This window comes from Aphelocoma coerulescens, chromosome 2 (assembly GCF_041296385.1).
Source record: "Aphelocoma coerulescens isolate FSJ_1873_10779 chromosome 2, UR_Acoe_1.0, whole genome shotgun sequence".
NCBI classification, from domain to species: Eukaryota; Metazoa; Chordata; class Aves; order Passeriformes; family Corvidae; genus Aphelocoma; species Aphelocoma coerulescens.
Genome location: NC_091015.1, coordinates 1,978,598 through 2,048,733, shown reverse-complemented (window position 1 = coordinate 2,048,733; position 70,136 = coordinate 1,978,598). Strand labels below are relative to the sequence as shown.

At 49.8% G+C, this 70,136-nt stretch overlaps 1 protein-coding gene across 2 annotated transcripts; it reads left to right on the top strand.

Moving 5' to 3' along the window:
- The first annotated feature begins 37,902 nt into the window (after positions 1 to 37,902).
- WNT9A (Wnt family member 9A) lies at positions 37,903 to 59,578 on the top strand. 2 transcript variants are annotated; one of them, XR_011148913.1, is made up of 4 exons: positions 37,906 to 38,155; positions 42,469 to 42,731; positions 52,737 to 54,320; positions 54,428 to 59,578. XR_011148913.1 is itself a non-coding variant. In XM_069006218.1 (3 exons), exons 1-3 carry the CDS (start codon positions 37,942 to 37,944, stop codon positions 53,208 to 53,210), a joined length of 951 nt encoding a protein of 316 aa, XP_068862319.1. In that variant the 5' UTR covers positions 37,903 to 37,941; the 3' UTR covers positions 53,211 to 59,578. The 2 variants fall into 2 exon arrangements, 1 of the variants encoding a protein (XP_068862319.1); XM_069006218.1 differs by having other exon boundaries at positions 37,903 to 38,155; positions 52,737 to 59,578.
- The last annotated feature ends 10,558 nt before the right edge of the window (positions 59,579 to 70,136 follow it).

The following is a 70,136-nucleotide window of genomic DNA, read 5'->3' as shown; positions in this document are numbered from 1 at the left end:
ATCCACACAGTTTGCACAGTGCTGGGAAAACTGGAAATGCCCGAGGGCACGGTCAGTGGTGAGAATAAATTCACCGAGCTCCCAGTGTCACTCCAGGAGCTATTCCAGGACAAAAGGTTCCTCGCCATTAAACCATTCCTTGTGTGGCTCCTGAATTGGTTTGTCCACAGATTCTGGGGGTCAGAAACACCGATGACCCCACTCTGAGCACCCAAGCGTCTTGCTGCTCATCACACACCCAAATGTCACCTGCTGGGCACAGCTCTGTGGGGCTGAGCCTAAAGCCCCGGGGATGGTGGCGGCTTTTGAGAGCCCAGTGTCCTCCTGCCTCTGTCCCCACAGGGGCACGGCGTGGCTCAGCAGCCTGACACACGCACACGCTCAGGAGGGGAACCTTCCTGTTCTTGGGTGCTGGAATTACCTCCAGGATGACGATGGCAGTGACGTCGACAGACCTGGAAAAACGCTGCCAGCGAGCCCGGCCAGAAGGGTGACATTTAGGGCATTAACCGCTTCCCACCCGGGGTGCTCGCTGTGCTGTCCCTGCGCTGCTCACAGCAGTGTGGGTGTGCACACGAGTGTGCACTGCCTGTGCCTTCCCACATCCAGCCTCTGCACGGCTGTCCAGATGTGGCAAATCTACCCCTTGCACAGCTGCCCGCCCCTGGCACATCCATCCCTTTCACGACTGCCTGACCCTTGCACAGCAGCCCACACGTGGCACATCCACCCCTCGCACATGTGGCCCTTGCCCGGCCCCCACCGCAGGCACATCCACTCCTCGCACAACTGCCCTGATCCTCGCACGACCACCCATCCCTGGCACCCAGCCCTTGCACACCCCATTCTCGCCCAGCTGCCCACGCTCGGAACACCCGCGCCTTGCACACCTGCCCCTTGCACTACTGCCCATCCCTCGCCCAGCCGCCCACCCCTGGCACCCCCACCCCTGGGACACACATCCCTGGGACACACATCCCTCTCACAACTGCCCATCTCACTCAACCCTCGTCCCCCCACCCCTTTCGCCCCCAGCCGTGCCCCACCACCCCGGGATCCTCGTTTCCCCACTCCGCTCCCGGCCCTCCGCGCTCTCCCCGCCCCGCCGCTCCGTCCCTCCTCCCGGGGCGTGTCCCCCGGTCCCACCCCGCCCCTCCGCCGTGTCCCGCCCCCCCGGCGGCCCCTCCCCGGCCCGCCCCGCCGCCGGTCGGGCTCTCGCCGCCGGCCGCGCTATAAGAAGCGGGGCGGGCAGCGGGGCCGCAGCGGGCGCGGCGGGGGAACGAGATGAGCAGCGCCGGCGCCGCTGCAAGATGCTGGATGGACACGTCCTGCTGGGATGGCTCTCCTCCTGCGCGCTCCTAGGGCTGCTCGCCTGCGCCCCGCGGCCCTCCGCCGCCTACTTCGGGTAGGTGCCCCCCGCTCCTGCTCGTTAACTTTTGCCTGAGTTTATTTTTTTTTTTTGATGCTGAAGAGGTTTTGCGCCTTGCCCGTCCCGCCCGAGGTGGGGATGCTGCCGTGCGCCTGCGGGCACCCTCCGTGCCTCGGTGGGCGCGGGCATCCCCTCCCGCGGGCGCTGACAGCCGGCCCGGGACAGGGGCAGCGACAGCGCCGTGTCCGCGGCTGTCCCGCGTCCCAGCGCTCGGAGCCGGGCGCCCGGAATCCCCTTGGATTTGCCAGTCGGGACCGGGCTCTCCGGGAGCCGCGGGTCGCAGCCCCCCGGGAGCTGCCGGGCTGTGCCCCGGGGCCGCGGGCAGGAGCTGCCGCGGGCGGGCGAGCGCTCCGTTCCCCCGCTCCCCGCACGGAGCGGACCTGTAGCGCACCGGCCGCGGGCTGTAACCCTGTAACCCCGTAACCCCCGCCCTCGCCCAGCACGGGACAGCCCCAAAAAACTCCTTTTCCCCCGCAATTTAAGCGCGTGCTTCAACGCCAGGTGCTGGCAAGCGGGCGCTGCCATCCCGCCGGCGGCGCTGCTGGCTGTTTGGGCGGGGGGTGCGCGGGGCGCTGTGGGGCTGGCTCCGGGCGCTCCGCGGGTGCGGGCGCTGCGCGGCCGCCGCATCCCCGGCGCTCACCTGTGCGCGGGGCGGGGCGCGGCCGGCAGGGGGCGCTCCCGGCCCGGCGCGCGCCGCGCAGGTGGATCCTGATCCCGATCCTGATCCCGCTCCCTCCCATCCCTACCCCCGACCCCCGGGGTTTTATCCCCTTTATCCCACTGGCCCATCTCTGTGGGGCGAGCTGGAGGAGCCAAATCAACCCGCGCCCCGCTCCTCTTCAACGCCCCGCGCAGCCGCGTCGCGGGGCCTCAGCTCCGTGCGGGGCTTTCCCTCTGTGCTTTATGGGGTGTCGCTGCCTCTTATCCTTAATTTTAAACCATTTGTCCCAAAATGTTGTCGGTTTGAGAGGGGAGTGGGATGCGAGCACCTGTGTAAGAGGTTTTGGTGTAAGTTTACACAAGAGTGGTGATTCTCGTTGTTTTGGTTTTTTTTTTCCCCCCCCTTTTATTTGGGATGTTGTGTTGTGACCACTGGTAGGAGCCACTGGACCAGCCCTGGAGAATGTTTTAGCAGACTTGAGGTTTTCCCCCCTTCTTTCCAGTAAAACAAATCCTGGTGTTGAGGCTTGTCCATTGCTTGTGGTCTGGCAAACTTTTCCAAACAGTGCTACTTACATCTTCTGTTTCCAGCTCCAGAACCGTTTCACTTCCTGCTGCTGGGGCTGGTTTTCTAAGGAAACAGCCTGTCCTGTGTGTGCAGGTTTTTAGGAAAAGCCCTCTTCTCCCTCGGCAGTGCACAGAGGGCTGTTCCCAGCCCGTTGGCTCATGTGTCTGCCGAGGACCACCGGCACTGTGCAGCCGAATTGTGCCTTGGGGACTGACAGGCTTTGGAAGGAGCTTGGCTCTAACTCCCCTATTAATCCCTGCTGTGCTGGTATCTGCTCTGGAGCAGCAGGTAACTCATTCCAGTTCCTTCTGGGATTTCTCTCCTGGCTCGTGGAGGTTTTAACTTAAGAAGGGACATCCAGAGCCAAGGGCAGTGTCTGTCTGTCCTGACCGCTCTAGGTTATTCTGTCTCTGTACCGCTGCTGTTTCTGATTTGAGACTCCCTCCCTGGCAATAAGGAGGGGAGAGGAGATGCTGCCAGATGTGCACCCAGCCAGATGTGCGCTCCAAGTGCTGCAGGGCTGCCGTGGTGTGCAGTGGAGTTTGCTTATGCAAAGCATCCTTGTCTGTGGTTAAAGCCCCAGCGAAGGAGCAGCATCTGCTGCTGATCCCCTCTTTGTTCTTGCAAGAGGCTTTGAGCAGAGTTTGCATTTGCTGTGCTGCTGGGGACACCGGGAATAGTCAGGGCTGAGGTCCCAGGTCCTGATAATCCACAGCGAGATCCAACAAGTGTGTGTGGAAGAACCGAGCCCTTCTGTCCCTTGATGAGGCAAGAAATCCCACCTGGTAGAAGCTGGATGTTCCTGCAGAACTCGGTGGCTCTGCAAGTGCCCTGGGAAAGCTGGTATTGATCTTTTTTCTTACGCCAGGTGCGTGCAGGAGCTGCTCCAGGTGAGGCAGCACATCTGTTCATTCTGATAAACCCTTGCTAAAAACCTGGCTGCATCACCTGAGCTACAACACGCCCTCCAGGCAGGGGAAGGGATGCTCCTTTTGAGTCCAAGGCATCACCAAAACCACCTTTTGGTGGCCTGCTGGCCCCTCTGGGTGCTGACGTCCCTGTGGAGGAGGTGGTGGGGCACAGAGCGAGGCTGTGCTAAGCAGATGTCACGCTGGGGCTGCAGCTTGGCTGCTCCCTTCCGCAGTCTGGAGGGGGATAGGGACAGCTGTGGGTGATCCCTTCCCCCCGCCAGCCCCAATGTCTTATTTCAGGGAAAGAATTCCGTGTCTCCAAATGTGCGGGCTGGTGGGGAATTAGTGCCCGGGGACAGAAATGGGGCATGGTTACATGATAACGAGATTGTGTCAGCATGGAGTTATGTCTGTGCCTGTCCTGGGGGGCGGCGGGAAGGGATGCTGGGCTGGGAAGACCACGGCTGGAGGCTGCTGCTTCCCTGGAAGTCTGGCTCTGGTGTTCTTGGAGGGATGCACAAGCAGCCAAGTAGGATAAGTGCCCTCTGGAAGCAGAGTTTGGGGGCTGTGTGTAAGTTAAAGCCTGGGCACAGGTGGAGCTCTTGCTGCTGTTTTGCACCATCCCCAAGCTGCCTGAGTGGGAGATGTGCTGAAGGTGATGGTTCAGGGAGGGATGGGCAGGTTTTCACTTTTCCTGAGGGGAATTCTGGCAGCCTGGGTGTTGCTGATCTCTGTGGAGCAGGAGAGGAGCAGGTGCCAGCCTTACCTGGAGCTGCTCCACAGGACCCGAGGTGATGCTGGTTTGCAGCACTGAGCAGAGCTGAGACCCTGCAGACACCTGCTCAGGAGGGGTTTTTAGGGGTTTAGCTCAGCCCTAGCTCCTGGGAAATAGCTGGAGGAGCCTGGCTGCAGGGATGTGGTGATGCTACAGCTCCAAAGCCTTGTCTGATAAGAAACTTCTTGATAGAAAAGAGAAAGCATGTCTGCAAAACTGAGCACAGCCCTGCTGGCTTGTTGTACGTTTAGAGCTGCACATCAGGTGACTGGGGGTGAATTTTGGGCTAGGATGGCTGTGGGAGGCTGTCCCAGGCTGAGCCCGCACCAGAGGGGGAGGCATTGCCTCGGGATCGGTGTCAGCCTGCTGGGATGCACTGGCTGCTCCAGAAGTGAGGCTGCTTTTATGTCCAGCCACGGCCTCTGCAGCTGGGCTGTCTGAGCACTAATTTGCACCATATTCCAACTGGCTGCTGGGGGGAGTTTGGAGCAGCCCCAGACTGCCGGGATCCCTGAGAAAGCATTGCATTTCAGTTTTCCTCCCTGCTCTGCTTTCCCGGTGCCTGACACGCTCTGGGCGTGGGCACCGCCCCTCCCTCCTTTTCCTCTCTCAAATGTGGCTGGGGGTGGTGGAAATGCCAGAGCGGCATCTGGGAATTGTGTTGGGACTTGCACCCTTGGGCTTTGGAAGCGGCAGATGACGGGATTAGCCATGCTGGGGTGACGGGCAGGCTGAGGAACTTCAATCCTGCTGTGTCCTGTGCTGGTGGGAAGGGAAACCAGCCCGTAGGAGCTGCTGCTTTCCTGAGCAGCCTGATCGGTGGATCTGAAGTGACCCGGGCCATAAATCAACCCCCCCCCTCTAATTCTGGGGGTTCTGATTTAGACTCTGATTCAGTTTTGATGCACCTCTTAAAAAACAAAAAAAAAAATTAAAATTCTTGCTGGTAGAAGTGTTTTTCCTGCAGGTTGGGATTTGCTGTGCTTTCCCTACGGGAGCAGAAGGATGCCAGCAGCTCTGCCCCCCTCTGCAAACACTTGTCAAGACAGTAGTAATGTTACAAGTGGCTCATGCTTACATAGTGTTTATATTGACAGATTGCAATGTTCTGCATAAATGTAACTGATCTGTCCCCTGCACGCAGGCAACAGGAACCCTCAAATGCTCGCGGGGGGGAGAGGGAGGGAGGCAGGGGAAGCATAGCTTGCCCTAATTTACCAGCACACCGCTCCTGGGAGCTGCGCCGTGGCGTTTGGCGTGTGGGAAGCGCGATGTATTTTTATTCCCTTTGGCAGGTGCAGAATAGGTGCCCCGCTCTGCTGTAGGACAGAAACCTCGGCGTTCAGGCTGTAGTTTTGTTAAGAGAGCCTTAGAAAAGCGCGGCACGTTGGACTGGAAGGGGTGCTCAGGAGCTGTGAGCGCTCTGGGGTGGGTTCCTGAGCAGGGCGAGAAGTCACTGCGCGAGTTCCCGAGCTCCGTGTGGCGTCAGCTGGAATGTCACCTCCAATAAAAGCAATCCCACGGGCTCTGCCGCCTGTTTTTTCCAGCACGTGGGACTCACCCCGCCGTGGCAGGTCCTGGGAGTGTGTCCCTGTCACTGGAGGGTGGTGTGGGGCCACGCGCCGGCGGCCGCGGCCTGCGCGCTCCTCCACGGCGTGGCCAGGCCGCGGTGGCTTTGCGGACGCACCCGCCGTGCTCTGGCGTGTGTGAGATGGAGCAGCTGCTTCCCAGCTTCCCAGCACAACCCAAAAAAACAAAACCTGGCCTCGGCTGGCGGGGCAGGAATGCGGCACGCAGGCAAACACAGCTGGAGCGGCCGGAGGCAGTGCCCGGAGAAGGCGGCTTGGCCACCCTGCCCTCAGCGGTTCTGCCTCTTGTTCTGCCTCTTCCACGCGGCTCTGCTGGGGTTAAGGTGCTGGATTTGGGGTTTTCCTTGGAAAACTGGAAGGGTTTGCCTGGGTTGTGTTTTTTTTTTTTTCTCCTCTCCCTTGCTTTTTTGGAGCTGGGCGAATTGTCACTGCTGCGAGTCCTGCCTGGCTTCTCGCCCGAAGTTGGCCTCTCTGGGTCAACTCAAAGCAGTGTTTAACCTCCATTTCTTTGGAAAGAGAACCCCGTGCCCAGAAGCAGCATTTGCTTTGTAGGCGCTTGGAAGTGGCCCTGGATTTGATGATGAGGTGCCACAAGGGTGGTGACAAAGCCAGGAACATTTGGAAAAACAACTGTGCCAGACCTGCATCTTCATCCCTGGGGAGCAGGATTAGTCCCACATCAGGCTGGGAAGTACCTGGAAGCACCTCCTGCCTGCAGAGGATGGAGGAGCATTAACTCAGGCAGGAATTAGTATTTTTTTGGCTTAAGTAGCGGATTGACTATGTTGCTTGACATTTTGGAACCACTGCCTTGTGCCTCAGTTTCCCTCACCTGGGGCAGTTTCTCTCTGAACTCAGGTTAATGATGAGCATTGTTGCATCCTCCATGTCCAAATACTGCATTTTTCTTTCTCCCAGAACTGTAAATGACACCTTGGAGGGGGAAGATGGCTTGTTAGGAGAATATTGAGTGGATACCTGGCAAAGCAGGAGGCCAGTGACTTCCTTTAGCCTGACTGGCGATGCAGAACCAGAGACCAGGAATCCACAGGACTCTGGTCTCCTGCTGAAAGGCCTGGTCAATGATTAACTTGATTTCTGGAAGCTGCTGACAACAATAAAAGGGAGTCCAGCCCCACAACCCCAACACAAAAAGCCCCTGAGTGTTTAATAATTAAAGGCCTTGTGCTTTATCGGGGTAATGAGAATCGCCTTAGGGCTTATTCAGTGGCAGGTAATTGAATTAGGCTGTGGGATCGGGAAGGGGGAGGGAGTTAACTGGAAAGTCTGGAATACTGCACGGAGAAGCCTCCGTGATGCTGCTCAGTCTGAATCTTTCTGACCAGAGCAAGTTTTGTCAGTTTTTTGCTGCTTTCTTCGTGTTTCTGTCTGGTCAATTCACTGTGCTGGCAGACTTGGTGTAGTTGCCTCTTGGAGAATCATGGAATGGTTTGGGTTGGGAAAAACTTTTGAGTTCCACCCCCTGCCGTGGGCAGGGACACCTTCCACTATCCCAGGCTGTTCCAAGCCGTGTCCAACCTGGCCTTGGACACTTCCAGGGATCCAGGGGCATCCACAGCTTCTCTGGGAATTCTATCCCAGCCCCTCCTCACCCTCACAGGGGAGGATTTCCTCCTAATACCTCCTCTAAACCTGTTCTCTTTCACTTTAAAACACTCCCACTTATCCTATCGTTATCTGCCTGTGTAAAAAGTCCTTCCCATCTCTCTTGTAGATATTCCTGGTCCAGGGGTGCTCCATTCCCTTCCCTTCATTTAAGGACACGCTGACAGTGTCGTTATTCCTAATGAACGTTGATATTTAAACATTCTTTAAGTTTTTTTTTTAGTGGAAGATCTGGCTCAGAGGAAACTGCTGAACTTGAGATATCATGGAGGTGGCTGGGCAGCCAGAGGAGGTCCTGGACCAGTGGACATCACTGGGGTTTCCACAGAGTGAGGCATTTGTGGTCCAGAGCTGCACAGGGGTGGTGGGACATGGAAATCTTGGCTCAGGGGAGCCGAAGGTGGGATTTGCCTTCCTTGTCTCCTGTTGCATCCCTGTGCCCTGATGCCTTCTAAGAGGGAGTTAGGTTGGAAGGGGATTTCAAAGATGTTAAATTGGACTATCCTCACTGGGGGGGAGAGTTTTGAACCTCAGAACTCTGGGGTCACCAGAGGTGGGAGGACTTTTGCTGCCAGAAGCTCCATGTAGATGCTCCCTGCTCCAGTTACGTGGAATAACGTGGCCCCTTCAGGGCTTGGATCCTGTGGCCACCTGAGTTCTGTAGAAGAGAAAGGGGACAGCTCTTCCCCGATGTTTGAGGAGAGGACTTGATGCATTAGAAGTGTCTTGATTTGCTCTGTTTCTGCCCCTGTGGTTCCAGCTGCCTCCTGAGAGACCCCTCTGGGGTGGGATGGCTCTGAGTTCATGCTGAAACCTTTTGTTAGACACAAACTTCCCGAGTTCCCAACTTCTGCAGGGTGCTGGAGCAATCCAAGAAGCCTCCTGGACCTGGTTTTCCAGCCTCTAACCTGCTGAGCCTCTGGCTCCCCTCCACACTGACGCAGCCAAAAAAGCTCTCTCGTGGCCTGTGCTGTGTTCACACGACTGCTTCCTCGGGCTGAGCACAGGACCTGTTGTTTGCACTCTTAAATGCTCTGGGGGGGGCCACAGCTCCTCCTGCAGAACGTGGCTGCAGGTCCTGGGCCAACATGAGCCAGGTAGGATCTGTTTTCCTGACTCTTTCCGGAGCTCAGGAGCCAGCTCAGGTCAAGTTGGGAGGACCCAGAAATTATTAGGATTATTCTTATGGAAAGGGTTAACCCTTTAGGAAGTTTTTTTGATGTCAAGATGCAAATTTTTTTTTTCCTCCTCTCCTGTTTCTAGCTGTGCTTTTTAAGGTTCCTTCAGATGGTAGCTGTGCTAATGAGCCTTATCTCTCCAGATACTGTCATAAAACACACTTATGAAGTTTATCAGCTCAGCAAGTTTTACATTTTATTGTAACGTGTGTTTGCACTTCCTAAGTGGAACAGGGAGTATTTTGACTCCATGGATAAACACAGCAGTTACAGGGTTTGCTGGAGCTGATAGAAAAATCTATCCTGATTTTTGTTTGGGATTTTTTTTTGTTTTGTTTTTGTTTTTTGGGTTTTTTTTTTCCTTCTTTTTTCCCCCTCAGCTCTTGCTGGGAACTCTTGTTTCAGATGGATCACGCAGCTCCTGCATGTCCTCTGTAACCTCCCAGTCTGGTGTGATCATAAATAATTCTTCTCTAAGGTGTGGGGAATATTTTGTTTATTCAGTTACTGAAGGATTTTAGGGGAAGGGAAAATGACAGGTTAAAAAATATTGAGCTCTTTTTTTTTTTTTTTGGGAAGAACAGAGAAAAACATCTTTTCTCTCCATCTACCACAGAACATGCAAACTCAGCAGTGTCTTGACAGTAATGCTGAGTCTGTGCTGGCTTGGGATGCAGCATGGAATACTCAATTCCTGTTGATTCCCAAAGAGCTGGATGGGAGTTGGCAGGAATTTTATGAGCAGATTCATTTGGCCTAGGTGATTAAAATAGTGTTAATTGGGCAGCCACGTGGTCGTTTGGGGTGAAACTTGCTCCGATTTCTGCATTTGCCACACACTGGATGGAGGAGTTTCCCAATTGGAGCAAAACTTTCCTTTCTTGGAAAAACTTCTTGGAGTCTTCCAGAGAGTGAAGCAGCAAAATCAGCCATGGAGTGTAGCAGGAGGTGGCTTTTTGTGATGTGGGGAAACACATGATTTCCCCTAGACATGAATGAAGCACTGAAAGAAGCCCACAGGGATATCTGAGCTTAGCTTAAAACTCTTCCTGATGGTCCTGGCTGAGGCAATCCTGGGAGGAACAGGCAGAAGTTTAACCAGAACCTTGGTCTGCTGTTGAAATTCTTGGAATTTCTGTGGAGCAGCCTCCCAGCACAAGGAGGGTCGAGGCACTGTTGTTTTCAAGGCTCAAAACCTTTTGGAAGAGGTCAGTTGATGAGCAAAAGAGAGAATCGTCAAAAATGAGCTTATTTTGAAGTATGTGGGGCTGTGTTGAGTCTGAGCCCTGGGTGATGCATGGGAGGTGACACAGGTGACAAAGATGAATTGTTCTGGAGCACAGAGCCCACAGCTTGACACTGGGATTTCTGCTTCTGGATCTTCAGCACCCCTTTGCTCTGGCCATGGAGACGCCTTAGAGCTCCTTCCAGTACTTCAAGGGGCTCCAGGAGAGCTGGAGAGGGACTTTGACAAGGCCCTGGAGGGACAGGACAAGGGGGAATGGCTTCCACTGCCAAAGAGCAGGATAAAATGGGATACTGGGAAGAAATCCTTCCCTGTGAGGGTGGGGAGGCCCTGGCACAGGGTGCCCAGAGCAGCTGTGGCTGCCCCTGGATCCCTGGCAGTGTCCAAGGCCAGGCTGGATGGGGCTTGGAGCAGACTGGGATAGTGGAAGGTGTCCCTGCCCCTGGCAGGTTCTTCTCATGACTCGCTGGGGTTTTTGCAGCCTAAAAGGAACAGCTCAGAGGCATCGCTGTGCCCTGCTCCTCATGGATTTCCTGCAGCTAATTCCCAGTGTAGAACTCAATGGGAACCCATTGTCAACCCCTGCTGAGTTGGGGGCGTTGTTTTTTCACTGTTTCAATATCCTCACTGTCATCTCCTTTTGCAGGTTGATTATTTTTTTTTAAAGATCGATGATCTGATGTTCGGTGTGGCAACAAAACAGAGCCAGGCAGCCCTGGGGGTGCGACTGCCCTTTTTTTTTTTTTAGAGATTGCAGCTGAAGATTTTAGGTGAAGGTGGCTCTCTCCAGAGGACCCTGTAGGGCTTTCCAGCTCTGTTTTAGGACCACTGTCAGCAAACACCTCGCTCCCCGAAGTGTCTGAGGTGTGAAGTTTAATTTTCTGGGCGTTGCATGGTTCTCCTTGGCTGTAGCTGAAGCTGAGCTTGGGGTGGCTTCATTTTGCCCTGGTGACCACGCAATGCCACACTTGGGATCCGTGGGAGATCCCTGGCAGCTGCCTGCTCTCGGGGTGAGGTTTTTGGAGTGGATTTACGGTGCAGGGCCTTGGTGCTGGAGCTCCTCGCTGGCTGCAGGAAGGGTCGCTGCGTTGTTTGCAGGAGCTCTGCCAGATTCCCAGAGGGGGAACAATTTTGTTTCTCCCCAGATCTTGCTCTGGGCTCGGTGTCTGCTGATTCCTGTGGAAAACCAGGCAGTTGTGTCTGCCATGGGCACAGAACCTCTCCTATGGCAGTGTGGGGGTGAGAGCTCATCAGACAAAGCCTTGAAAATTACTCGGATAATCAAAGAAAATGCATTTCCACTCGGGTTTAACAGAAAGGCCCCACTGTATTTTGGTGTTTCTCAGCTTCTCTACATCCTGCTCAATGGTATGAGGTATCCCAGCCCATCCTGGTGGGACTGGGAGCCAGCTCAGTGATTGCACTTGGGATGAGTGTCCACCTTGGACTGGATCCACTGGTGTTGGCTGCAGGGCCTCTCCCAGGGCAATCCATGGCTTCAGGGACCTTTCCCAGCTCAGGAACATGGAGTTCAGCTGCTCTCCAGTGCTGCCCATCTCCTCTGACAGGAAACCCAATCCTGCAGCCCAAACCCCTCTGGGGACAGTTCACCAGACCTGATACTTGATTTAAAAGAACTGGCTTGTTTGGCTTAATCTTGACAAAATTCTTTTCTAGCCCTAATCCTCTCTCAGCGTAAGGTGAGATCCTGAAATACCTGGCAAACCTGGAGCTCAGCTCTCTCTCTCTGCACCTCTGGGCCTCTCTGCAATCCAAAGGTGAGGGGGGTAGGGGTATTTCCAGCCCCTGCCAAAGATAAATCTCCTGCTGGGAGCAAGCAGGGAGCTCTTTCCCAGTCTGTGGTTAACAAGTTGATCTGACAGGCCAGAGGTGAAGCAGCCACTTGAGCTGAATTACAGGCTCTGACCAAAGATCCAACACTTCCTCTGGCTCATTAGCACAGCTGTGTTGCATCCCTGGGGACTATTTCTATCTTCTGGCTTGTCCCATGTTGACTCTGGAAATCCGGAGGCTTAGCATGAGTTTGGAGAGAGGGCTGGAGCTGAAGAGCTGCCCTTGGGAGGGTGTGAGCTGCACTGAGGAAGGCTTTGAGCAGCCCCTGTGGTCAGTGTTACGAGCTGTAGTGTCCGTACTGGTTTGTGGAGCTGAGGAAAATGGGTTTCCAGGCAGAGTCCTGCCTCTCTGCAAGGTGTAGGATGGATGTTGGGGTGCTGCTTGGAGGGGAGTGGGGCCAGCCCTAATCCCACGCTTGCAGGATCAACAGCTCTCCTGGGCTTGCAGAGGGATCAGCAACCCTGAATCGATGTTGTGGAGATGCTGTAAAAGTAACTGCAGTGTCTGTGGGGATTTTGTGTGTCCCCGTGCACGGACTGGGTTCAGCAGGGCTGTCCCAGGCATGCAGGGTGGGAGGCACCAGGGTAGGAGAAGGGCATCCTCCCTCAGCACTGCACCCCTGGGCTGCTTGAGGCTCATGGAAAATCTGAGGCTGGCGCTGGGAGGGGGGAGCTGAGCTGACAGCTGGGCCTTGGCTGACTCACGGGGACAAAAACGCCTCAGTTTGGGACTGCACGGGCTCGGTGACCCCGTTGCACGATGGCTCTGGGTGTTCTTTGCCAGGGGCTGGATGTTCCCCCTCACAGACTGGGGCAGAGGAGTGGGGGGTGACGCCCTCTGCTCCCAGAGGCTCCAGAGAGCTGGAATGAGGCGAGCTGCTCCGAGGGATGCTCTGCTGCTGCTGGACACATCAGGGGCAGAGGCAGGGACGGGTCAGTGGCCTTGTCCAAACAGCTGCTCCTCCCTGCCTGTGTGGGGCTGCTCACTCTGCTCCCAGAGCTCTCTGGAGGCTCCTTTCAAGTTCTTGTGATTGAAGTGGCTCTAAAGCTGGTGTCTGACCCGTCTGGATGTGTTCAGTTTTACCCAGCTGTGGGTGAAGGGAGCAGAGATCGCTCAGGATCTGCGTGGCTTTGGGTGCTTCAGCTGTGACACAGGACTGCTCTCACAGTGAGCAGGCTCTGAGCCGAGTCAGGGATTTGGTGCACATCCTTTGGCTCTTCTTAGAGCCCCAAAAGGCTGTTGGACTATGGATTGTATCTGGAAATGCCCTCAGTTTGTGCCTGACAAAGCAGAGCCCGCTGGGTTGGAGTTTCTCCTCCTGTTGCAGCAGTAAAGGGGATCCAAAGACAAATTTATGGGAGTCCTCCTGCTGACTTGGTGAGCTCTGAAGTGTTTAAAAGCAGGAAACACCAAGCTTCAGCTCATGAGGTCTGGCTGCAAAACAAGATGAGTGGTGCAGGCTTCACTTTTGGGGTGCAGCATTGCACCTGCTCTCCTTTTCCAGAGCCTGGCTGGGAGATGCGTGGCTGGATTTGCAGGGCAGCTGCTGCCCTTGCTTCAAGCACCAGCCACACGTTGCTCTTGCTCCTGTCAGCTGCTCGAGCTCCTCTGTTTGTGTGTCTAAAACTTGAAGGCTGGGAGAAGGAAGAAACCTGACCAGTGCAATGGAAACCTTCAATTCCCCGCGGTCCCAGGAGGAGAAGAGCAGCTCCAGGCTGGAGCTAGGAATGAACTCCGTTTGTACACTGCCTTGCCTCTCCAGGAGGAGCGGCAGCCAGGAAAAATATCAACAGTTCCATTAAAAAGTCTGCTGGTTTGCTAAAGTAGTGGAATAAACATACCTGTAGGTAAAACAACCCGAACCGCACAGGAAACATTAACGGGAGCGAACACACGCAGCCTCGCTGCCTCTCCCTGTGGATCTCCCCGGTAAAAAACACTGCATCCATGGCGATGGGGACATCAAACAGCAGCTGGGGGGATTATTCTTAGCTGGGGAAGAACTGCCTTGCGTGAAACAGGGGCTCGGTGCTTTCCTAGAAAGGCTCAAACCTGGGCTGAGCCTGCCCTGCGTTGCTGCCTGGTCAGGGGCGGGGGGCTGGAGTGAAAATACAGGCAGGATGTGGTTTGGAGTGGTTGGTAGCCCTCTGACTTTTTTTTTTCGTTGCCCCTCCTTGGCTTTCTGATCCCTGTTTCTGTGGGAATGGTGTGAGGCTGACCTGCTTTTGCTCTAACCAGTGGAAAGTGGGAAACACCCTGGGAGCTCGCAGAAGAGCGGGGTGGGTGTGGTAGCGCTAAGTGGAGGATCCAACCTCCCCCAGCCATCAGTGTAGGGTGGAGCTGGCCCCTTCCCACCTGCACAGACCCCAGATGCATCCTCTGACCCCTTGGGGACAGGGGGAATGGAGGGAGACCTGTATTCCGTGTTTCAGTGAGGGGACGTGAGGCTGGAGCGTGGCTTGAGTGGGAGATGCTGCCAGCACTTCTTGGAGCGGTGAGCTGCCCAGAAAACCCAACTTCCCCTTGGCCATGCCCAGCAAATATGGTCCGGCCAGCAAATCCGTGTGGAAAATGCCTTTGGTTGCAACCAGATGGCACCTGTCAAGCACAAGGAGACATTTCTATTAGTGCTCTTATTGGAGTGTTTTGGATCCCTCCCAGGCCAGAGCTGTCCTCCCCGAGGCAGATTGATGGGATTATTGCATGCTAGAGACAGTCCCAGTGCTCCCAGGCCTCATCTGCACAGCCACTTAGCACAACTAATCTGAACTGACTTTTAAAGTGGATTAGTTCAATTACTCTTAACTAGCCCTGGTGGAAACACTCTCCTTGGGGATTAAAGATCGTTAATTCACTTTAACAGACTTGATTTCAATGCAAAGCAGGCTAAACTGAATTGAGGGCACTTCAGAGCCTTGTTTGGAGGAGGCACTCCAAAACTGATGTGGTTTAACCACCCCACTTTGCATTCCTGGGCTCGATTCATTCCAGTTGAGAGTTGCTGGAGTGTCCCCTTACCGGTGACTAATACAGGCAGCGTCTCAGATAGAGCTGCAAACGCTTTACCTTAGCTGATGTGTGAACCAGCTCCTCTGAACACCTCCTGCATCTGCTGAGCCATTGCTTAAAATCGGTGCTTTAGAGGTGTTTACTTTCCTTTAATTTATTTTTTTTAACTTTTATTTTCTTTTCCCGATGCTGCCCTTTTTTTTTTTTTTCCTCCCCTTTAACTCTTCAAACCAAGCTCTTTGCTTTTTCACTTAAAAATGCAGGGCAGGGAGCCACACGTCAGCTTTTCCCTGCTGTCCTGAAGTCTCTGGATGAACTGGGAATACTTGACCAACAGCACACTCCTCCTTCAGCTGAGGAGCTTCTCTCCAGTTGAGGGTGAGCTGTGGTTGTGAAAGAGTTTTTGGCCTCTGTTTTCCTGAAGTTTGAGTGAAAAACAGTCGTTCCATGTGGTGCCCTGGATAATTCTTGCTTCGGAAGGAGCTGGGTGGGACAGGGCTTTTCCTCTGCACTTGAAGTGTTGGATGATGTGGGTGTGGAGGAAGAGAGGGGAATCCTGCCAGTGCCAGGGAAGATCCCTGATGGGAAAAATGATCATGACATTATTTTTTTTCCTTCATGCTGATGCTAAACATTTTCACTCTGAAGGGGAGAAGAGGTAGCACTGACCCCCTCTGCAGATGGGGCTCTTCACTCTTGTCCTCATGCCTACACCCCGTGACCTGATCCAATACCAGCCTGACCCCTTGCCCTTCCCACGAGACCCCTGCTTTGGATCCACATTTAATCCCTGAGGAGCAACTTCCAGCAGATTGTGGAGGGAAAGGTTGCTTGGCACAGCTTTGCCACCTTTCCTGGGGATGTTGGCCGAGGAGAGGAAGGGTTAAACGCAGTGACCGAAGCGAGTGCCAGCATTGCTCTGGGTAAGGCTTCTCTGGCGTGCCAGAGCAAGGTTTATTTTACTAACAGCCCTGTGTAACTTCACCCTCCCCTCCTGCTTAGGATATTTCAGCTCCTCTCCTTAGTTCAGCATCACTTCAGACCTGGGGGAGCAGTTTGGGTGGCCACAGCAGCAGCTGGCAGCCGTGGAAGGATTTTTTTTTGGGGGGGGGGGGGGGGGGGGGCGGGGTTGGAACAAACCCTGAGTTTCTTTAGATTGGGTTTTTCACAGCTCTCCTGAAGAGTCCCCACAAGGCTGTGGAGAAGGGAACAGACACTGCACACAGGCAGGACATGGATGCTGCTGCTGCCCTGATGTGCTGGGGCTGTGAGACCTCTCTGTGCTGCAGCTCAGAAATCCCTCAAAGGCCCCTCTGTGCTGCCCTGCAAAGGCTGTGTCTCGCTTATGGCTCTGCCTGAACCCTGAGCTGATTTAATCTCCTTTTCTTGCCACCAAGGAACTCTTCCCTCTCCACAACAGCCCAAGGACATCACCAAGCTGCTCCTCAGTCCCTGGTGGCCTTCAGGCTTGGCTGGGAGCTTGGCACAAGCAGTGACAATGTGGCTGCTGGCGTTGTGCACTAAATCTGGTTTCTCTGGTGGAGTTTTCTGGGGCGGTGATGGAAATCAGTGGCCACATTTGGGGAGGTTTTTTCTTGTGCTTATCATGGAATGGGTTGGGTTGGCAGGAGCCTTAAAGATCATCCAGTTCCACCCTCTGCCGTGGGCAGGGACAGCTTCCACTAGCCCAGATGGCTCCAAGCCCCATCCAGGCTGGCCTTGGACATTTCCAGGGATCCAGGGGCAGCCACAGCTTCTCTGGGCACCCTGTGCCAGGGCTTCCTCACCCTCACAGGGAAGGATTTCTTTCTAACATCTAATCCAAATCTCTATTCTTGCTCAAAGAGTCCCCTCAGAAAGAAATGCCTTCTTTAATTTTAATTTTTAATTACCTGAGCCAAGAGCTCTGCCTCCTGAGGTTTTGGTGGCAGTGCCTGGTGAATTTAGCACCATGAGGTGCTGCTGTTTTCTTCTTTAAGGCACAAGGCTATTAACTTCATCTTTAGTGTCTCTTAAGACTTTTTTGGGGACAGTTGCTCTGGGAAGTACTGAAAACAAAGACTGTTGAGAACACATCAATTTTTTGTCAGTGTCCAACCTGTAATTTCACTTCTGAGAATACACTAAGGTGTTGCTGAGAACTCTTTCACCTCAGGACAGGTTTTTATTTGGGAATTATGCTGTCTTCCAATCTCAGGATCTATAAAGAGGTGCATTAATACATCCTGCAAAACCTTCCCCTCTCTTAGGGATACCTGGGGGGGACCCCCATCCTTGGAAGTGTTTAACAGGTTGGACAGGGCTTGGAGCAGCCTGGGATAGTGGGAGCTGTCCCTGCCCATGGCAGGGGGTGGAACTGGATGATCTAGAAAGCCTCTTCCAACCCATTCCATGATTCTCTGCCTGTTCCAGGATAGCTTTTTGGAGGCCTTTTTGAGGTCAGGCTGATGAAGTTTGAGTTTGTGACCATCATCTAAAGAGGGAGTCCAACAAGCTGCCTTCGAGGCGGGAATTGCTCACATCCAAGAGCAGCCCAGTGGAGTTGTCCATCCCTCGTGGCTTCCTGGGGGGATTGTAGAGCTCCAGAGCTGCTCTTGTAAGGAGTCAGGAGCGCTGGAAACCTAAATGTGAGACCTGGGAGCTGCATTTTAGACCCACATTAAAGGATTTTGCTTGCGGTGCCCCTTCTTCCATTGTGTGTTGCTGTGACCATTGGGTGGGGGTAAAGGATCTGCTGGAGTGGCCCTAAAATGGCTTTTCAGTCAGCAGAAGATACCTGGCAACACCTAAACTGATTTTTTTCCTCCCATAAACCTTCAATCTGAGGGATCTTGACCCATGCCATTAATGGGATTGGTGAGATTTTCCTTATTTTCTGTGCAAGTTGCCCCCTTCTTTCTACTCCTGCAGCTTTTCCACAGGGATGGAAACTCTGCTGTAGGAGAGCCTCAACTTCCATCTACAAAAAGGAACTAATCAGTGTCAAAATTGGGAGTAGTGGATCGAGTGAGATGCTGGTGTATGGATTTTATGGCTTTTTGTGGTTTCAGGTTGGGAAGGACAAACCTAGGAAGGTTTGAAGAACCTAAGAACTTCTTGAGTTCTTGGATCAAGTGGTGGTTGGGTGGAGGAGCTGAACAGAATTAAATCTGGGGTAGAACCACAGCTGCTGCCAAGTCCTGTCCCTGTGACTTTGAGGACCCAAAGGAGAAATTTCTTTTCAGTGATTTGGAGAACGTCATCCTTCTGTTTGGAATTACCGGGGAAGATGTTGGCCTCATCTAACTGGACAAGAGCTTGCTCTGCAAACTCTTAAAATCACTCAAAATCTCTGCTGTGGGATTTATATACATCCTGCTTAATGGGTTCACACTGGAACACTTCTTGATCTCTTGCTGCCCTGTTTTCAGCAGCCTCTGGACAACCTGAGGGCCGTTGCATTTAGATGCCAGGATAATTTGGTAAGGATTTGTCCTTTTTAATGGTTTCTTTCCCACCTCACTCTTTAAAGCTGCTCTAATTCCATGTTGCCCTAATTGTGATATGCAAACTTTAAAAGGAAAATCGCAGCCAATGTACTTTAAGATCCTTTTGGGCAAGCAGCCCCCTACTTAACGTGATAAATTTGGACAGCTTTTCTCACTAAGGAAAATAAAAAAGCTTTCCAAATCAAGAAAATTATGTAAGCAAATCCGATGAGTGTGCTCTAAAATTAAACCTGCCTCACAAGCTTTGGGACCTTTCGTGTGGAACCAGTGCTGGGGTTTTTGGGGTTTTTTTGTGGTTGGGGTTTTGGCTGGTGTTTTTTTTTTTTTTTTTTTTTGGAAGCTGTAAAACCTGGCTGGGGAATGTCCAGTGGTGTCCTGACTTTCTCTCTGATCCACCCATCCATTTATTATGACCAAATGTGGAGGAACATAGAATTATCCAGGACCATCCTTGCCCAGGACCCACTTCCCATCATCCTAAATGAGCCACTGTAGGTATTGGCCCAGAAACTTTATGGAAGCACTGGTTGACTTGTCCTGTTCCTTTGTGGATCTCCTGCCATGCAGCATCCAGAGGCATGACTGTAGAATTCCAGTATGGTTTGGGTTGGAAGGACCCTCAAAGCCCATCTCATTCCAACCCCCTGCCATGGACAGGGAACCTTCCACTCTCCCAGGTTGCTCCACGCCCTGTCCAACCTGGCCTTGGACGCTTCCAGGGATGGGGAATCCACAGTGCCTCTGGGAACTGCAGTGTGGTGCTTGGTGTGGATTTTCTGTGCTGGAACAGAGTTGTGGTGTCTCATCATCTGTGACCCAGATTGTCTGGTGGGAGCTTCCTAAACCTGCAGGTATCAAACTGCAATGAGCTCTCTGCAAATGATAATTATTCCAGGATGAAGGTGGGATAGAAAGGTTTTACTGGTCACTTTTCCATAAATCCCTGTCTTCTCATTCCATGTGCATTGGGAAATTCCCTTTTCTTGCGGCTGGGGGCATCCTGCCTCCCATTGTCTCACCTAAACTCTCCTCCACTTTGTCCAAGGTGTGTTTTCCTGTGGCACGTGGCCAAAGTTGCTTTGGAGACCTTCATTCCCTTGGAAGAGCTCAGCATTTTCCTCCAGGAAAGCAGTAAACAGCTTCTTCCTGATGGAAGTGGGGGTCCAGGCACTGATCTCCTCTCTGGTGACCAGTGACAGGATCCAGGAGAACAGCAGGAAGCTGTTGAAGGGTTTAGGTTGGATCTCAGGGAAAGGTTCTTCCCCCAGAGGGTGCTGGGCACTGCCCAGGCTCCCCAGGGAATGGGCACAGCCCCGAGGCTGCCAGAGCTCCAGGAGTGTTTGGACACCTCTCTCAGAACAGGGTGGGATTGTTGGGGTGTCAGTGCAGGGTCAGAGCTGGACTGGATGATCCCTGTGAGTCCTTTCCAACTCAGGGTATTCCATCATTTGAGCATCTCCATGAGGTTTCTCTGTTGGGACTGTGGTACCAATGCCCTCCCAGGTTGGAATGGGAGGAAGGAAGATCCTCACCTCTACGTGAAGTTGTTTTCTCCAGCCAGAGCAGGAATTAATTGACCTTCTTGGCATTTGTTCTGAGGGGTCTTTGAGCTGTTGAGAGCCTGGGGTGACCTTTAGGGGTTCATGGCACCTTTCCTAACCAAAGCCCGATGTAAACACCTGTAAAACCTCACTTTTCACTCTGTAGAACCTCACGTTGTGCTCTTAGTTCTTGCTGCCCCCACCAGCTGTGTCAGCTTGGCCTCCCAAGGTGTTTCCATGCGGGAAAAATCTCCCCTGATCCTGTTTGACTCCTTTGTCTGCAGCCTGGGGACAGGTTTCCAGCAAACACACGGAGCAGTTGTTAGCGTTGCTATCCTTTCCCGCTCTTGTTCTTGGCCCTTGGTCTTCCTGAGCTCATGCAGCCAGGAGACACTGAAATCCCGACTGTGCAGAGCACAGGATGGATAAACATCTTAATCTCACGGATCCCTCAATCTAAATGTTTTCTGGGGCCCTCCTTCAGGCAGGATTAGCCGGGAAACAGCCTCCCAAAGGTCGTAGCCTTGCTCTGACTCGCGCCGCCGCTCAAGATGCTGAACGTGTGTGAAAGCCTCAGCAAAAGGCCTGAGATGCCATCACTGTTCTCCGAGGCTCCGGGGAGCATCTGTGTGTCCTCTTGGGCTTTGGGCTTTGGTCTTGGAGCTCTGCCTGCCCCTGTTAGCCATTGTGATAGCGTTGCCTGGAGCGCCCAAATGTGACATGTAGCAACTGGCATTTTGGCTACGCTTAAGTGTAAGATTTTTCCAGTGTAGGTTTATATCTGGTTTGGTTTTTTTTTTTCCCCCCCTCCTTCTCGCTCAAGTGTGTGCACATTACTGCTATGATTTATTTTCAGGCTACAACTTGGGTTTTATCACTTGAAATGCTTTGGAAACTTGGAGGGCTTTTTTTTTTTTTTAATTAGCAGCAAGGCCCTCTTTACCTCGGAGGAAAATTCCAGGGTGAAGAATGTTTTTGATTCACAAAGAAATTAGCCTAGAAAGGTTTTCCTCTTATCTTTGTGTTCTTTGGGCATTACTTTCCTCCTCAAAGCTGCCATTTGCTTTGCTGAAGTTCACTTTGCTTCTTGACAGCTCTAGAATGGATCAGGGTTTGTTACTGGAATGTCAAAGCCCTCATCCTTCAGCAAAAAGTTGGGTGGAAAGTCACGATCCAGGGAAAATAGTCTTGAGTTCTTGCTTGAAGTGACACAGGATGGAAGAAATTAATACAAAGAGTATTTTTGGTGATGAACAGCAATATTTTTGTGCTAGCATGGGTTAGTCTTGCTGCCTTCATCCTGAGACCTGTAACAACGAAGTGAACGTCCCCCAGTCGTTCCCTCCCTCTGAAATGTCTCTCCGTGCTTCTGGTTTCAGTGTTTTTCATTGCTCCAGCCGCCTGTGAGCCGTACGTTGTTGGGGTGCTCTCAACCACTGCTATTTTGGGGCTGGAGAGGGGTAAACTGGAGGGATTCCTTTCTCCACCACCAGGAAAACAAACGGCACCCTGGGGATTGTGGTGGAGCGGGAGCTGGCGAAGCCGGCGAGCTCCCGCCGCTCTTGTTCCTGCGGTTCAGGCCACGGCATCGCTCGCGGGGTTTCGGGGCAGGGAGGTGTGAGACCCGCGGGTTGGTGTCCCTGGGGACGTGGGGCAGGGGGTGCTGGATCCTCCCCAACCCCGGGGAGGGCTCGGGGAGGTTTGGCAGGAGGCTCTCGCAGGGATGAGCCACCAAGGCTGGGGGTGGGACAGGGCTCTTGACACGGGGCCAACGGGAAAGGCTCGGGCTCAGAGAGAGGGGCTGGGGAATGTGATCCTGGCTCCCAGGGAAGGACGTGGCCAAGTTTTGTCACAGAGCTTTTGGGTTTCAGCTGCTGCTTCAGCAACGTGGTCGTGCAGGATTTGCTTAAAGAGCTGGGAATTCTGCTTCAGTTTGTCCAAGAAATCAAAGGGAGAGCTCACCCTGGGGTGTTTAAACTCCAAACTTCCTTGAATCTCCTGAATTTCCCTTCAGTTTACATCCATACCCTTCCTTTTAAATGTGTTTTGCCACAGGATTCAAGGCAAAAATAAAATGACTCAGGGTAATTTGGAGTGCAAGCAGGGCTCAGCCAGAATTTAACTTCTTTTGCCCTGAATTGTCTTCGTGTATCGAGTGGGCAGCTCTGGTCCTGCTTATGCTCCCTGCTGGGAAGATTTATTCACAGGCAAGTTTTTCTTTAATTTTTTAAAATTGGAAATACAAGTCTACTCTTGCTTCAGTATCATTATTCATATTTCTTTGAGATTTTACTCTATAGCTGATCACCTTTGCGACACTTGGAAATCCATTTAGATCCTTCTGGGTTTATTTTTTTAATATGGTGGTTTTTTTGGCTTATTAACTCTAATTCTGATAGGCTCCATGTAGCTGTGCCCTGTATCCTCCTGGGAATAATGACTCAGTCTCCAGATCCGCAGAAATAGGTGGGATGTGGGATTTGTACAGCTAAGCCCACGTGCATTTCGGAGACAGATGGAAACTCCATTTCAGGCTGGGGCTGCTCTGGTTGTGATTAGCTCTAATGAGCATCTGTTGATGGAGTAGTTCAAGAGGGGTTCTCAGTGTTCTTTATCCCTGCTCGTGTTGGGATATCAAGAGCTAAACTGTAAAGGGAGGATTCAGGTTGTTTGTGAAGACTTCCAGCAATGATGTCTTGCTCATGGGATATGCCCGATGTGGGGCTTTATTTTTAATTTTTATTTCCCTTGTTGTCGTGCTTCCCTATCGGACAAATTCCACCTGCGTTGTCAAAAATACTCACTTTTGATTTATTCACGCCCCAAGATTTCCCTGGTGTGTCTGTACCCCCAGGTATAGGCTGGACTTCCCTGGAGTTTGCTTGTCCCTTGTAGTGCTGGACACAATTCCTGGCAAATCCATGAAAAGCTGAGCGTAGCCACCAAAGTGCATCTGCAGGTGAATCCAGCTGTAATTTGTGATTCCGTGCCAGCACCTCAGGTATCTGGAGACACCTTTTACTGCACAATTACTGCTAATTAAGAGTTCCCAGTTTAATTTGGGAAGCTCCAGAGGAGAACTGTAGGAGTTACCTCAATCATCCTCTCCGTGCCTGCGCCCTGCCATGGAATTCTGTCCCGTGCTTCCATGCGAGGTTTGTTCTGCAATTCCTCACCTCTTCCACTGAATGGGCAATTACTGAATATTTCTTTACTGTTCTCATTAACTGCCTGGCCCCAGGGCTGATTTAGAGCACATTATCCATGTTCTGTATTCCATGGAAAACACATTTGGGTCCTCATGGGTGTTTTTAAGGTGCTGTCTGAGACACAGAGCTCAGAGAAAGCTGTCCAGAGTCCGCTTTGCCTCCAGCATCCCTCCTGATGCTGAAAATCAGCTTTCCTTTCATTACTTTGGAGTACTTGGGATTATTATAGGTCATCCCATATTTAGCTGTCACACCAGGGAAACCTAAAGCCTGGAAAATGAGGAATGCTGATGACTTGGGAACAACTGTGAATGTTCTTTCCCTGAATTTGCCTTTTATTGTGGCACCACGAGCATGAATTTTAATTCCCAAGAATGAGTTCGTTCCTCCTGTTGCCCCACTGCCTCCTTTCCCTTTAGTTATCCTGAGGGAATGAGGACAAGATGGGAATGAGGAAAAGGATTCTGCTCCCTTGCAGAATTTGGCCATTTTTCTATTATTTTAACTGGGATTGAATTTCATACATGGAATTATGCTGATGTTTCCTGGCCTTGGAGTTACTCAAATACAGGTAATTTTTATGTAATGGTTTTGTTCCTTTTGCTTCTTCCACTCCTAGTTCCCAAAGGAATTCACAAGGAATAATTTAGACACCAAACCTTCAAATCTCTTCATCTCTTTCACAGATGGATTCTGTAGCACTCGGGATTGCAGAGAAATTTAAGGACATAGATAGTTATTTCAAATGAGATGTCAGCTAAATGCCTTTGAATCTTTAAAAAACTGATTCTCCCGGCCTGGATTGGGAATGGATGCTGTGTTTTCAACACAAGCAATTTATGTTGTGAGGCAGAACGTCCTCTTGGGTCAACGCTCTGTGCTGAGTGCAGAAATTGCACCAGTTGGCTTTGGCTCTTTCCAGTTGGCTTTTCCCAAATGTGTTGATTATTGGGATATCTCTCAGCTGGGACTTCTGGCCTCACTGTAGTTTCTCACAGATGAAACCTAATGCCCTCCATTCAGCTGTAACTCAAAAGTCTTTTTAAAGGAAAAGATTCAAACCCCGTACTGGAGATTTTTTTGGAGAATAGATCTTCCCCCCCTGCCCTAAACCCCCATTTCTGAGGTCTAAAGAGTCAAACTGTTAAGGCAAAGGGAAATCATAGAAACACACAATGGTTTGGATTGGAAGGGACCATAAAATCATCTCTTTCCACCTCCCCTGCCATGGGCAGGGACATCTCCCACCATCCCAGGCTGCTCCAAGCCCCGTCCAACCTGGCCTTGGACGCTTCCAGGGATCCAGGGGCAGCCACAGCTTCTCTGGGCACCCTGTGCCAGGGCCTCACCTCCATCCCAGCCAGGAATTCCTTCCCAATATCCCATCTAACCGTGCCCTCTGGTAGTTTGAAGCCATTCCCCTTGTCCTGTCCCTCCATCCCTTGTCCAAAGTCCCTCTCCAGCTCTCCTGGAGGGCTCCCTTTAGGTATTAGAAGCATTTTCCTTTTTCCTCAGGTTCTTTGGGACTTGGAGGTGCCCAGTGTGGGATATTGAAAGGACACAGTGTTAGAGCATGGCAGCTTTACTGATCCCTCAGTGCTGTTCAGCAGGTGAAGACACATCATTTTTTGGGGTAACCCATGATTTAGGAACTGCCTTTCTGCTCCGCTGCTTTTCTGAGCTTTTGCTGCGTGTTCTAGGAAATGGCAACTTGCACAGATTGTTCGAAGGTCTTTTGGGGTAACTCTAAACCTGTGGACCCTCTTCCCATGAGAGTTTTTCCTCAAGATACTTCCTAGAAGGTTTTCTTGCACTCTTTAATGAGAATTGAAAATGTTTCTCCCTTTGAGGCACCAGGGAAGAGGGATGCAGGGATTGGCAGAGGAATAAGAGTGTAGCTCTGCTTTTGTTGAGACTTCCTTCTCAAACATGACCAGCTTGCAAATCAAATGGTTTCTTTACCTGCTCTGCTGCTCCTGAGGTCACCTTTTTTTAGGCAGCGGTTGTAACTTGAGGCTCACTCTGAGCTGGTTCTTGGAATTGAAGTGAAGCAGTCCCAGTTCGATGAAGGATGAGTCTCATGGAGCTGGGGAGCAGCTCTCAGCTCGATGAATATGGATGCAGCTGTGGCATCCCACAACTCCACATCCAGCCCTAAAGCCAGGCTCTGTCCCCCCCAACCCCCCCAAAAGTAACCCAAAATCTCCCAAAACACCGTGAGGAACAGCTGCCACATTCAAGGAGGATTGGGCTGGCACAGCACACAGTGACATAATATGTCTTTGCCCTCTGTAATCTTTTACCCCTTCCACCATCCAGGCACACAAGAGCCGATTCAATTCTTAATCTTGGTGTAAGGAAACCACCTCGTGGTTTGTGTATTTGAGTTGATCTAAATTGGGATGGCAGGAGCTCTTGAATCCAACAGCTTTAGGCTATTTTAGGTGGTGAAAATCTGCCATTGGCACTATGGGAGGCATTTATAAGTAACAAGCTAATTATGTAAAATGCACACTGTCCACTTGTTAAGATCTTCTTAAAGTTTCATAATCTAATCAGAATCTGCTATGTATAACACCTGGCTTGTTGTCCTCCCCCCTGGCTTTTTAATGCCACTTTGTGGGGTGGGTGGGTGATCAATACAGGAAGGAAATGCTTTCCTTAATACTGGTTGGTGGAGTGTGCCCCACGTGCTGCTTTAGTGCCAGGCACAAAGGATTTTCCTTTTCATTACTGAGCACAGATGCATTGCTTTGAAGTGGATCAGAGAATCAGAGGTTGGGTTGGGTTGGAAGGGACTTTAAAATTCCACCCCCTGCCACAGGCAGGGACACCTCCCACTACCCCAGGTTGCTCATCCAACAGGCCTCGGACACTTGAGGGATGGGGCAGCCACAGCTTCTCTGGGAAACCTGTGGTGGTGCCTTATAGGGAAGAATTTCTTCCTTGTATCTAATCAAAATATTTCCTCTTTTAGTTTAAAATGCCTTCTGCTTATCCTAGCACTGTATAAGAAAAGGCTCTCCCTCTTTTTTCCCCTCTTTTATGGGTGCTATGCAGTCCTGTCTGCTCAGCAGCACTCACAGAATAAAACTGTGGATTTCCCTGGCCTGGAGTATTTTGGTTAATGTGGCTCTTTGTTCAGACAGACTTTATGTAGTATAAAAAAAACCCAGGCATGTGCTGAACTCAGCAAGTATCCTGAGGGTGTTCACCTGAAGTGTTGGCCAGGGTAGGTCTGGCTGAGGTCCTTGCCAATGTTCTGTAGTCAAGTCACATTCAAAAGGTAGCTGAAGTCTGTTAAAAACATCAATATTGGTCTCTTTGTCCCCTCTGATTCACCCCTGTCACAACATCTGCTTCCCTTCCATGAAACTGGGTGTGGATTCAGCCCTTGGAGGAAGGTGACGCCGCTCCTGTGGCGCTGTGGGACACGGGCCTGTGCTGTGGTGGTGAAGGACCATCAGGAGGTTGAGGGCAGATGTTCACACTGTTTGTTCTTTCCCTTTTCCTCTGCTGGGACAAGCTGAGGTGTGGAGGAGCAGGGCTTTGGGGGTTCGGGGAGTCCCAGGGCAAGAGCAGCTCTGGGGGGAGGGCAGGGAAGGAAGAGCCACGCGGTGCCCCTGAATCTGGAGCCAAAAACGGTTTGTGGTGTTGGTGACTTCCTGAGAAGCTGCTCCAGGGTACAGCAGCCAGAACTGGTAGCTTGTCCTTATCTGAGTTTGAAGCCTTGGCCAGGGCTGCTTTGTTTAGCTGGAGATTTGACCATTAAAGTCTCAGAATCTGAGGCTTGCGAAGCCTCAGGACTGCAAGGCTCCTTCAGGAAGTCATTCACGAGACACCTTTTGTCATGGGATGAGTGTTCTGCAAGAGCCTTTGGGTGTCTTCCTGTTGAGTTTTCTGAGGAATCAACCTCTGTGCTCACAACTGATTCCCACAACTCGTGTTGGGGCTCAGGACGAGGATGAACTTCCACCACCCCATCATCCCAACGCCTCTTGTGCATCCTGCTCTGTCCAGTGCCCTGAAAGTTTGTTTTTTCACCTGTTTAGTTTTGAAACCTGCCACGAGGATAATGTGACATTAGAGTGGAAAAGCTATCGGGGCCGTGCAGGGGAGGAATTGCAGACCCGTAAACTGCTCCTAAAATAGCTGAGATGATGTGTCAAACCGCCCAACCATCCCAATCCTCCACGAGCTGACCTCCCAGGGATATCCAATAGGGGCTGGTAACATTGTGAGGGGAGGGGGGCTGACCCCCCTCCTCCCTGAATCCACATGCTTGTTTCTAGAAGTTGTCATTTATCCAGAAGTTGACCAAGAGCCAGTCTCTGCTTCCAGCTGGGACCTCCAGGTCCTGGATATAAAACTAGGGCTGGGGAAGGAGGAAGAAGCTCATTCTCCAGCTGTTTTTCTGTCCCAATGAACTCGATGAGCTCTTTGCACTCGCTGTGCTTCCCTCAAAGGTTTAATTTCATTTGTGTTGTCTGGAGAGTAAAGTTGACTTTCTCTTTAGCTGCTGCGCTGCTGGAGCGTGTGTGTGTGTGCACAGGGATATCTCCAGGCAGCCAGGGAAGCTGCTGCCTTGGCTCCAAGGAGTTTCTTCCCTGGCTGCCAGGCTCTGTGGTCTGGGCAAGGGCAGCTCTGTGGCCGCAGCATCTGCCGGGAACAGACGGGGCAGTGTTCGGGATGGACGGCACAATTTATCCCACAGATGGGATAAGGCAGGGACAGGCCCACGCCAGGTCCTGCTGCTGCAGAGCTGGTCAGCCTTCACCCCCCAGAGCGGACAAAAGGGCTGGCTGAGGTGTTAGGGAGACAAAGGGGAATTCAGTGGGAAGTCAGATGCATTCCCTGGCAGCGGGAGAGTGACACTGACACATGGCCGCGGGAGCCGTGCGAGCCGTGCCCACAGCCCGGCGTGCCCGGGGCTGCCGTGGGTGGGAGCCGTGCTGGGGCCTGGGAGGGTGGTACTGGGATTGCTCCAAGCCCCAGTGTCCAACCTGGCCTTGGACACTTCCAGGGATCCAGGGGCAGCCACAGCTTCTCTGGCCAACCTGTTTTTTCACCAGCCAAGAACTTTTTTGTAACACCTCATCTAAATCTCTCCTCTTTATTTAAAACCATTCCCCCTTGTCCTGTTCCTATCTTATTATCTGTCAAAAGTCACTCTCTCTCTCTCTTTTATAAGCCCTCTTTAAGGCCCCAATTGCAAAAATATCCACGTGGTGTGTGCTTGCCACCTCTGGGGCTGTTCTTGCCGCCATCCGAAGGGTTCCAGAGCGCAGGCAAATTAAATGTTAAACGTCCAAATGCTGTGGCTGGAGCAAGAAGCATCTCGTAGGTGGCTGGGAACACAACAGCTGCCATGTGGGGTCAAAACAAAGGTTTCTCCAGCCAGACTTGGACCTCTGGGGGATCCAAGGAGAACTGGGACCAATGCTGTGGCTCCTGACGTGTCCTGCTTGCCCCTGGCAGTCCGTGGTTCAAAGGCTTCCTGAGCCCTCGTGTTTCATCACCCATCTGGATGAACCTCCCTTTCCTGAATTTGTTTAATCCCTTTTGGAGTCTGTTCATCCTTTTGGGCTTCACAACATCCGGAGGCAGCGAGCCTTGACGTTTAATGATGTGCAGTGTGAAAAAAAAAAAAGGCTCCATTCTCAATGTCTGCCATTTATTATTATTATTATTACTATTTTTTGAATGCTGTGCCTGGTCTTGAGTCAGAAGGTCTGATCCCTGCAGTGCCCTGAGCAGAGTTCTCCCTGTGGAGCTTTCAGCCTTGGCTGGATCTGCAGGATTTGGTCAGGCCCTTGTGGCAGGAGCTTGAGCTGTGGAGAGCCAGAAGGATGGGCCGGAGGTGCTTTGGGGACTGGCATTGCCCTTTTTGAAGGAATGTCCTTGCCCCCTGTGTGATGTTTTCCCATTCCTTCTTGGTAAACCTGCTGCAATAAATAAAAAGCAGCATCAGTGCAAGAAGCACAGGGAAGGAACATTTATGGGGTTTTGGGGCGCTTTTGTTTAGGTTTCAAATGCCAAATATCATTTGTTCTGTGCAACTCTTCCCAGATAAGGGAAGCTGGTGAGAAAGACCATGAATAACTTGGATTTTCTTTGCTTGGAACAACAACAACAACAAATCAATATTTCTGCAGGTTTATAGATGACATTTTGGCTTCTAGGAATTTGGGATTTGTGGTAGGAGCAGATGGAACTGTTTCCATCTGGCTCAACTTTGTTACAAGAAAATCAGGCTATTGAGCACCTGGGCCACTTCCTTTGGTCTCCTGTCTTTAAAATCTGGTATAAATTCCTCTGCTGTGTTCTGCCATGTGATCCATGACCTTTGTGGTCCTTTCCTGGTCCTCAGTCCCACCAAAAACTGCTCAAAACCAAGGCATGGATGTTTTCTGTAAGTGGCATCTAGAACTGTCCTTCATTTTCTGTGTCATTTTAGGTTAAAAATCATTGACTATCTTGAGCTGGAAGGGACCTGCAAGGATTGAGTCCAGCTCCTGGCTCTGCCCAGGACACCTCAACAACCTCACCCTGTGCCTGAGAGCATGGATTTCTCTAACCCTATGTCAGGGATGGAGCTGAGATCCTGGGATGAAAGGATATTCAGTAGTGTAAAAAAAAAAAAAACCTAAAACCCACAAACTGTTCCCCCCTCCCCAAAAACAACCCAAGCAAAAGCCCCAATATTCTGAAAAATCAGTCTCTTTCTGGTTTTTTTTGGGTTTTTTTTCCTCCCCTCTAGACCATGTGGAGTTAATGGGTTAAAACAAACTTTTTATTTTCTTCTTTGGGTTAATTCTTCATCTTCCATCCCACTGCTCCCCATTTTCCTGCTTCCCTGCACCAAAACTCCCAGCTCCGTGTTGCCTATGCTTGAGTGGGCTCCAGGCCAAAAGAAATGATGCTAGGCTAAAAAAATGAATTAAATAAAAGTAAGCAGTGGCTGGGCAAGGAGCAGGGGCTTGGATTGGGGGTCCAGGGGCTTGGATTGGGGGTCCAGGAGCTGTCCAGCCACGGAGGGGACAGTGTGGGGGGATAATTCCTGGCACAGGCTGCCAGGGGCACAGCTAATGCCTCTTAAATCGGGAGTGAAAGCCCCTGTTGCTGCCTGGCCTGTGCATTCCACTGGCACCGTTGGGTTGAAAATCCTTTGTAAATCTCCCTGATTTCTGTTTCATTCTTGAGAGGATGAAGGGGAGAGGAAACAACCTTTCCCTCGCCACCCTCTTTCTCTGCTTCTGCTTGTTTGTGGGCAGAGTGCGTTGTTCCAGGGGCATTAGGTCTTGGGGCTGAGATGTTTTCCCAAAATAAAAATGTCTTTTGCTCTCATGGGCTGGAAACTTCCTGAATGCGGTTTGGTGTAGGGAGAGGAGTGGGGAAAGGGAGAGAATGACTTCAGCCCTGTGGTTCAGATGCACCACCAAAGACCCAAAATTGATTCTTTCCTCCGCTGTGGGATCTCTCTGGGAATTTGTTCCCCCAGCACTGGAGAAGGGAAGGCAAATCTTTCCTTCCATGAGTTGTAATTGATAACCTGTGCAGGTCTCCTGCTTTGCAGGAGTGGGGAATGCTGCAGCTGCTTCAAGGAATTTCTTGTGATGCTCCTGATTGCCACGGTGCCAAAAGAGCTGTTCCTCACAGCACCTTGATCCCACAAAGCCCTCTGCAGGAATGGGAACATCTCCAGCCCTCCCCAGCTGAATTGAGTCACGTCTTCCCTGCTCATCCACTGAGAGATTTTTTCCTTTCTACATTACATGCTAAATTTTTTTGGTAATTTGTCCAGGGGAAGGTGAGGGCCTGCTTTGGCAGGAAATTGGATGGGAGTTTATTTATACGTGCAGCAACCATCCTGTATCTGGGAGAAAACCATCCATGCCTTGTCCCATTCCCAGAGAAATCCTGCCTGGACTGATTGAAAAACCTGCTGGTTGTTGGAGTCCAGTGCTCTCCTCAGTGCAGGCCTGGGGCCATTCCTCTGTGCTCAGCAGCCTGGGAGACTCTTCCAGCTTCCATCTAAGCTTCATCTAAGGTGAAAATGGTAAATTCTGTGGTGACACCCAAAATGAGCTTTGGGATCAGAGTGCTTGCTGTGCATACTGGAAGCATTCAGGAAAGCTGTGTTGGGAGGGGAAAAGCTGGAGGTTTGCACCGTTGGATTATTTTGTCCAGAAGCAGCTGTTGTTTCCCCTTTTGCTGGCTGCTGGAAATAACTCCTGATAGGACCCAAGATTGTGGCAGCTTTGTGTGGAGCGGGGCCCTTCCCTGTCCACGTGTCCATCCTAAGATGCTCAGGGAGGAGGCTCCAGGAAACCACGGTATGGATCTATCCAGGCACGGTTGAAGAAAGGCCTGAATGATTGAAACCTACAAGAATCTGCACCCTTTTTCCCTAAAAAAAACAACCCCAAAATTCTGTTTGAGCAGATTCCATCAGGAATCTGATGGAGGCTAGTGCTTCTTTCCCTGATAAGTGGGATCTACTGGGTTGGAAGTTCCCCTGTGCTGTAGCTTTCACCCTCTCCCTCCTCCTCCATCCCATCACTCCGAAGCTGATCCAAGGACCTACAGGCATTTCCCTCTATCCCTAAAATCCCAGACCTTCCCCTTGATGAACCCATCAAGCACGTGCTCTCCTTTGGAGCAGGACTGTGGGGTTTGGCTGCTTCCCACCTGGATACTGTGGGGTTGAAAGGCCCTATCACCCCTACTTTGTGTTTTTGGGAGCGTGTAGAGTTGTAGTAGGCTCTGTGTTGGAGGCTGTGACTCGTGTAAAAGCTGCAGCTGAGATTTGGGTGCTGCAGACTAAGGAGGAAGTGACATTTGAGAGGTTGTCACCTGAAGAAAGCTCTGGCTGGTGTTTGCCACGCTATTGAGAGGAAGATAAGGATCGAAAGAGCCATTGGGGCATGATTGTGATGGGAATTGCTGTGCTCCTTCCTGGAGTTTCCAATTGCTTTGTTCAATGGTCTTGCTCAGGGACAATGACAGGGAGAGGTGAGCCCAAGGCAGAGGTGGTTGGGAATGGTCCTGAGGGAAGAGAACTGGCACGGTGGAACTTGCAAAGATGAGTTCTAGCAAAGCTGGGCTTGATTTCTTAGGTGGGGTTCAGCTGTGTCTTGTAAAGCCCTGGATGGTTTGGATTTCCTCAGGCTGGGAAAAACACTTTTCCTCCTGTCACCTTCATTGACCCTCATGATGTCACAGCATCCTGTCAGGAGATCATTGGGAAAATTACACCGGGAAAGGGTTGAGGTCAGAGTGGAGAATTGTGACAGAACAATCTTTGTGAACACTTGCTAAGATGTCATTTTGGAAGCCTTAGGTTTGGAGAATCCATAGCCTTATTTTTATGTAATCTAAGGAGAAATGGGATATGTTAGAGTTTAGAGTTCCTGTGGGCACTTAGAGCTGTGAACACTTAAAAACCCCAACCAGACAGGGCAGAATGAGGTGGTTGAGTCTTCAATGGCCAGCTCTTCTTCCAAATACCAAATCTTCACCACTCACCCTGAAATTCAGATTTTTTTTTTTTCTTGGACTTTGGGATTTTTCTACTTCAAATATTCAATAGCCTTTGTGGGAGGGGGAGTGGGATAAATCAGTTTAGGAAAGATTCATGGTGTGGGAGTGCAATGGTGGGAGAGAGAGAGAGATCAACTGGAGGTTATTGGGTGCAAAATAAAATAATACAGGCCTGGTGTCCAGCATAACTCAGACTCCTTGAGTAGGTGAATTTAGTTAATTAACTTAGGTGTCATAGTGAAGATTCGTGGTCAAGTTGTCAATTTTCCAGAAGCATTTTTAATTATTAAAGGAAAAACGGTGGAAAGAGAAGAAAAAGTGACACTGATCGTGCCGTAATCAAACCTCTCCTGATGGGAGAGAGTTTTTAAAGTCCTTGCTAGGAATTCCAGAGACAAACAGGACTCTCAGCCTTCGCTGCTTCCTCATAGTTGTTTATTAAGTCTTATCAGAAAAAAGGAGCCACTAGTGGGATCCAGACATAGCACAGAGCAGGGAATGCAGGAGAAAGTCGAATTATCACGATTACACGGCCTTTTTAAAGGTAAATCAACCAATGGTTACTAAAAACGTACATTATTTTTACTTTTCTACCAATTATTCAGTAACACAGCCAGGAACTATGGAATTCTTTGTCCAATCATCCCAAACTACTTTTACTGCAGAATATGGAGTAGTAGAAGAAGAAGGTTTGGAGAACAACAACAATCCTCCATTTTGATGTTTTTTGCTTTTATCTATTTACTACATTAACAAACCCAAAACCTCTAAATTTTTCATCCAATCTTACATAGTAGTTTATCACCTAATTTACACTAGTTTAGTTTCTAGTTCTTTTCTAATAGTAGGCAGTTTTTTCCAAGGTTAGAGGTCAAAAGCTGTGTTGTTCAGGGGATGAAACCCCTCAAAGCAGGCAGAGAAACATTCTCTGCACTCTGGGTTCCCACAAAAAAGGGCTGGAAAAAAATCACAGGAAAAAAAATCACGTGGAAAATGAAACCAGAATTAATTCAGTCATCGTACAGATGTGCCAAAGAGACATTTCCTAACGGAGGAGGAAGCGCTGGGACAGGGATGGGATGCAGTATTTCAGCAGGCCTGTCATTCCAGGTGGGAATAGCAGAGGCCTTTCCCTGCAGGAAAACAGCTCGCCTTGGATCCCATCTCTGCTGGCACCTGCCAAGGAAACTCTGGAGCACCTCAAAAACGAGGGTGCACTCACAGGTCTGTGCACGCGCCTCATCTCTGCCTCCTCCCCCTCAAATCCTCATCAGGAAAGTCCCCACTTCAACGAGGGAAAATCCAGGGGCACTGATGGAAGTGTGAGCTGATGAGGCCATAAAAACTCTTGGCTTCGCGACGAGCGGGAAGCAGGATCTGCCTGGAATTGCCTCTTGGAAGGCCAATAATTCCATGGTGTCACAGATAAAACTTGGCCACAGATAAAACTTGGGGTTATCGGTGGGAGCTGTGCAGTGGCAGCAGCTGTGCTTGGGATCTCTCCCAAATCCTGGCGACTGAACTCTGGGAAAACGAAGGAATTAGCAGCGTTTGAGATGAAGTTCACAGCCGAGGAAGCTGAGTGACACCAGCAGCGTGTGTGCAAACCAGATGGGTTGAGCTTCTTGCATCAATTAATGATAAACTTTCTGATTTCCTGGCTTCAAACTGGTGGAACTGGAATGGGAATAGCACAAATGATGCTGCAAAGGCTCCTCTCGGCATGGTGGGTGTGGCACAGGACAACCGGGTCCTTCCTGAGGTTTGGATGTTGCACTCAGAGCCGAAGTTGGGCAAGATTAGGTCAAAAAACCCATAGAATATCCTGAGTTGGAAGGGACCCATGAGGTTCATCAAAGTGCAAAATTCTGAAGCAGAAATTCAAAATTCTGAATTCTGTAAACAGTCTCTTGACTCTGTAGGTTGATGTTGCTCTCAGAGAGGCTGGAGTTAACTTCCAGAGGGGTTAAAGCTTCCTGGGTCGTGTGCCATGAGCTGTTTGCTCGCTCTCCAGGTTCTTGGTGGACACACACACACACACAGAGTCCTTAGCAATCTTGGGATCTAGCTTAAAATGCTTTGGGTTGGAAGCAACCTTAAAGATCATCCAGTTCCAACCTTTTTCCCCTTAGAGGTGCCCACTTCATCTCCCACTCAGCCCCTTCTTGGAGCAAAAGAACACAACCCTGGGGTTCTGGCCGGCAGTTTAATCGTAACAGTTGTGGCTTGGGTGTGTAAAAAACAAAAACACACCCACCCACCCACCCCTCCCCTGAAACGTTTCCTTGGAAAGAACAGCTTGGCCTTTGTGAGGAGCTGAGAAAGCGTCCGACTGACACCGTTGCCTTACAGGACCTCACTCAGCCGAGGTTGCATAAAAGGGCTTTATGGGATTAGAAAGGTTCCATGCAGCGGGAGCTCGGAGGCAGCGTGTCAGGTGGGGCAGCTCTCCCTGGCTCTGCCTGCGCTTTGTTATTGATGCCACGCTCTGGAAAGTGCCACCTCACCCCCCCCCCAACCCGCTCCCGGGGCCTCTGGAATGTGCGCGCGGAGCTGAGCGCCCCCGGAGGGAAAACGCGTGTGTGGGTCCGTGTGTGTGGCTTCTGCTCTTCACCTGGGAGAGTTTCATGGCTTGCTGGCCAGGGAAAAACCCTTTCCCCCTAAATTTCCTCCTTGTCTTGTTCCAGGGATGCTTCTGAGCAGGAAGGCAGGCAGTGGTGGCGGGTCGCTGTTCGTTACGTGTGTTCCGTGGTCCGTTCTTCCACCCGCTGGGGGAGAGTTGTGGCACTGTGCGGCAGCAGGAATCCTATTTCCTACCATCTCTCTGTCCCTGGATCTTTATTTTGTGTGTGTTTAGGTGACTTTTAGTGGAGATGCACATGATTGGGCTGTGCTGTCAGCAAGTTTTGGATCTGGGGGAAACTGTAATTTGAAGTATCCCAAAGCCAAGCAAGCACCTGAGGGGGAAAGGTGGGAAGAGGGTGAAAATCACCCATTGCTCTGCAGAAATCTTGGCTGTAGGAGCAATTCCTGCATCCGTCCTCGCTCCAAGAGCCATCTGCTACAGGATCCTTGGAGCTTTTTTCCAGACGGTTTAGATGAACAATCCCTGCTCAGCTGGAAAGAAAAAATGAGGAGAGGGAGCTTAGAAAATGCTGCGATGCCTCCCTCTCTCTCCTTTGCCAGCTGAGGGTCTCTTGTGCCAACCAAAGTTGGCAGAAATGAATCTTTCGAGTACCATGAAGGCCAGGAATGAACGTCCTGGAGATTTTGTTCCAGATCTTTGCTCCAGAGAAGCTCAGACTGAGGCACTTCTCTCATGAATGAGCCTCCTGGGAGCTTTGGCTAAGGAGGCACCAGGGTGGGGTGATGTCCCCTTTCCTTGGGGTGCAGCTGCGACAGACCAAAAATGAGAGGGTTAAAATATGATTCAAACAGACCTTGCTGTTTGGCCTTTTGGATTTTTTTTTTCAATTATTTTTGGGGGATCAAAACTTGAGGGAAAATACTTTTCCATGTTTCCCACAAATCACTCAGTGCTTTTCTCACTGCAGGGTTTTTCTGGAGGTATCAATACCTTTGAATGTAACTGAAGGAGAACATTTTCCTGCCCATCTTTGATCTAAAACTCCCACCTCAGCCATTTTTTTTGCTCCCTCCAATAGAGAGCTGATATTAAATCCCCTCATCAATGCCTCAGTGATGACTGGATCTATACTGGATGTCCCTGGCTGGGACTCAGGTCAGGATTTTAAGCCCATTGTGCCCCGAGGTTTGGGAGCTAAAGCATCCTGAGTGCCAGCCCTCAGGAGCTGTGCTCCTGGCAGGATACATCCCACTGATTAGAGAGAAATACTCATTAAAAACAGCCAATCACTGCTCCTGCAGGACAGGCGGGGCTTTAAAGTGTTCCCGGGATCTCAGCAGAGGAGGTGAGCGAGTGCTGCCCTCCCATTCCCATCACCCCATTTTCCCCCGTGCTCCTGCAGCAATGGAGATGCCCGAGCCCCCCAACCCATCCCGCGCTCCCCAGCGCAGGAGTGCAACGTTCCAGCGAGTTTCCAGGTCTGGATTTCAGCCATTCTTCCTTTTTGGCCGGGGAATGTGTCTCCAGGTGCTCTGCAAGCCCGGATAGCGATTCCCATTGACTCTGTGGACTGGCACCTGGCCGGAACAGGGCAGAGCCAGGAGAGTGGGGTGCAGCAGCCTGGCCAGCACGGCTCTCCGGAGCCCAGCAGATGTTCCTGCAGCCTCTCTGCGCCCCGGGGCCGATGCCAGCCTGGTCCTTTTCCAGCAGCTCGTCACTTGACACCGGGAACAGTCTGCTGGCATCTTTTGTTGCACATTGTGGAGTCAAGGACCTTGTGCTGGGAGAAGGCAGGGGAGGGAGGGGACGAGGCAAAGGGACACGAATTTTCTTCGGGTTATTTTTTTTGTTGGGTTTTGAGCTTGTTCTGTCTTGTAAAAGCTTTTGGCAGCATCTCCTGGAAAGTGTATCCTGCTCTCCAAGCTCAGGCTGCGGCTCGCTGGGTTTTATGTCAGGATCTCTTCTGCTGAGGGCAGGGTGGCTTTCTGTGCTTTCTCAGGGTGTCTCTTGGGCTTTGATGGGACAAATCATCCTCTGTCCCTTCCCAAGCTGGGTTCTGGCTCTGCTTGGTGTGCTAAAATGATTTTTTATGTTTATGCCTAGGACAGTGACAGTGGTGCTCGTGTATTTTTGCCAGTTCCCCGAGTTCATGCAGTGAGGCACCTGAAATGATTTCTTCCCACTTTCAGTTTTAAACACAGTCCTATGGTGGAGGTGGCCAGGGGTTTATGTCCAAACAAGCTCTGTGCGAGCTGGTAGGGAGCATAAATCCAAGTATTTCCTCTTACCTTTTCCCTGCTGCCACCTTGCACACGCACCGTGAGGAGCCTCACTGTAAAATCACTGCTGGCCCAGACATGAAGTCCACAGTGCTCAACCAGAACATCCTGACCCCATCATTGACCCTATTTCTACCATGGGCTGGATTTCCTAGAATCCCAGAATGGTTGGAAGGACCTTAAAGACCGTCTAGATCCAAGCCCCTGCCCTGGGTGGGGATGCCACTCGCTCGATCAGTTTGCTCAGTGTCCAGCCTGGCCTTGGACACTTCCAGGGATGGTGCAACCACAGCCACTCGGAGCAACCTGTGCCAGGGCCTCACCATCCTCACGGGGGAGAATTTCTTCCTAGAAATGTTTGTTTTCCCTTCGCTCACCGCAGTGCCCCTCTGTTTCTCGGCAGGCTGACGGGGAACGAACCCCTGACCATCCTCCCTCTGACCTCAGAAATGGAGGAGGCGGCCGTCAAGGCCCACTACAAGGTGTGTGACCGCCTGAAGCTGGAGAAGAAGCAGCGCCGGATGTGCCGGCGCGACCCCGGCGTGGCCGAGACCCTGATGGAGGCCATCAGCATGAGCGCCCTGGAGTGCCAGTACCAGTTCCGCTTCGAGCGCTGGAACTGCACCCTCGAGGGCCGCTACCGGGCCAGCCTCCTCAAGAGAGGTGAGTCTGGGGGGTCTCGGGGGGTCTCTGCACCCCCTGCGCTCATCTCCTTCCCCGCTGGTCCATCTGGGGTGTCCTTTGCTGGTGGTGCTTCCCCCGAGGTCCACAAAGAGCTCTGTGCGAGGCTGGAGCTCATCCCTGGAAGGGCGCAGCACAAAGAATGTGCTAATGGGGGTAATTTATGGGCTTGCCCTGCCTGCTTCCCACTGCTGGCCCTGGCTGCTCTCCTTGGAGGCTGGAGGTGTTTGTGCAGGTCTCTGCAGCCAGGAGCTACGTTTTCTCCCCATTTCTGCTGGAAGTTGAGCTGCTGCTGGAGGAGAGGGTTTGGAAGCTCTCAAAGCAGTCCCCTCTTCCTTTATTGTTTTATTTATTTATTTCCTATTTATTTTCCCTATTTATTATGCCGGTCTTTCAGGAAAGAAGTTGAGAAAAGGCCATTTTAAGGGAAACAAGACAAACCAGACTGTTCTGTGCTGTCCTGTTAGAGAGGGCAAGGGGAGCCCTGTCATAGTACAGGGCAAGACCTGCAAACGTTTGTGTCCTGTTACTGCCCTGGATGTGAGCAGTGGGCGATTCCCACACCTTTCCCCAGCAGTGCAGGTGGAAATGGCCAGAAATGAGGAGTATTGGGGGTTCAGGTGGTGTTTTTTCCTTTCTTTGTGCTACCATGTCTAGTCCAGTTTCCTCCACCCTCCCTGTGAAATCCAGTTCTTATTTCCAGGCTGCAGCAGCATTTTACAGACAGCATGCGAGAGTCTCCAGAGCTTTAGTGACTTCCAGGAAGTCCCACACTCAGCAATGGGCCTGGACCTGGAAAAACCAGGGTGTGAAGTCTTTAAAGATAAGAGCAGAGGTTTGCAGGGCTAATAAGTGAGGAGGAGTAATTCAGAAGCACCAGGGCTTAACTAATGCACTGTCACTGGCTGGTGGAAACAAGGAAAGTCCTTATGAAACCCAAGAGGTCCAGCCAGAGCTGCAAGACATTTAAAAATATCCCCGCATGCCAGAGGAGTCCCTGGATTAGTGGTGCCTTGGGGAAGCCAAGCACTTTCTCATGCTGACACCTGGAGGCCACAGCTCGTTCCTTCAGACGTGTCTGTCCCCTGGGCAGCCCCGGCCAAGGGGCACTTCGGAGCAAGCTGGAGTTAAAACCCCACGGAGATCCCCCCCATCCCAGCCCTTGTCAGGGGCCTGTGTAATAAATGAGAGCTCAGAGGGCTGCAGGGCTCTGCTGCTGTCTCATTCCCCCGTGTTTTATATCCCTGCAGCATCCCTGCCCTCCCCTGGTGCCATAAATCCTTCAGGTACTGTTGCCGTGCTGTAACACAGTGCCCTGTAAATCTTCCTCCTCCTCTCCAGGAGCTGCTGGTTCCTGGTTCAGCACTGCTGCAAGTGACACCCCAGGGCAAAGGCTCCCATGTATCACCCCACTAGGACACAGCTTCCCAAATTCATCGTTGAGGGCTTGTTTCCTCCCCTCCAGGACCACTGCAGGGAGAAAGGAAAAAGGCGGGGGGAAAAAAAACCCCAAACCACTTTTTTTTAACTTAAAAGTTTCTCCCTCTGCTTTTACACTTCGGTCACCAGACCAGCCCTGGCTGCTGGTTTGCAACTTGGGCTGATGCAGCCTCGTTTCTTAAAATAACAGGGGATTGTTTGAGGGACTCGTTATCCTCTTTGGATACCCGTGCACAATTTTGGAAATGGCTGAAACTGGATAGCCAGGCCCGGCAGACTGTCAATGCACTGGGGCTTAGAATGCCTGCATTGATTTAAAGCTCATTATCTTGTTACAAAATATCTTGGTGCAATCAAATAGTGCGTGGTGGAGATGGCTTTAAAACCTGGCCAGAGCCAAATGTCACATGGAGCTGGTTGGGAGCTGCCTGGGAGTGAGATGATCCCCGTGCTGATGGGCACAGGGAATTTGGGAAGCTTTCAGTGATGGAGAGCGGGAGGAGCAGAGACAGAGCTGATGGAAAGGGAGAAGCTGGCAGCTGAGCTGTTCCTCCTGGCTTTCCGTCAGGCCTGGAATGCGTAGTGGCCACACGGCGCTGACTTTCTGCTGGGATTCTACAACCACTCCAAATTCAGAGCTTGAAATCAGGAGGGCTTCAAGCAGGGTGGAGATCTGGGCTGCCTAATTAATCAGTTAAGGCTGGTGGCTGTGAGTTAAGGGTGTAAGGCCAGCTTGGATGGGGCTTGGAGCAACCTGGGGTAGTGGAAGGGGTCCCTGCCCATGGCAGGGGGTGGAACAAGATGGATCTCAAGGTCCCTTCCAAGCCAAGCCATGCCATGGTTGCAGTGTCTCAGACCTTCAGGGCAGGGTTTGCACAGCCCACCCCACTGAGGACTCTGGCACCTCTTCATTCTGTGTAGCTGTGGCATGAATTCTCCGATCCAGGAGCACAGAGGCTTGGGAATATCTGTGTTTGGTAGTGGCATCCCTCTGACAGGCATGTGGGCACTCTGACCTAGGGTATAACCTAGAAAAAACAGTTTGCAAAGGATGAGAGATGCTTAGAAGGCATTTTCTACCCAGAGGAGTCAGCTGGATATCCATGAGTTTTTGGTGGGTGAATTAAGTAAAGACTTCTCTCACCACTTCCAGTGAAGTGTTTGCAATGTTGAAGATGTTTCTGGGGTGTCAGAGGATGTGGTCTGACTTCAGGGAGAAGACAAGATTTGTTATTTTAACTCTCACCACTCTCTGCAATGTCCTCAGTGAGTGTGGAGTTGAACCTTTTTGTACTTTAACATTGTTTCTAGTGAGGAAAAGATTCCTGTTCTCCTTTTCCAGGTGAGCAGTAGAATGATTGGGTAATTCCTACCACAAGCTGGGAGGAATTAGACCCTCAGAACCCTTGGGAGGACCAAAGCTCAGTCTCCTGGGCTGGATTTTCACCAGCCTTTCCTGCTCCTGGGAGTGTTTTGGGAAGGCAGACTCTGGGAATGGCCACATGAGTTTGCTTGGTCTATCATGAACCTCCCAAGGAACAGTTCCAAAAATGACCTGGCAGTGTCTCTGCATGTCCTTGGTTGACACACCAGCTCACAGATATATCCCCTACTGTCACCATCCACTTGTGTTATTTTTGAGTGGGGGATTTCTTGAGTCCCATCCAAAGCCGTTCTGGAATTGCATCTCAAATATGCAGTCGTTTACGGCTTCCATAGCTGGAGAATGGGCAGCTATAAATACTGCCATGTTTGCTTTTTATTTCTGGCTTTTGTAATTTGGATTGGAACCGTGGCTCCCTCTGGGTGTCAGTTTGCCTGGCAGGGGAGTGGATGCTGTCACATCCCTGCAGGTGAGTGTGGAGGTGTAAAGAAGGGCTCTGCATGGAAGGTTTGAGGTGCAAACTGCTTTTTTGGAGTGAGGTGCTGTGTCGGGTGACACATCTCCTGCTTCCCAGCCCTCAGGTGCCTTCTGTCAACAATTCTGCTGGTCTGGAGTAGGACCTAGTGACTTGTTTCAGGAGGAGAGGGAAGAATGAGGAGGACTGGAAGTCTGTGCTGAGTTCCTGCTCTTTGGCATCCCCTTGGTAGCAGCATTGGGACCTCCATGTCCTGTCCAGCTCTTCACGGAGTCAAACAATGCTTTGGCTTTGAGGGGACCTTAAAGCTCACCCAGTGCCACCCCCTGCCATGGGCAGGGACACCTCCCACTATCCCAGGCTCCAAGTCCCATCCAGCCTGGCCTTGAACGCTTCTGGGGATGGGGCAACTCTTGCTCAACTCTTTCCATTTTCAGGCAGAGGCTGTCCGTGAGTGACAAAGAGCGACAGCCCCCGAGCTGGCCAGATTCCATGGGCATTCCCGACTCCTGGCTCGTGCCACCTCTGTCCATCATTCCTTGCCCTCCCCTGTGTCCTCTTTGCCATCAGTGATGCACACAGAGCTTGCTGTGCTTTGAGGGTGTCAGGAGCACGGACCAGGGTTTTCCCCGTGGTGCCCAGCAACAGGACAAGAGGAATGGGCAGGAACTGATGCCCAGGAAATTCTACCTGAACCTGAGGAAGAACTTCTTTCCTGTGCAGTGACTGAGCACTGGAACAGATTGTCTGGAGAGGCTGTGGAGTCTTCCTCACTGGGGATATTTCAGAGCAGTCTGGATGTAATCCTGTGCCCTGGGATCTGGGATGGCCCTGCTGGAGCAGGGAGGTGGCACCAGATGCCCCAATGTGGTCCCTTCCACTCTACTGTTCTGTGACACAACTCATGCTCTTCCCACAACGGGTTTTGCCTCCGTTTCCTGGGGTTTTTTCCTTTCTTCAAGCTGCAATTAGAGCCTCTCCCTCCTGTCCCTGCAGGTTTTAAGGAGACAGCCTTCCTGTACGCCATCTCCTCGGCGGGGCTGACCCACGCCATGGCCAAGGCGTGCAGCGCAGGGCGTATGGAGCGCTGCACCTGCGACGAGGCCCCCGACCTGGAGAACAGGGAGGCCTGGCAGTGGGGAGGCTGTGGGGACAACCTCAAATACAGCAACAAGTTCGTCAAGGAGTTCCTGGGGAGGAAGCCCAACAAGGACCTGCGAGCCAGGGTGGACTTCCACAACAACCTGGTGGGCATGAAGGTGCGTTGAGGGTGGCGCAGGGTGGGGGGGGGGGGTCACACCGTTGTGGGGTTTTGGGGGTAATAATGCTGTTCTTGGGTGTGGAATAGGAGTGTTGGATGTGAAATGAATGGAGTGATCCTCCTTCTGGAGGGGAGAAGTCTGAGTTAAGGGGTTATGCCCTGGTTTTCACTGTGGCTTCAAGAGTTGTGCAAAACCATTGGAGAGAGAACAGAGGGAAAGAAGTGGGACTGTCCAGGTCTAGGAAATGTGAGGTGGGGACAAAGATGCTGGTTTCCCACAGGGAGGAGAGGGTTTTACACCACAAAGGGATGGAAAGACAAGTTCCTCAGGCTCACTTGAGGTAGGACACAGAGGAAGGGATTTATGCTGCCACAGCACGTCCTTGAGGGATGCTTCTCTTGCAGCAGTTCAGTAGAGCGTGGACAGCGTAGCATCTCCTTGGCCAGGTTTCTTTAAAACTGGCTGGAGAAACACCTGGCAGGGAACCAGGGTGGAGAGAATAATTTCTGGTTGACCTCAGACCGAAAAGTCCCTTCAGTTTTGTCTTCTGGCAGAAACCTTCCGTGTCACCTAGAGCAGAAGACACTGCTTGGTTGTAGAATCCCTTTTTTCCTTTTCCCATCTTTATCCTCTCTTCCTGCTCTTTACACCTTCCGTGAGGCTGCCTGGGGCCTTCCCTGCAGGACTGCCAGAGTTCAGGAAGCATTTGGACAATGCTCTGGGGCACACGGTGTGATTTTTGGGTTTGTCCTGTGCAGGGCCAGGCTTTGGACTCAATGATCCCTGTGGGTCCCTTCCAGCTCAGCATTTTCTGTGGCTGATGTAAAGGACAAAGTGTCTGCAAGTGCTGGGTCATCCCAGCAAGGGGGGAAAGGAAGGGGCTTTCTACCTTCTCCCATAATCTGCTTGGCCGTACCTAGCCTAGAGTTGCTCCTACACGAAAATCCCTCAGATTGGCCAGCACAGGTGCTTAGGATCAGTGTTTCATTGCACCAACCTCCGAGGGGGACATACTGTAGGGCCAGAAATAGCCCTCGAGCCTTGTTATTGTCTGTGTGATTGGATGCAGGCTTGGGGCTGGGATGGGGGACCTGGGTCTCCAGTTTCCCAGGCAAATGCAGCCCAGCCAGTTGTGCATTCTAGGAATGGCCACCCCAGCTCAGTTGTTGCTGTGTCTATGTATAAAATGGCATTCCTCCCGAGGGAATTGGGGCATCGGGGAATGCCACCAGCCAGGGCTGGCCAGCAAAATGTCTCCCCCTCTCCCCACTACCAGATGCTCCTAGACAGCGCTGAGATCAGGATTAGAAATATCCTGGATTTAGCTGGTGTCTGGTTCTGGCTGACAGCTTTCCTGCTCTGGATTAAAGGGCTCAGTGTCTCTGAACTCCTGTGGCAGCTCTTTGACGTGTGAAATGGGCTTTGCAGGATGTGATGGAACTTGTTTCAATCCTTGCATTGGTTTCTCTGTCCCATCTTTTGGGGTTGACTGTGTAGCAGATGGGACTGGCAATGGAGAAGGTGGCCCATGGAGGCTGTGATTCCATGCTGGGTGTTTCTGTGAGATGTCCTGGCTCTCCTCTCCTTCCAGAGTCACACACTGCAGTCTCATCAAAACCTTCAGAGCAGTGGCTTTAGCTGCCACTGGCAAGGTCTTGTAGCTCCATGAATATCCACCAACAGTGGTGTGGCTAAAACACCTCCCTGATGGGTTTGGCCCAACTCCCAGTGTTCCCAATCCCAGGAGCTGCAGTCAGGATGGCCATATGGCTGCAGCCACTCCTGCAGTTAGGATTTGTGTCCTTAATTATCATCTGTGCTCTACACTGCATGACTTTGAGCTAAACAAACCCCATGGATCAGCAGGAGGGATTGAACCTTCCCTTCTGTGTCCTGATCCTTGTGAGTTAGCTCCCAGGGGAAGATGCAGGACTCTCCAGCATCCTCTGCCTCCACTTCCTTTGGCACAGGCGGGCTCTGGGCACTGGCAGTGGTTTCACAGTGTAATATCTGCAGCTAAACAGCTGAGTAACAGTTGTGACGGTTGTCCAGACACTGAGAGCCCTCCTGGCAATCCAAGTCACAGACCTTTGCTGCAGGTCAGTGATCCAGCGTTCCTATTTTCGTCCACCCACAACGCGTCTGCCGGGTTGGGATTGCTGTCTGACAGCTTTCCTTTGCCTGTTTGCAGCAGCAGTTGAAATGATTTCTCTGCCTGTGCTGCTGGAATAATTCATTGTGCCATGGAGTGGTTGAAAGCCAAGCCAAGCAGCCCGCCAGGCTCACAGCACCAGCGGGGAGCCAGGCAGGGAACAAGGGAATGTGGAGAAGGAAGCTTTCAGGAGGGTGGTGGTTGAAGATCAGGAGAACACGCATCTGTATGGTCGGGATACGTGGCCCTAAAGCACTGGCACCATTCGCTGTGTCGCTAAGATGATGATCAGAGACGAGGATCCAGGCTGACTTTGTGACTACCAGGTCAAAGCTTGCAGTGCTTGCTTCAGATTCCAAAATGCTGGAACCAGTTTGAAGCCTGAGCGTTGGCCCTCTCTTGGTGTGGTGGATGGATTGTCTTTGGCATTGCTTGCTCTCAGGTGTAGATTAATGCCAGGTTTGATCTCTGTCCTTCCTCCTGGTCCTGCTGGGAGTTCGGGGATCAGAGGATGAGAGTTTCTCAGCAGACATTACCGTGTTCCTGCTGAGTTTATGGATATTTTCCTTGAGGAAGGTGGTGAGTTAAATACGATTTTCATCATGTTTTGTTTGTCTTCAGAGAAGCTGCTCGCCAACCAACTCGTGCCGTAAAGGCTTTGCAACCATTGAGTAGGGTTTGCTCACCCAGTGACTGCAGCAGTCTGAAACCACTTTGGACTAACCTAGAGTGGTTATTGGAAAACAATAACTCATCTGGATTTGATTTGGGGTGGATCAAAGGCAGTACAGGAGTGCAGACAGCCTTGATTTGTGCCATTTTGGAGCCGAACAGTTTGGAACTGGAGCTGGTGCAGTGTGTGGATGTGTGTGTTCGGAGAAGTCTCTACTAAAGATACAGCACAAGCTTGGTGGTCCCTCACTGATCCTTTACATGTCATTTTTCCCATCTAATTACTCCCAACCATGGCAAAACACACAAATAGTCCCTTGAGACCCAGCAGAAAAAGGACCTGTGCTGGACTGACTAATTTGGCAAGCACTCCTCTCCCCTCCTGATCACCACAGCAGTTTCTCCATGGTGTCACACCAGCAGACAATCCCTGTATTTCTACGAGGGTGACATTATCCTATCCCGCCTAGTTTTAGTATCTTTTGGTAGACGTTCTCAGTTAATTATGATTTTACTTCTGCTTTTTACAACCTTGATGGGCTGCCTGTAATTTTGCTGCCACCAGTGAAATAACCACTGAACATGTTGTGCCCATGGTGGCTCACCACGTTATATGATATGACCTCAGTGGTTAATGAAAGGGCGAGCTTGTCTAGTGTGAGGATGAGGTAATTAGACCAGGACTTCTCCAGCCTTCTCTTTATTGAAAAGCAGGAGCTCTGAATAGACCACTTATTAAAAAAGCAATTTCCCTTCCTTTGCCAGATCTACTCTCCCTCATTCAGCCATTCTTTCCGAGGGGTCTTGGGTGGAGAGGGTGTTTTGGGGGGAGATGTGTGTGTGGAGGGGATGGGGGAGAAGTCAACTGTATTAAAGGCCCGTTGCCAGCAATGAAGTTTCTGAGTTATATTAAATGAAGCCCAGACAGCCTCGCTAAAGCTCTCATCTTCTCTCCATCCTCCCCCCTTTTCCCCCTTGCACACACAAGTGCAGCCCTCTTTTGTAACCCATTAATGAAAAGGCGGAATATTAGAGCACTCAATTAGTTCCACTGGGCTTGAGTAAGTGATGTTTTAATTAAATTTGCCCAGTTTCTCAGCGAAGTATCATTAAACATGACTTTCCAACTCCCTCTCTGGAGCGTTGCTAAGTTTCTTAATCCCAGGAGTGCTGACCTCTTCCAGAGGTATGTCTGGTCAAGCATGTCTTACAGATCCAAGGGGCACAATTAAAGGGGGCTGCTGTTACCCTAGAAAAAAAGAATTATCATGTTCTCAGTGCCTTTTTCCTTCATCCTTCCAGAAGGAGGGATGCGAGCCTTTGCCTGAAGTCTGGCTATAACCACAGTTGTCTCGAGAGTCAAGAATGTTTAAGGCAAAATTATGGGAAGGCAGAAATGGAGAACAAGGTCTCTCTCTGAGCAGTTTCGTGCTTTGAAGCTGGTTCCTTTCATGAGGCTTCACTGGGTTCTTGCACAAGATGTTCTGGTTTGTGCAGACCATGTGTTTCTGAAGGATCATGGAATCCTGGAACAGCTTGGGTTGGAAGGGACCTTAAAGGTCGCCAACCCCCTGCCATGGTCCTTGTCACTCTTGTAGGCTTCAAGTCCAGACCCATCCTGAGACAGCTACACCTGAAACCATCTGGGATGCTCTGGAGAGGATAGTGGGAGGTGCCTGCACTTTCCCTTGCTGTTGACTTGCTTATTTTGGAATTCCATGTGAGGAATGGCTTTTCCCCCCCCAGGCGGTGCTGGCAGGGATCTCTCTGGAGGGCTGGAGATGCGCTCTCCATATCAGGGAGATGTTTGCCCAGCTATCATCTGTCTGAGGAACTTCATGGGCTATCACATAACACGTTATCAGAGCATGCCACCCTCTTCATTTCTGGAGCTCCGTTCGGCAGAGGGGGGAAATTGAGACCCAGAAAGATTAAGTGACTCCCTAAAGGTCACACACAGGCGGAGGGAGGCACAACTCTCCCGTTGCAGAGACAGTGTTTACAAGCACTGACCATCCAGTCTCACACAGTTCCTACTCGTTAGCGTGATTCCAGCCAAGCTCCACGTTTTGCTGCTGTGCCCTCACGGTGTGTAATAATTGCTTTTTTGGAGCTTAATCCACTTGGTGCATGAAAAAAAAAAAGGAGACACAAAGCATCCTTTTGGGCAGCTTTTTAGGGATGTGTTTGCAGTGAGAAATGGGGCATCGCATGTTTACCAAGGTACAAATCAAACCCAGCAAATAACAGCCTGAGAAGAGCTCTTAATGTACAGATCAGTTTTCAGGGCCACCACTGGTATTAATTGCTGCAGGTTATGACAGGTAGGAATGCCCAGGCATGCTCTCTGGATTTTCCTCTCCTTTCAGGCTGAGATTGGCTCAGCCAAAGCCTTTCTTAGGTCTGGAAATCAATACTCTGGAAAAAAATTGCTTGCTGTGTCCCGTAAGTGATTGCAGTTGGTTGTTTATGTGGAGCTTTTTTAGCATGGGAAGCATGCTAGGAATACTGAGCATGGGGAAAATACTTCTGAAGTTCTCAATTTTAAGTAGGGTTATGTTGTTCTATGCTTAAATGTTTGTATTTTAATACCTATGTCACTAAAATATGAGTGTTCCTATTTTTTAAAGAAGGAGGGGTGGTGGGAGGGGAAAACTGTTCTGAAAAAGCAGGTTGAGAACAGGCTGAAAAGAAGGGTTTTTTAACAAGGTTAAAGGAAAACTTGTAACAATCTGTGAAACTTTTATAATCCAGCCAATGGCACTGGCCAGTGTGAAGGGACAAGTCTGATCTTCTGGTTGTGTGTGGGGACCGTGGCTGCTGTCCAAACAAACATTAATACTTGAGCTGAGAGAATGACTAAGCCTATTTAAATTGAAGAGGGCTCTGCGTACGGGGGATGGAAGGGATTGGATTTGTGGGGAAGCATCCCAAAGCCCTTTCCAAAGCCAGGCAAGGCGAGGGCAGGCTTTTCCCTGGATGAGCTGCCTCCGAGGAGGGTTTGGAGCCTCCTCTGCCCCAAACCATAGCGAATGGTTTGAAGCCTTGGAGCCGCAGCCCAGCCATGACGACAGCGGAGCAATAAGCGAGGAATTCCCACGGCTGGGTGTCCGCCCTGGCCTGCTGCTGCCCAGACAAGAGTTGTCTGAAAACCACCGCCAGAGCCCCGTGACCCAGCTGGGAATGAATGGGAATCCTGTCCTCGGCGTTTCAGCTAAAACACTGAGAAATTGTGTGTTGCAGCATGTCTGAGACTGATCATGACGGGGGCACTTAGTCTGAGCTTCGCAGCGCACCATTGTTGGGAGGAAGGATTACATGTTGCATAGCAATGCTCTGCTGTGATCCCTTTTCCCCGTGGCTCCTTGTAAAGCCAGTTGGGAAGGCAGTCCAGCAGCGCTATCTGATTTCCTCCGAGCAGCAAAGCCCAGGAAAAAGATGGTTCTGTCTTGCTTTTTGTTTTCCTCATTCTGCGTTTGTCAGTATTGGGTGCTCTCACAGCACGGTCAATGGGAATTTGTGTCCCTAAGTCAAGCTAAATAGCTCAAAAATCCTTATTTTCCTCCCAGACTGCTCTGTTTGAGGCTGCCAAACCAGGTGGTTGCTCAGAGGAGAGTGGGAGGGCAGAATTTCCATGTGTGATGCCGTCCCTGACCCACCACTTGTCTTTGGCTTTGTTTTCACGGCAGGAGCTCTCCACAGCACACGACACAAAAAGGATGCTCCTTGTTGCTGTTACTCCTGACTTACTACAACCCTGCTGTGTGGTAGCTGTGGAGTTGGGGCCATGGGGAGCATGAAATATTTTGTGGCTTGGATTGAAGCTGAGCCATTCTGCTTCACGTCTGTGACAGACGTGCAGGTGGCCACGTCCTTGGTGTAGATGAAGTGATTATTCAGTGCTGTGTTCAGAACAGGTGCAGCTCTGTGTAGGATGGAGGTAAATCAGGCTCTGAACTGTGATGAAAAGAAAGCAGGAGCTACTACAGCTCTTGAAATCATGATTTTACATGGTAAAACCTTATTCTTCCTCATGTACCCAAGAGTTTCTTGGGAATAAAACCCACATTATTCTGTCCTGGAAGCCTCTCCAGGTTTGAAAGCATGATCCAGACGTTTGTCCCAGGATGCAGCCAGCAGAGCTTTCTCCAACACTGCTCCAAGCAACCTGCTGACTTGGATCAGTCTTGCTCTGCTTCCTGAAGAAATGAGCTGGATTTAAGTGTCTCTGACAGGAGCTCCCAACAAGAGGAGGAGAGGTCGTTGTGGAAGCTGGGGAGCGGGACGAGAACCAGAAGGGTTTTGCCAAGATTCATTTTGGCTCGTGGGTGGTTGGGGCCCGGAGGCAGCAGTTCCCCATCACGCAGCGCCTCGAGGAGCTGCAGCGTGACTGACAGCAGCAGGGGAGGCTGCCTGGGCAGGGAATTTTTCTAGGATTTTCACTCTTGCTGCCTCGTAACATTCTTGAGCCCTTCCCGGTCCTTCCAGGAGAAGGTTTACGGGGCGGTTGGGATGCACCGCGCTTGCACAGCAGCCATATGAAAATCCACACGCTGGGTTTCATGAACTGGTGCATTCATGGGGATGGGGACGAGGGAAACCTTTGATGCTTTGGTCCACTGGTTCGTGACACCAGAGCTGTCCCAGCCACTGCTTAACAAGGAGATAGAAACGAGTCAGGGAAATCCAGACTGGGATTCGTGAGGGACCTTGAGTCCAGATGAGGAGAAAGAATTAATCTACCTAAATATACTTATTAGTAACCATTGAGAGACCTTTATGCTGCTGGAGGGACAGCTGTTGTGAGGAGAATGTTTTGAAGCACCTCAATTAGTGCAAGCTGGTGAGATTTAGACACTTGAATTTTGCCCAGAGGGTGGGGTTCTGCTCACAGAATCCCCTGGAACTGAGGTGCCTCTATGTGAGCTAGGTCCCCAGGCTCCTGTTGGTGATGGAGATGTGCTCAGCACAGTCAGCAGAGCCTGGAGACCTGTTCAGTGGAGCAGGTGTTTGCCTCACTGCAGGGTCCTCTCCTGCTTTGGCTCCCCTGACTCCGACAGCAGTTCCAAGGTGTTTCTCAAATGGAGGTGTTTAAACTCAAGTGTTTGCCTGGGTGAGGTCAACCCTGGCTGGCTGGTGTGCTTCAAGTGCCTAAACCTACATGCTTACACCTGACTGAGGGTCTTCTGCCATCAGCCAGCTGCCAAGCCATCGGGATCAGGTTTTCCAACACGTGTTGGGCTGTATCCCCCAGCCCCACGTGGATGCCTTGGCCGTAGTGCTCCTGCAACGTCAGCTCTCCCGCGGAGCTCAGGAGAGGTGGCTCCTGACGAGAACAGCACCAGCTCCAGGTTCCCTTCCTGAGTTCCATGACCCTGGCTTGTTCAGTCAGCTCCAAGTCCAGGAGCATGACTACAAGCTGAGCCAGTTCCCGTTGGTTTCTTGCTTTCCCAACTCCTGTACAATGGGGGTTGTCTCCTTTTCCAGGTGGAGCAGATGGAAATGCGCTGGGGGAGGAGGAAGGGTTGAGGAAAGCCTGAACTGATGAATGACTGCAGTGTGCAGCCCTTTCCCAAGTATCCCAGCAATTTCTGCCCGTTTTGCTGGTGGTGTGGGCATGAAATCAGGTGGAGGAACTTTGTTTCACACGAACTCAGCTCTCACTTCTGGACGAGCAGTGAAACGGGACTTTACACAAGGGAGGGCGCGGGTGAGGGTTGGGGTTTTCCCCCCCCCTCGGTGTTGAAATGTGTTCTGCACGCTTTTGTCTGACATTGTGGGATTTCTTGTGGACTTGGCGAGACACTTTGGCACACAAAGCGTGACAGCCCTCACCCGAGCCATCCCAGCTGAGCACTATAACCAGCAACACATCTCCCCCTGTAACCCGTCACTGCTTTGAATGCTACTGTGTATTATTGGATTGCACTTGCAAAGGTCTTGGCTGTCCCAGGAATGAAGTGTGACCATTGGACGGGCTCTGCTGAAGGCTGCATTATGCATATTGTCTTTCTAAAAATGTTTCTGGAATATCACAATTGGGCCAGGCCCCAATTCAGAGTCCATGACCTATTGCATGGTCACACATGGGGCTCAGCAGGATTTGTGCAGCCAAATAATTAAGAACTGGATGGTCAGGAAATGGACTGGAGCCAGTCCTCTGCTGTCAGGAGGCCACAATGTAGGCAGATGCCATCATGGGCATGGGGAGAGGTTGTTTTCTTCTTTTTTACGTACCGTAGATGCCCAAAGGAAGGGCACTTTCAACAGGACCTTGTCAGGACCCAGCTCTGTAAAACAAACTCTGTTTTCACCTGGCTGTTTTAAGGGGTGGTTGTACCTTACCCATTTAAAGTCAAAATAAAACCTAATTTTGGGGAGGGGGCAGGGAGGGAGAATTAGAAATATAAATTTGTGTTTATAATCTGGACAAAATGTGGGGTATCTGTGGCTGTCCAAATAACATCTCTGCTCTCGTGTTGCCCATGGAGGTATCCCAGGTGTAAATCTCTCTCTGTAGAAGGGGAGCTGGAACATTCCAATGCTGTTTCTAAGGAGATGGATGTGGCTTTGTGCCATGAAGCTTCTTCATTGCAGCTTCTGAACTGTACTTCATTGATTTGAAAAGGGTGGGATCCTTTGTTTAGCATTAGTCAGCTGATGATGCTGAACAAAGATTGCTTCTGCTTGTACCTGGGTTTGGGGTACTGGGGTAAGGAGAAGGTTCCTACTGTCCACACTCCTGTTCTGGAGCATGTGCCACCCCACCCCTTTCCACCAAACCAACTTCTTCCACTTTTGTTATATCTTATCTGCTTACTATTGACAAGGTTGAACAGGTGTTAAAATACGTATTCATCTAGTTGCATCACAGTTTCAGATCTCCATGTACACAATGAGTGGCAGCACTGGACAATCTTTGTACACCTTTGTAGTATCATTAATTAGCCAATTAAGCAAAGTTCTTGCAGTTAAATGTCATGATCTGTGAACTAAGAGCCTTTTGAAATAAATATTTCGTGTAGGATGTGTTTTCCGTCTGCTTCCAACAGACACTTTTTGTATTGTCATCAACTTTGTCTCCCTGAAGCGCCTTCTAGAAAATGTTGTGTTTTACTTGGTGTCTTGATTTCTTCTGCCATGACTGATTCTCTTTGGGGCCATGTGTGTGTCTGCAGGTCATCAAAGCCGGCGTGGAGACCACCTGCAAATGCCACGGCGTGTCCGGGTCCTGCACCGTCCGGACGTGCTGGAGGCAGCTCTCCCCCTTCCACGAGATCGGGAAGCAGCTGAAGCAGAAGTATGAGACCTCGCTCAAGGTGGGCAGCACCACCAACGAGGCCACGGGGGAAGGCGACATCTCCCCGCCTAAAAAATCCATCCCCGGCCACAGCGATCAAATCCCAAGGACTACGGATCTCGTCTACATTGACGACTCCCCGAGCTTCTGCCTGATGAGTCGCTATTCCCCCGGGACCTCGGGACGGAAGTGTTACAAGGACAAGAACTGCGACAGCATCTGCTGCGGCCGGGGGCACAACACGCAGAGCCGGGTGGTGACGCGCCCGTGCCAGTGCCAGGTGCGTTGGTGCTGCTACGTGGAGTGCAAGCAGTGCACCCAGAGAGAGGAGGTTTACACCTGCAAGGACTGACACGACCTGCGGCCTCTGCTGCACGGCCACCCCCGGGGACGGGCCAGCTTGGAGAACTGCCTATGGAGACAAACAGGGTTTGATTGACCTTCTGGGATCTGGAAGCTGTGTTGAGACATAAGCACTTTGTAGGGTACAGGTGACCCAGCTGTGTTGCTGTTTTGGTTTTTTTCTGTTTTGTTTTGGTTTTTTTTGTTTTGTTTTTCCTGTAGACTGAATTTTCATGAGGTCCAACCATGTGGAAATAAGTGCCTGTCACACTGGGGTTAGACACCAGTTGACCTTCACCTTCGTCGTCTACGCAGTTTGACGGATCATTTCTCCTTGGAACATTGTTTCAGCCATCCTCCATGAACTCCTGGGCTAAGATACTCCCTTTGACATAAATATCCTGTACTTCTTTATTCCTGGAGCTCACCCAACTGCTGAGAGAGCTGAGCAGATACAAAAGATCTTTCTGCTTTGAGCATGGGAAGCGGCCGCTTATTTCTCCTAAAACTGGAGAGGGATTTATAGGGAATGATGGGTTCTTCCAGTGGAGTTTCTGCACATGGAGCAAACCAGGCTCTGACAAAGAGACCCGCTGGGAGCATCAGCTCTTCAATGACAGCTCCGTATCCGCGTGCGTTGTCACCAAGTACAGCTCGAAAACGTTGGGTCCACCACGCTGCAGACGGAAATAGATCCAAGAAAAGAGGTTGGGAAGACAGCAGAACACCAGACGTGCCTGTCCCCTTCAGTCCAATCCCATGTTCTTTATTTAAAACAATTCCCCCAAATGCAGGTTCTTTAGCACTATCGCTGTCTTAAATTTAATTGTTTTTCTTTTTTTTTAAACCACTAGATACTTTTGTTTCATTTTCACTTCGCGCATGATTTATTTTTCTCTCCTCTTCCCACCTCTTGCTGATGGAATTCACCCTGTGGTAACTGCTTCAGAAATCCCAACTGGAACTTGTTGAGTCTTACGCCAGCTGAATTTGGACGTGTTTCTCTTGAGCAGAACAGGAGAAATCCGAGTGCATCTTGGAACCCGGGGCTGTCTTGCGTTGTGGAGCAGCCGTTGTGGCCTGGATCAGACCTCTGGAGGAGCTGACTTTTCTTTCCTAGGTCATCATTCCATTTACTCTAAACCGTGGCAGTGGTACATGACACAAGCTGTATGTAAACCCTATGACCTTAAGATGATTTTTTTTTTTTTTTTTTTTAACCACTAGATCGAAAACTGTATTTTAAAAACACGTCTGCTAAATCCTACCAAACTCGTGGATTTGGAATAACCAATCAACACAGAGACAACCTGAGAGAAGCCAGAAATTTGACTGCAGGGCTTGATCACCCCAACGCTGTGAAACACATGGCAACCTCCAGCATTTCTTTTTCCCTGGGAAGAGGAGATTTACAATCCAGGACTTGATGTGCCAATATTCTTCATATAAAAGTGGATTGGAGGCAGCCAGCTAATGCCTGAACAAAGCTTTCTGAGGAAAAAATGGGGAGCAGAGGGTGTTTTGTTTGATTTTTGGTAGCAATTTTTTGCTTGTCCAGTAGTAGCAATTTCCACCGAGTTTCTATAAGCCATTGATTAGGTGTTCAAAAGAGGACATTTTCAGCCAGTAGTAAAAATTAGCAAAACGAAATGAGAGCAATTTCCCAAGATGGACCATTCTTTTTCAATATCTTTTTTTCCTTATTTTTATTTAATTTTTAATTTTCCCCTCCCCAGTTGTAGCCACTAATATTTAAGCTGTTCATGTGCATCTACTGGGAAGAGAAAAGCTAGATTTGGGGTTTTCTTGGTAACAAGTACCTGCAGTCCAGCCTGGCTCGTTGGCATCAAATCTTGAGGTGGGGGCATGGGGAGGGACAGGATGTTACTGTTCAATAGCACCATGGTCCTGCAAAGTGAAGCAAAATGTCTCTTTTTTGGTGTTTCTTTATTTGCTGTACAATTCTGGAGGTTGGGATAATGCTGGAGGAGGAGGAGGTGGAATCCACACTTGGAATTCCCACCTTCCACCCCGGCAAAGCACCGGGAAGGTCTCGCAGCTTTTGGGAAAGTCACCCCCGAGCAGTTTATCTAATGGTTTAAAAAATAAATTGCCTAGAAACCTATTATTCAGTGTGTATATATAGATATATATACACACCCTGACACATAAATATATATATATATAAATATTGAACATTTATTTATTGTAAAGCCCTTCAGAAGGACCTTCGTATGGTTTCAATGTGGTATTGTGTTAAATTCTCTTTCTCCCTCTGCCTCTCTCTCTCACACATATGTGCAAACTCACTGTTACATTTTTGTGTGTGCTAGAATAGCTCTTCCCCTCCCAAGTAAAGCCAGATCCAAACCTGCTCAAAACAGGAATTTTGAGGTCTGAATTACTATTTCTGGTTCCATTCTTTTTTTTTTTTTCTTTTTTTTTTTTTTAAACATCTGTTCCTAATTAAAGGATGGGACGCAATTTACGTGCATTATTTTTATTATTAATTATTATTATTATTATTGTTATATTTAAACCATGGGCCTCATTTTCCTCCTCTTCACTGGTGTCTCTGTCTCCGTTGACCTCGCTGGAGTAACTCCACATTGCACTGGTGTGAGAGGAGAGTGAGTCCCTAGAAGCAGAAGAGGAGGGGAGTGTTGGCATGGATATCCTGGTGGAGAAAATGCCAGGGATGGGATGGGATGGGATAGGGAAGCTTGGTGTGTTTGGCAGTGTTGGGGAGAGAGAGAGATGAGTGGGAAATAAGGCAGATTGTCCAAGCTTGACTAGAAGAAAGCAGCAAAGAGTGAATGAACTACTGAGTGAAAGAGCTCTTCTGTGTATTATAACTCACGCACTGAAGCCTGGATGCTTTCTGTAAGTATTTAAAAAAAAAAAAAAAAGACAAAAAAAAAAAGACAAAAAAAATTAATAACAAAAAAACCACCACAAATTGTATTTATGTTCATGTGGATATATTACTTGCCTGTTATATATTGTAAATAGCAAGGTTTATTCTCCTGTGGTTAAAAAAAAAAATTATAAATAACTAAATAGTAGCGAGGCACATGTGTTAAATGTATAGGCAGTGTATAAAATATACTAACACTCTGAAATCAGGAGAACTTGTCTTCTTGGCCTTTAGACCTAGGGTGGTAAAACAAATGTGGGTTATTTTTCTTCTCCCCCCTGCACCACGCTGTGGGTGTGTTTTGGGCGGGGGGTCTTTAGTTCCAGTGTTTTCCAATGTTTGCCTTATTGTCGAAGAAGGAATGGGGGGAAAAGCCTCCTTTTGGAAAAATCCAGTGGAGCTTTAGTAGGAGCTGGGAGAGAAGATGTCAAAGCATCTCAAAACCCTTAGAAGTGCTAGGCCGGGGTTTTCTGATGGTGAGAGGTTTGTGGGAGTTGAATTAACTCGTGGAGTAGGAACCTTGTCCTTGTGCTACTCCATCCAGAAGTCTGGAAAACCCTAAATAAGAGACTGGGAACTCCTGTATAAAACAGGTCCTGTAAAACCTTTTTGTCCCAGCTGGATTAAACTGGATTTTTCCAGAGGGGCTGATTCTGCCACACCATTGGATCTCCAGTGCAATTCAATGAAGTTGCTCAGTTTTGTAAAACTACTTCAGCGGTGGATTTGGGTCCCTGAACTTTTTCATGGTGTCATTTCATATCTATAAAAAGCAAAGTGCAAAACAACTTTCCCCCTTTTGTTGTCCCGAGAGAAACAGGATTTTGCTCAGATGTAACTGGAGAAGGATGGATGGGTGGAGGGGAGATCTCTGGTTCCTGACCCCCTTTCACCCCCTGTCCCCCCACAAGTGTCAAAGTGTTGGTTCTCCTAAGCTGATCCAGCCAGATCAGTTTTGGGGTGGAGGGGGGTGCAACCATTATTTATATAACTTTTTTATTAATTTTTTTAAAAAGAGAAGCTAGCTGATGGAAGAATATTTTTATTGAATAGTGCATTTTAGTTATGTCAGAAATATAAAAAAATATATATATAATATTTTTGTAAACAAAGCAAACTGAAAACGTTTGCTGTTTTATATTAGAATTTTCTATTAAAAGAAATAAAAACCCACAGAAATAATTGTTGCACCCGTCATCTGTTTTTTAACAAGCTTCTATTCTGTGTGACTGACTCATTTATGCCGGATGTGGAGAAATGCAAAACAAGTCCTAAACATTACATTCTCCTTATCTTCCAGTTATCGAAACCTCCAGTTGGTGAAACAAGCAGTGTTCAATCAACGGGGGATTTTTAATTATTATCGTTATTAACACTAAAAATGAGTTATGATAAATGAGTAGCTTGTAATGGAAATATAAAAAAATCTACCCCAAAATATCAAGTTTACCCTTTTTTAGCTGAACATCCTGATTTGGAGATGGGTCTGGATGGAGGAAATCCCAAATGTATTTGCAGTAACCAGGGATTTGCCACTGAGCTCAGTTGGCCTGGGAAGAAACAACTCTTAAAAGGTGGTTGGGGAAAATAAAACCATAATCAGAGTACTTGGGATGGTTAAATGAAAAGGACCAAATTCCAGGCTTGACCCCACACAAGCAACTTTTATCTCTTTGAATGGGGCAGTGCGAACTTGGGGAGCTGGGGATTTGATCTGCCGTGGTTCAGGAAGTTTGTCCTTCACCTTGGGAAGCAGGGAATGATTTATGGGCCCCCTGTTTTCTAAAGGAACTTCTGGGATTGCTGGTTTGGAGACCTGAGCAGGGGCTAAAATAATTTCTGAGGAGTTTTTGTTGTCAACCAGCCCGTTGACATCTGCCTTGCCTCAGCCCAGGTCTGGAATTCCTTTGTCCATCGTTTTTTAGCTGCCCTGTTTTAGGGAACATACAGTCGGGTGCTTTGGCTGGGGTAGGGTTGGATGAGACCCCAGATGAAGGGACAGATTTCTCAAGGGTACTTTCATGGAGTAGATGCTGCTTAAGGTGATTTTCTGGTGGATTATGGTGCCTGTGAAAAATTCCTCAGTTGATGCTGCAGTAAAATCCGGTCTGTTCCATACCCGATGGAACAGGTGCAGTAAAGCTCCTCATTCCCGGTTTATCCAGCTCTGCGGGCACATCTGCTGGGTTGAGTCTGGCTTCCGTGGCCAGCTCATCCTGGATTTCAGTTTCTAGGATGCTAATTAGGTGATGACTTTTAGAAAGTGACGTTTTCCCACAAGAAATCCAAGATACAGCCTTTCTGGACCACATTGCTCAGTATGGCACAGGATCAGGTCCAGAGGAATCATGGAATGTTTGGGGTTGGAAGGGATCTTAAAGATCATCTCACTCCAGCCTCCTGGTTGAATCTGGTCAATCCCTGGCCATGAATATTACCATTGAATAGCTTTCAGATTTCTTTTTCACTGACTCAACATTGGATTTGACCAAATTATTTACAAGTTCCACAAACAGAATATTTCTGAACAGAGCAACCACCAAAAAAAAATTTAAAAAAAAAGGGAATCTCGAGGTTTTGTGGGTGGGGAGGAAAAGAAAATGGATTTGGCAGCACAGTGTACCTCTGGCTTCCTGTAACTGCAATTCCTCAGGTGCAGGGAGTGAGTGGGGTGTGAGACCAGAAGTGACTCGGACATATCGAGTTCACCTGTCAGGGGAAATGTCAGAATTCTGCCTTTTTCTCAGTTGTTGCTGAGCGTGTTCAGAAATGGGGAAAATCCTTCTTAGCACTGGGCAAGGTGAGCCAAAAGGACAGGAGATCCCTCCCCTCAGGAATGTTGGGAAAGGTGTTGGCATTGATGTGCAAAGGGTCTGGAATCATCCCCCCCTAGACAAGGAGCCCGTGGTCGGCAATCAGTGGAGGCACCTCTGGGACGTGCTTGGCCCATGTGGAGGTGCCAGTTTTCCCTGCTGACAGTAGAAGGGGATAAAGACACCCAGGTTAAGAGAGGTGGGATTGAATTCAGGAAAATCGAGATATGTGCGGATAATCCTTCCAGCTCCCCTTGGGCACAAACCCATCTGGAACAGCCACCACCAAACCAGCCCAGGAATTTCCCTTGGACCACCCCATCTTTAACAATTTGAAGCAGGAATGTAAAGTCTAGGATTTGTTTTGCACACCTGGGATGGCATTTCCTTTTAAAGGGAGGTGGGAATACTAACATGAAGGATTAGTATTTTTCTTGTTTTTCTTTTTTGTTTTGTTTTGTTTATTTTCCAATGTCTTATGGGAGCCTAAGTTATTTTTCTCTACCTCATATGTACAGCTTGTAGGTATAAATCTGATTCTGAGTGACTGTTGAGAATGTATTTAAGTTATTTAACATCTTTGTATAACAAAAAAAAAGAAAAAAAAAAGCCAGAACAAATGAAACAATAAATGTATTTTAAATTATACTTGAAGCGTGTGCCTCTTTCTTCACATCTGTTGGGAAAGCCCGTGTCCAGTGGTTGTGGGAGAACCTTCCTTCAGCCTTCTTCCTGAACATAAGCCTGGCCTTGGGGCTAATTTAAGCCCCAAAAGTGGTGCCCTGAGCTGCAGAAATGCCTCTCCATCCATTTCACGTGTGTTAGACAAGCTCAGGAGGCTGAGGGACTCCATCAGCTTCCCATGGGATTCCACAGCCGTCATACTTTGCTGGAGAAGTCAGGATACCTTGGCACAGTGTCACTGTCAGGATGTGATTCCAAAATAACTGGCTGGATCTCAGAATAGGTTGGATGTGGCCAAATTTAGTCTGGGTGAATGACAACAATTAAAAAAATTGTTGTTATCCCAGGCTGCACATTGACTTGCTTGATCAAATGTCCTTTTCTTCACAATGGATCCCTGGAACTGTTTAGTTCCTCAGAGTCATTGCAGCTGAGCTTTAAATTACTGATTTGGGAGGGACCCACAAGGATCATCCAGTCCAACTCCTGACACCCCAGCAACCCCACCCTGGGCATCCCTGGCAGCGCTGTCCAAACGCTCCTGGAGCTCTGGCAGCCTCGGGGCCGTGCCCGTTCCCTGGGGAGCCTGGGCAGTGCCCAGCACCCTCTGGGGGGAGAACCTTTCCCTGATATCCAGCCTAAACCTTGGACCAAGATGATCTTTAAGGTCCCCTCCAACCCAGACCATTGTATGATTCCATTACTTTGAAAACTCTGACTTGCATTTCCAAAGGTTTTCCCAAAGTCCCTTTGGTTTTCCGATTCTCTCCTTCCCATGTACACAAAATTCTTGCATTCATTCATTTATTTTACCTTCCAGACTCGTTTCCTGCGATGGGAAAAGCACCCTGGCTTTTAATCTACCCTTTCAGAGCTGGTTCCTTTCCACAGAATCAGCGCTGCTCATCCTCAAACAGAAATGCTGATCTTTATCCAGGACTGTGCTGCTGTTGGGGTGGCATCCCCCTGTTGTTCTCCTCACAGATTATTATCCACCCAAGGAAATGTTTACTAAATCAGGGGAAACTCTGCACAACCAATGCTCCTCCTGCTTTTGCTTTGCTTTGTCCCTCCTTGTGATGAGAAATACCAGCTCAAAGCTCTGTGGAACCAGGCAAGCACTTTGGTGTGGTGGCCTGTTAACCCCGTGATTCTGTCTGTTCCCCTGTTCGCTCCCTGGCCTTGGCCACTGCCTCGGTTTCTCCCTATTTGCTCCTGTTCCCCAACCCTGCCCAGGGACGACCCCTGGGCCCCCAACAAAAGCACGCCTCACCCAGCCCATGCTGTCTCTCTACCTCTGAACAGCACGGGGACAAGATGTGGTTAAAGCCATCTCAAACCCTCCTGAGAGCCCCTTCTCTGCCTTCTTTGCCATCCACTGCCCTGTAACGCTGCTGCCGGCCGGAGCCAGATCCGAAACAGACTCTGGGATGTGATTAATCACATGGCCCTAGGAAACCCTCGCTGAGCTCCCAGGGAGCAGCAGCCTGCTAGGCAGAGTCCAGCAGTTACAACACTTTGGTCCAGGTATTTTTCATACAATCATGGAATGGTTTGGGTTGGAAGGGAGCTCAAGGGTTATCTAATTCCCATGCCCCTGCCATGAGCACCTTCCACTAAACCAGGCTGCTCAGTTTTTAAACCAGAAGAGCGGATGATTGGAGATGATGGGATGGGAGATGGATGAGCGTCTGGTTTGCTTCCCACCAAACCCTGCAGGGTAACACCCTGCCTTCTTCAGCTTCCCAAATGACCTCCCATTTACACTTCCTGGCAGTTGGGTAATGGGAACTCGCAGGTTTGGAACCTCACAGGCAGCCTGGGCAGCCCCTTAAAGAGCTGCTAATGGGAGTCGTAAAGCCGCAGGAGCCGAGGATGTGGCAGCGTTTTGACAGCTGTTCCCGCAGAGGAAGTGGGTGAAGCGAGAATGCATTGTAAGAATTTGGGATTAAAACAAGTATCAGATGAGACATTTCACCTCCAGAAAAATAAAATAGGTTTCTTGCCCCCTCCTTCTCTCCCGTTGTTTTCCTCAGTGTCACTGTGATGTCTAGAAGGTGGTTTCAGCCTGCAGCTGTGGATGTGCTGAGCAAAAGGGGAGCATGAGAAGTAAAATCCAGTATAAACAGAGATGCCTTTAGCTTAGAAAGAAATAATGACTTGCCTGAATCTCTTACAAGCTTCCAGCTACACTGAGGAAAGTGTTTTGTGTGGAATTGCTTGCTAGGAAACCAATGACTGAGCACAGGTGAGTGTTGAAAAGCATGTGACCAAAAACATAGAATGAGAGGAAAGAGAGAGAAAAAACAATGAGGGGACAAATTTTATACAGAGCTGCCTCTTAAATAGGCATGAAAGACTAAAATCTGACTGTTATTTGGATAAAAATAAAATCAATCACCAAGAGATGAGATGGAAGAGTCGTGTCCCAGAATCACAGAATGGGAAGTTGGAAGGGATCAGCTCTTCCAACCCCCTGCCATGGGCAGGGACACCTTCTTTTAGACCAGGTTGCTCCAGCCTGGCCTTAAACACTTGATATTGATTCATCATCATCATCATCATCATCATCATCATCATCATCATCATCAACATCATTAACATAGCTCAAGCCACGTAGTGCTTTTGAACATCTCCTTTTAGAGGTTCTAACTGAGGTGCTTAAGAGACAGAAGCGATGCCTGAACTTTGTCAGTCTAAGTAGAATGACAGACACAGGGCCAGAGAGATGAAAGAGGGTCAGAAATGAGACACAACTTGGCCAAACTCATCCTTTACTCCCTCTGAGAGCTGGGCCTGGGACAGGTCATAGGAAGTGCCCTCAATGCTGTTTGAGATGTGGGGGGAACCACAGGTGAGCAGGACAGAGCCCCAAATCGTGCCACATTTCAGAGTTCACATCCTACCTCTGTGCTGTGGGATGTGGATGGGAAAGCAGCAGGATGTTCCTGTTTCCCAAGGGATTTTCTTCAGTCTGTCTCTCCACTTTTGCCAATGGCCAGCCCTGCAGTGGGAACCAAACTGGAGATGTGTGATTCCCTCGTGTGCTGGTGGCTCCAGGTTGTAACTGCTGCCAATTGCAAAATAGGACATCTCCCTCAGGATCTGGGATATCCAGGCAGTGGGAGGAGTTGCTACTTGGAAAAGGTGAGAAGCCATTAAGCCCTCATACATCCTCTCCTAGACCATCTCTGCTTCTGCTCCCAAAAGTTATTGTCAGTACCGGGAGTGATTGGACATTTTGGCTACAGCTCCGTGAATTAATTAAACGTAACCCTCATGCTGGTGCCGCCTGGCCTAAACCAGCCCACATCCAACCTGTGGAATATCCTGTGCGGTGGCCGCTGAGCCTACGTTACAAGGGACAAAGAGAGTCCACTGGTGGGACAAGTCCTTAGTACCAAAAGAACCTGCTCAGGTTAGGGTGACCCGAAAGGCTTATCCCAGGATGCTCTGTTCTATTAATCTACCCCAGTCCTGCTCCCCTGGCTGGCGCATGGCCCCTCCACCCCCTTGCTACCTTATCTGTCCCATATCCTAGAAAGTTCTCCACTCCAGGTTGCCCCCGTTGGCCTTTGCCCCTCGCCGTTCCCCCAGAGCTTCCCCATTGGCTCCCATCCCCTGGTCCCGCCTGTGTACCGCCCCTGTGCCCTCAGATTGTTGGTCTCTGGCGCTCCTTCTGCTCCCGTACTTAAACCTGAGCTCTCCATTGTTCTTGGTCTTCACCCCGGTCTCCTTCATGGGGTAGCTGCATTAAAGAGCTCCCGTGGAACTCCACGTGGGGACCCTTCCTGCCTGTTTGCCGTCGACCCCTGTTACTGAAGCCATCCGTGCGTTTGTGCGAGCACACGTGTGTGAGTGTGTGTGGCTGATCCTGCTGAGCGGCTCCGCTTTGGAGACGCCCTTGGAAGATCGCTGCACCCTGCACCACGGCACAGAAGCCACAGAGAGCCCGGGATAGCGATAATCCTGGCCTTCCAGAACAAGGTGGCTCCATCCAAAATGTCTCCTGGGAATGGCCCTTAGCCCATGCCAGCTCCTGAGCCATGCCGTGGAATTACTTGGGAGCGTGCTTTTACCGGAGCCAGGAGCACACCAGGGGTTTTCTAATATCTTAGCAATATATTTGAGCAAGTTCCAGTGCCCAGGAATGCTCCTTGCCACTCTTTAAATGGGCTAAAATCGGTGCAGAAATTCAAGTGCTCCACAGATAACCCTCACAAGCCAAGCCTGAAGGGTTTTGGGTTGGTTCTTTGATTCTGCTGGTGGAAAAAACACATTTCTGGAAGGTTGACCTTCCTGGTTGGACTTTAGGAATTTTAAGAATTAATTGAAGGAATTAAAGCAAGAAACAAGTCCATGAAGCTGCTCCAGCATGTCAGCCTCCAGCTACCCCTGAAGTAACGGTGAGTAAATATAATTAGACCTTACAAAACTCATAATTTGTTGTATAAAACATGGCCAGAGCTTGAAAAAAGCCTCAAATATAAAATAAAAATATCAAATGCTAAAGTGGCGGAGATCCATTTGGGGGTTATCAGAGGGGGCAAGTTTTATACAGAGCTTCCTCTTAAATAGGCGTGAAAGACTAAAGCCTGACTGTTATTTGGATAAAAATAAAATTAATCATCAAGAGATGAGATGAAAGTTCATCTTCATTTCACATTCCCAAGGACTGAACAGCCACATCTTCCTTTAATTATTTAAATGAGGTTCCTATATAAGGAATGCAGGAGGTGCAACCTGCACCTGGGGTTAATGGTTAATGGGGAGAGAATCGGTGGGAATTAGAGGGAAGTGGTGCCTTTCATCCTCCTCCTCCTCCTCCTCCTCCTCCTCCTCCTCCTCCTCCTCCTCCTCCTCCTCCTCCTCCTCCTCCTCCTCCTCCTCCTCCTCCTCCTCCTCCTCCTCCTCCTCCTCCTCCTCCTCCTCCTCCTCCTCCTCCTCCTCCTCGGGTCATTGATGTGTCTGGTCTCACACTCATTTATTTCTTTCTTGTTTGGAAATTGGTCAAAAAATATGTGGCTGTGGCACTTGGGGTGGGGTTAAATGGTGAATGCAGAGCTGCTGGGTTAAGTTGGACTTGATGATTTTAAAGGCCTTTCCCAACCTTAGTGATTCCATGATTTATGCTCCCATATCCTATAAAGTTAAAGGCTGGCAGCATTCCCTGCAGAATTCCAAATTCAGGCACTGATACAAAATCTTCTTGACTCAATAGACAGACCCTGATGGGCTCTGATCAGAGTGTGAAATCCCTCATCCACACAACTAATATTAGAATATCAATTATAAATATAAGAATTCAAGTCCAGAGCCTGCTTTTCAATCCATTTCCCTCCTCTCCTTGGATGATGAACTCCCCAGAATGGCATTTCTGTCCTGGCTTCTCTTTCATTCCCGGCCTTCTCAGCTTCCTAGGGTGGTGTTAATTTGCAAGGTGCTAATTACGAGGGCACTCAGCATAAATTAACACTCATTACTCCCTCTCACTTGCATGGAAGAATCTCCTAAAGGATTAGGACAGGTTGGATGGGTCTTGGAGCAACCTGGTCTGGTGGGAAGTGTCCCTGCCCAAGGATCTTTAAGGTCCTTTCCAAACCAAACCAATCTAGGATTCTACTTTTTAAAGCTTTTCAGGCTTTCGGGAGGGCTGAGGGAATAAAATGAAAATAAAGTAGTTGGGCACTGAGGTGTTGACTAAAGGGATCTCCAGCCTTAAGAAATCCCCCTAGAATCTGCTGGGAAATTCTTCCAGTTAACCCTGCTTGGTGATTCTGACAGCAGGCTCTGCGTGTCTGAAATGTCACTTATTTTTGTAAGAATTAAGGAGGAAAAAATGGGTTTGATTACTTCTAACGAGGTAGCACTAAAATTGTCATGGACAGAGCTTAAAAAAAGGTGTAAAGAAGACATCTGAGACACTTTGCCTGATTTGGTGTCTTGGTTAAGACTGGCCAAATGTCCCAAACATCAAGGCTGGTCTGGTATCGTGTTTTCCATTTCTACCTCTCTCTTGTTCCTCTCTTTGTTGTCTCCTGAGGCAAGGAAACTTCAACAGAACTAAAGTTTTCCCTTCCTCAGGTGGGAATGACCTCACCTGCACCTGTTTTCCTTTTTAATTCCTTGTGACAGTCGCTGGGACACAAACCCAGTTCAGAAACCACAAGGCCACAGTGAGGAGGGGCTTTGTTCGTAACTGAGTTTTATTTCTGGATTGCATTTGCCGTTAACTTTGAATTTTCCCTCTTAAAAATCCTACTTCTATCAGCTGCCATTTTGAAAAAAAAACCACAAAGAAGCCATTCCCAGCTTTTTTTGGATGCTCTGGGCTCATGGTGGCCTTGCCCAAACTATGGTTGGTTGAGTCTTCCTTGGTTTGTTGTGGCAGTAAACTGGATTTTGAGTTGGAAGTGGGATATGCAGTGGGAGGGCTTTGCTGGAGAGAAACTGAGCTGAAGGTTTCCACTTTCAGTCGTGGTTTGAGGCTGCAAAGGTGGGAGAAGAGGCACAGGTGAATTTTTCTGAAGCTTCAGTACGGTTTGGTGGCAGAAGATGAGCTGGAACGGGTTATTTCAACAGCCTAAATAGAACCTTGGTGAGAGTGAATACAGAGGGTTGGATAATGTTTTGGGTTGATTCCTTTTTATCTGTGCAAAAAGCAATTTTTTTTGTTGTTGAAAAACTGAAAAAAAAATAGAAAATGCAGCTCTGACGCCTCAAAAATCAGAGTTCAATTATTTCTATTCCCACTTTCCGCAATGGATTGGCCTCCTGGACACACCAGATTATCCTGATGCATGAAATGTCCCCTCCATGGGAGATGGTCAGGAAGTTTGGGCTGTGTCTCAGAGCAGTGACAGGAGATATTTGAGCTATAATTCTCATTAAAAAAATAAAAAGAATATTTTCAGTGCATGGAAGTACAGAGGAAAGGATATCAGGGAGGAAATCTGAGGAAAATAGCAGTATATTTCTTGAAAATCAGAACATATTTTATAACAAAAGGTAACTTCACTGCAAGAATTTATGGGAAGTTTTGGGTTTTCTGCAGATAAGAAGATCCTCAGAGATTGTCAGGATAATACTGGAGCTTCCTGATCCAATTTCTTGGCTCCTGTTGCTGAGATCCCAAGGCCACCTCACCCAAACCACCTCAGTTTTACCTGAAAGTCACTTCACATCTGAGATGGGCCGCAGCAGTCTCAGGAGGGGAAGGTTGTTTGTGTAGATCCATATTTCATTTTTATTTTTGGATTCTGTATTGTGAATTTCCGAGAAATCCAGAGCCAGTTCTAGCAGGTTAAATGCACTCAAAATGCAAAACAAGCAGCTGTGTGGGAGGCTTGTTAATTTAGGTATTCGGGAGTTATAGAACTGGAAATATCGTCCATAATTTAATTATTATTCATTTTAAATTAGTTATCATCATTTTTTTTTAAATTTCTTTTTATTTTCCATACAAATGATCATTCTGGAACATTCTTGCTTTACACAGGGCTTTTAATTCACTATTTTAAGTATCTGTGTGGAACATTTGATGTAGGAATCGCTAATGGAGGGAATGCAATACGGTTATTCCTGATTATTTTGAGGAAAGAAAAGCATAAAATGGGAGTAGGATCAAAATGAAACCTTTTTACTAAATTCCAATTGTTTCTCCCCAATTCTCTGTCCAGCCTGGCTCCCACCTGAGCTGTAGCTCAACTGGAATGGGAATTATTATGACTACTGCCAAATATCCTTTGGAATTACCGAGCGATTCCCGACTTCCCTTCCCTTGGTTATTTCCAAGCATTTTGTTTTATTCTGGAGTTGGGGGAGAAAGTGTGGCTCTTACACTTCCTTCTTTAGGCTGGGAATTCTCTCCATGCTCTCCCCTGCCCCAGGGAAGCGCCAACTGCGCATTCCATGTTCCATCCTCGGTGCTGCTCCTCACACCGGCACCTCTCCCTTCCCACAGGGATGTGCCCGAGAGGGTGGAGGACACGGAGCAGCAGGAAACATCCCTGGAGATCCCAGTGGGTGGGGATTGTGTTGGGACATCTGCTCTGCTGGTCTCCATAGGGCCTTAGCTTAGGACATTCTGGGGTGATTTATGGAATGAATGGGATTCCGTGGGTTTTTGGAAGCGTTGCCATGGCTTTGCCTCCTATTCCCACACTTCCTGATTCCATATTGTCTCTACAGCTTCATCAGTGCCTCCAAACCCAGAATTAGCCCCTATAGCTCCTATAACTCCCTACAAAGCCTTCACCTCCCACACCCTGATGTTTTCACACCAGTGACCTCAGCTCCTGGCATGTGGAAGCCAGGGGAAGATCCCAAATGGATGCACCCAGCATTCCCAAGCCATTTGCAGCAGCCATAAATAACAGTGTTTGGAATCAGCTTGATGATAGAAGTCAAAGCATTGCATGTTTGGGGCTTTGGCATCTTGATTAGCCATGAGCCAGGCCCAGGAATTTTTGCCAGATCATGACTTTTGATTAACCCTGATGTTTAGAAATTAGATATTTAATATTTAGGAAAAAGTTGGGACTTTTTCGTGATTCCTTTTTTTTTTTCCCTCGTGTTATTTTCTCAGGAATATATTCTGTTATACATTTTAAAATAGCAAATTTCTAGCACACAAAAAAGAACCTGCGATTTATTCCTGCTTTTAGGGAATGTTTTGCATTTCTGCAGCTACCTGGATCTTCTCTACAATCTTCTTTCTTCTTGGTTTCTTTCTCTGCCTTTCTCTTTTTTATTCTCTTTCTCTTTCCTTCTCTCAGTTGGTAACATCAAAAACCAGACAATGATGTTGCTGCTGCTGTTCTAATTGTTGTGTCTGGAGATATTTGTGTTTAGGCCTGGTCTGAGCCATATTTTGGACCAGGAACTGACCTGATCCTGCAGCTATTTTAATCAGGATTTGGTTTTTTAAGTCGTTCAAAGGGCTTTGAAGGGTCCTGCACTGATAACAGTGTTATCTCATGGTGTCTATATCTGCATCTTATCTTTTTACAACCCCTTATCATTATGGTCATGTCAAATACACTGATAAAGCTGGAGTTATCTGCACCAGCATGAGGCAGAGGTGCAACCTCCACTCCTTCGTCTGGGAAGCAAAGCAGGACAGGTGAGACTCTTCAGATTGTCTCAGAGGACACCAGATGCCCAGTTGTGGGCAACTGACTTCAGTCTTGGACCTCTTAAAGGCCAATCTAGGAGATTTCATTGCTCTGATCCCACTTGGAAAAGACTTCCCAGAATCACAGATTTATCCTGAATTGGAAGGGACCCATCAGAACCATCAAGTCCAGCTCCTGGCCCTGCACAGACCATCCCCAAGAGTCACACCCTGTGCCCAAGAGTGTTGTCCAAACTCTTCTTGATGGTCTTTCAGGTCAAGAACAATTCAGTCCCAAGGGAAATTTTGGGAACAGCTCCAGCCTCAGGCTCCCAATGCCTTCTTCCCAAGTTCCTTCCTCCCAGCTTTGACTTCCCCATGGTGCTCACCACGGGCAGGGGACGGGGACTGAATTTACTTCCTTGGGCAGTGAAGGGTTGCTCCCACCCCACAAGTGGAGTCACATCAGTGCCACCCAGAACGAGGGACACTCAGCAAAACAGCAACAGCAGAAACAATCCCTGTCCCCTTGGAGCCCAACCCGATGACCACAGCAACGGCCCAAATGTCCTTTTTGCCACCAGGTGGAGCTGGGAGAGAATTCCTTGGAAGGGGCCAGCTGACAGCACCCTGGGATGAATGCTCAACCAAAAAGAGGAATTTTTGTTTGTTCATCTGGTTGCTTCCACTGCTTCTCCCAGAAAATTCTTATCTTTCTTACAGAGAAATTTCCTCACGAAAAGCAAAGAAGGGGAAATCACAGATTGTTGAATTTGCAGTGAATGAACTCCTGTATGGCTGGCTGGAACTCGATGACCTTTAGGATCTCTAAACCCAAAGCGCTGTGGGATTCTGGGGTTCTCTGGCTGACTGTTGGCTGGGAGGAACGGCGAATGTAACGCTGTCATCGTTTACCTCGTGTGCGACTGCTCGGTCGGTGTTCACTCCTGCCTGTGGTCACCTCACAGCTCAGGACTCGCCAGGCTTGCTGGGAGCAAGACTGGCTTCAAGCTGTTCCCATGGCACTTCTGTCCCCACCCTTTGGTGAGTGCTCACGGAGTGGCAGCAGCGCTCCTGAGCATCCTCCTGGTTCAGCCCTGGGACAGTGGGTGTGGAAATGCTCTGCCCTTGCTCTTCTCCCATCCACGAGAGGCTCTCAACCCCAGGAGACACTGAGGCAGCTTCTCCCACCCAACAGCTCATAGGAGCCACTTCTGTAGACAGGTGGGGTTGGTCTTTTCTCCCAGGTAACAAGGAGAAACCTCCCCACCACCAGCTCAAATGTCCCTCACTGGGCAGAGAAGAGAAATATTTTCCCAGAGTGTTCACAAGACCATAGAAACCCAGAATGGTTTGGGTTGAAGGGACCTTAAAGCTCATCTCATTCCACCCCTGCCATGGGCAGGG

What these genes read in the sequence shown, in the direction of transcription:
- WNT9A (XM_069006218.1), top strand. Translation starts at nt 37,942, where the DNA reads ATGGAGGAGGCGGCCGTCAAGGCCCACTACAAGGTGTGTGACCGCCTG. An exon ending in GGCCAGCCTCCTCAAGAGAG is followed by an intron (nt 38,156 to 42,468) that starts GTGAGTCTGGGG and finishes CTGTCCCTGCAG; the next exon opens with GTTTTAAGGAGACAGCCTTC. An exon ending in ACAACCTGGTGGGCATGAAG is followed by an intron (nt 42,732 to 52,736) that starts GTGCGTTGAGGG and finishes GTGTGTCTGCAG; the next exon opens with GTCATCAAAGCCGGCGTGGA.